Raw genomic sequence first — 59540 nt, 5'->3', positions numbered from 1 at the left:
TTGGAATTCTCAGACTTTCGAGCGTTTCAAACAACTGGAAACTGGGAAAACGAGTTTCGACTGGCAAATGTATTTGAACGGTCATCCAACTTGGAATTCCAAATCCGAAACCTGGCATCTTTTTAGAACTCTGGCTTTACAACCTGAAGATCACTACGTCATGATTTGAAGTTTAACGTGGAATTCCGAGTTGGATGACAGTTCAAAAATAGCTCGTTTTTTCCGAGTTCACAATTGTTGCGAACGCACGGGAGTCGAAAGTCGAAGATTTCCGAGTTCCCAGTTGTTTTGAACGCTGCGTTCGTCTCAGTGAAGTTATTTACGGCCGCAGTGGTTATCTTAACTAATGTTAGCGGGTTAACAGAACTCAAATGGACTGAGATTATGCGGAGCAAATATCACACAAGAAAGGTAAGGCCGCCTTGAAATAAATAACCATGTATAAACCGCCTATCTGCCATCTAAAACAAACGCATAATGAATGTATACGTAGGGTGACACTTTATGTAGCATGTGCCAGCAGGCTAACGTAAGCTAGCTAAATACAGTAACTAACGTTACCAAGGGATTCCAAACCCGTTTTGCCTCACTGTCCGGCGCCGGAGGCTTTGTCTGGCTTGCCAGTATCGAGTTTATTAGCAAGGTAATTGTCCACCGGTTTCATTTATTGATGGTAACGTTACTGTCATAACAATATTGACTAGGTTAACAGGGCGCTTTCGTTGCAATTCCATTTGAACCTCATCCTTCTAACCTAGCTAAAGTTAGACAACTAGTTTGCTAACTATACTAGCCGGTCAGCCAACTTGGAACTAGCTAGCTGATGTGATGCGGCATTATTAGCTAACTAACGTTAGCTAGATACAGCCAGGTTCAGCGAGCGTTCTAGGTGGTAACGTTAGTTGTATTATGATGATTTATTTGTGAGGGGAGTCGGTTTTGTATCTCGTTAACTTAGCGTAGTTAGCTAGCTATGTTTTGACCTCAACCGATATTGACAGTGATTGTTATCACTCAAACAGCAAGTTCCAGCATTGATCTACGAAGCCCCACAATTGGGAGGATGTTCCCCGGCCTGGCACAGAAACCATGGCAAGTCTTCTGCAGGGTCTACCGGCAGCACAGAACCCCACTGTCACAACGACCCCACATGATTACCCGAACATGCCACGGTGAGGCTCACATGTTCAAGTCTATGCTTTTTTTTAATGCATCACGCTCTTTGTCAGTCCATAGTGTGGGTGTAGTGGCCCAAATAGCTAAAACGGACTAACACACATTTCACTACAGGGTGGCAGAATGGAGGGATGCACAATCCGTGGTTCAGCCTCCCTGACTTCCGTGTAGCCAATCTAGCAACCAGCCATGTCCAGTACTATTCTACCTCCAGTAGCAGTAAGGATGGCCCTCCCACACAAGGACCTGACAGTCCGCCTGCTGTGGAGAAGGTGCTAGCTGGGGCTGCACAACCCTCAGACTCTCCAGGTAATGGCAATTGCTTGTCCTGTTTTGGCAATATGTACATGTGTATTCACCAGGAACCAAACGGGTGTAAACCTGTTTGCAAAACGTTTTTCTATTGTGCCTGCTAATAATGCACCCCAGTATTATGTTCAGGTGTCATAAGAACAGATATGTGTCTGTCCTTGAAGTCTTAAAAGGATTGAAAAGTTTCTCTATTAGTCTTTGTTGTACTCATTTTATAAAAAATTTTTTTAACATGCTTGACCCTTACCCCTTAAGGGTTGGGTAGGTGACTTTCTAAATGTAATTTGTTACTAGTTATCTGTCATTGTAATCAGTTACTTAACTTTTGGATTACCCAAACTCTGTAACAAAATCATTGACATTACATTTACATTTAAGTCATTTAGCAGACGCTCTTATCCAGAGCGACTTACAAATTGGTGAATTCATCCAGTGGAACAGCCACTTTACAATAGTGCATCTAAATCATTAAGGGGGGGTGAGAAGGATTACTTATCCTATCCTAGGTATTCCTTGAAGAGGTGGGGTTTCAGGTGTCTCCGGAAGGTGGTGATTGACTCCGCTGTCCTGGCGTCGTGAGGGAGTTTGTTCCACCATTGGGGGGCCAGAGCAGCGAACAGTTTTGACTGGGCTGAGCGGGAACTGTACTTCCTCAGTGGTAGGGAGGCGAGCAGGCCAGAGGTGGATGAACGCAGTGCCCTTGCTTGGGTGTAGGGCCTGATCAGAGCCTGGAGGTACTGCGGTGCCGTTCCCCTCACAGCTCCGTAGGCAAGCACCATGGTCTTGTAGCGGATGCGAGCTTCAACTGGAAGCCAGTGGAGAGAGCGGAGGAGCGGGGTGACGTGAGAGAACTTGGGAAGGTTGAACACCAGACGGGCTGCGGCGTTCTGGATGAGTTGTAGGGGTTTAATGGCACAGGCAGGGAGCCCAGCCAACAGCGAGTTGCAGTAATCCAGACGGGAGATGACAAGTGCCTGGATTAGGACCTGCGCCGCTTCCTGTGTGAGGCAGGGTCGTACTCTGCGGATGTTGTAGAGCATGAACCTACAGGAACGGGCCACCGCCATGATGTTGGTTGAGAACGACAGGGTGTTGTCCAGGATCACGCCAAGGTTCTTAGCGCTCTGGGAGGAGGACACAATGGAGTTGTCAACCGTGATGGCGAGATCATGGAACGGGCAGTCCTTCCCCGGGAGGAAGAGCAGCTCCGTCTTGCCGAGGTTCAGCTTGAGGTGGTGATCCGTCATCCACACTGATATGTCTGCCAGACATGCAGAGATGCGATTCGCCACCTGGTCATCAGAAGGGGAAAGGAGAAGATTAGTTGTGTGTCGTCTGCATAGCAATGATAGGAGAGACCATGTGAGGTTATGACAGAGCCAAGTGACTTGGTGTATAGCGAGAATAGGAGAGGGCCTAGAACAGAGCCCTGGGGGACACCAGTGGTGAGAGCGCGTGGCGAGGAGACAGATTCTCGCCACGCCACCTGGTAGGAGCGACCTGTCAGGTAGGACGCAACCCAAGCGTGGGCCGCGCCGGAGATGCCCAACTCGGAGAGGGTGGAGAGGAGGATCTGATGGTTCACAGTATCGAAGGCAGCCGATAGGTCTAGAAGGATGAGAGCAGAGGAGAGAGAGTTAGCTTTAGCAGTGCGGAGCGCCTCCGTGATACAGAGAAGAGCAGTCTCAGTTGAATGACTAGTCTTGAAACCTGACTGATTTGGATCAAGAAGGTCATTCTGAGAGAGATAGCGGGATAGCTGGCCAAGGACGGCTGGCCAAGGGATAGCTGGCCAAGGACGGCACGTTCAAGAGTTTTGGAGAGAAAAGAAAGAAGGGATACTGGTCTGTAGTTGTTGACATCGGAGGGATCGAGTGTAGGTTTTTTCAGAAGTGGTGCAACTCTTGCTCTCTTGAAGACGGAAGGGACGTAGCCAGCGGTCAGGGATGAGTTGATGAGCGAGGTGAGGTAAGGGAGAAGGTCTCCGGAGATGGTCTGGAGAAGAGAGGAGGGGATAGGGTCAAGCGGGCAGGTTGTTGGGCGGCCGGCCGTCACAAGAAGCGAGATTTCATCTGGAGAGAGAGGGGAGAAAGAGGTCAGAGCACAGGGTAGGGCAGTGTGAGCAGAACCAGCGGTGTCGTTTGACTTAGCAAACGAGGATCGGATGTCGTCGACCTTCTTTTCAAAATGGTTGACGAAGTCATCTGCAGAGAGGGAGGAGGGGGGAGGGGGAGGAGGATTCAGGAGGGAGGAGAAGGTGGCAAAGAGCTTCCTAGGGTTAGAGGCAGATGCTTGGAATTTAGAGTGGTAGAAAGTGGCTTTAGCAGCAGAGACAGAGGAGGAAAATGTAGAGAGGAGGGAGTGAAAGGATGCCAGGTCCGCAGGGAGGCGAGTTTTCCTCCATTTCCGCTCGGCTGCCCGGAGCTCGGTTCTGTGAGCTCGCAATGAGTCATCGAGCCACGGAGCGGGAGGGGAGGACCGAGCCGGCCTGGAGGATAGGGGACATAGAGAGTCAAAGGATGCAGAAAGGGAAGAGAGGAGGGTTGAGGAGGCAGAATCAGGAGATAGATTGGAGAAGGTATGAGCAGAGGGAAGAGATGATAGGATGGAAGAGGAGAGAGTAGCGGGGGAGAGAGAGCGAAGGTTGGGACGGCGCGATACCATCCGAGTAGGGGCAGTGTGGGAAGTGTTGGATGAGAGCGAGAGGGAAAAGGATACAAGGTAGTGGTCGGAGACTTGGAGGGGAGTTGCAATGAGGTTAGTGGAAGAACAGCATCTAGTAAAGATGAGGTCGAGCGTATTGCCTGCCTTGTGAGTAGGGGGGAAGGTGAGAGGGTGAGGTCAAAAGAGGAGAGGAGTGGAAAGAAGGAGGCAGAGAGGAATGAGTCAAAGGTAGACGTGGGGAGGTTAAAGTCGCCCAGGACTGTGAGAGGTGAGCCGTCCTCAGGAAAGGAGCTTATCAAGGCATCAAGCTCATTGATGAACTCTCCGAGGGAACCTGGAGGGCGATAAATGATAAGGATGTTAAGCTTGAAAGGGCTGGTAACTGTGACAGCATGGAATTCAAAGGAGGCGATAGACAGATGGTTAAGGGGAGAGAGAGAGAATGACCACTTGGGAGAGATGAGGATCCCGGTGCCACCACCCCGCTGACCAGAAGCTCTCGGGGTGTGCGAGAACACGTGGGCGGACGAAGAGAGAGCAGTAGGAGTAGCAGTGTTATCTGTGGTGATCCATGTTTCCGTCAGTGCCAAGAAGTCGAGGGACTGGAGGGAGGCATAGGCTGAGATGAACTCTGCCTTGTTGGCCGCAGATCGGAAGTTCCAGAGGCTACCGGAGACCTGGAACTCCACGTGGGTCGTGCGCGCTGGGACCACCAGATTAGGGTGGCCGCGGCCACGCGGTGTGGAGCGTTTGTATGGTCTGTGCAGAGAGGAGAGAACAGGGATAGATAGACACATAGTTGACAGGCTACAGAAGAGGCTACGCTAATGCAAAGGAGATTGGAATGACAAGTGGACTACTCGTCACGAATGTTCAGGAAGTTAAGCTTACGTAGCAAGAATCTTATTGACTAAAATGATACAGTACTGCTGGACTAGGCTAGCTGGTAGTGGCTGCGATGTTGACACTACACTAATCAAGTCGTTCCGTCGAGTGTAATAGTTTCTACAGTGCTGCTATTCGGGGGCTAGCTGGCTAGCTAGCAGGTTGATTGCGTTACGTTACCTTAAAAGAACGACAATAGCTGGCTAGCTAACCTAGAAAATCGCTCTAGGCTACACAATTGTCTTAGATACAAAGACGGCTATGTAGCTAGCTAGCTACGATCAAACAAATCAAACCGTTGTACTGTAATAGTTTCTACAGTGCTGCTATTCGGGGGCTAGCTGGCTAGCTACGTTAACAGAACGACAATAGCTGGCCAGCTAACCTAGAAAATCGCTCTAGACTACACAATTGTCTTAGATACAAAGACGGCTATGTAGCTGGCTAGCTACGATCAAACAAATCAAACCGTTGTACTGTAATGAAGTGAAATAAAAATGTGATACTACCTGTGGAGCGACGCGGAATGTTGACCGGGTAGTTGAAGTTCAATTCGGTAGAGGTAGGCTAGTTGTTGGCTAGCTAGCTAGCAGCATCTCCTACGTTAAGGACGACAAATAGCTGGCTAGCTAACCTCGGTAAATTAAGATAATCACTCTAAGTCTACACACTCTAAACTACACAATTATCTTGGATACGAAGACAGCGAAGACAACTATGTAGCTAGCTGACACTACGCTAATCGAGTCGTTCAGTTGAGTGTAATAGTTTCTACAGTGCTGGTGGACAGTGGATGTTAGCTAGCTGCTTAGCTAGCTGCTGGGCAGATACGTTAGGACGACGAAATACGATAATTATGCAATTATCTTTGATACAAAGACGGCTATGTAGCTAGCTAAGAAGAAATTGCTAAGATTAGACAAATCAAACCGTTGTACTATAATGAAATGTAATGAAAAGTTATACTACCTGCGGACCGAAGTGTAGATTACATTCCGTTACTTCTGGATTACTTTAACTTTAAGAGGCATTAGAAGAAGACAAAAATGTATGTTACCAATTTAATCTATTTAAGCAATAATGCACAAGGGGGTGTGGTATATGTCCAATGTACCACGGCTAAGGGATGTTCATAGATACAGCCCTTAGCTGTGATATATTGGCCATATAGCACAAACACCAGAGGTGCCTTATTGCTATTACCAATGTAATTAGAGCAGTAAAAATAAATGTTTTGTCATACACATGAAATAAATGTTTTGTCATACGGTCTGATGTACCACGGCTGTCAGCCAATCAGCATTCAGGGCTCGAACCACCCAGTTTTTAATGCAGGATAAATCCATGTTAAAGTTTACATAGCTGGCCATATGTGGATGTTAAATTTTACTTTATGGGTTGGTTATGTAGCCCATTGCTTTCTACCGTCGTCAAAAGTTTTCAATGACACAAATATTAATTTCCACGAAGTTTGCTGCCTCAGTGTCTTTAGCTATTTTTGTCAGATGTTACTATGGAATACTGAAGTATAATTACAAGCATTTCATAAGTGTCAGGCTTTTATTGACAATTACATGAAGTTGATGCAAGAGTCAATATTTGCAGTGTTGACCCTTCTTTTTCAAGACCTCTGCAATCTGCTCTGGCATGCTGTCAATTAACTTCTGGGCCACATCCTGACTGATGGCAGCCCATTCTTGCATAATCAATGCTTGGGAATTTGTCAGAATTTGTGGGTTTTTGTTTGTCCACCCGCCTTTTGAGGGTTGACCACAAGTTCTCATTGGGATTAAGGTCTGGGGAGTTTCCTGGCCATGGACCCAAAATATCGATGTTTTGTTCCCTGAGCCACTTAGTTATCATTTTTGCCTTATGGCAAGTTGCTCCATCATGCTGGAAAAGGCATTGTTCGTCACCAAACTGTTCCTGGATTGTTGGGAGAAGTTGCTCTCGGAGGATGTGTTTGTTCCATTCTTTATTCATGGCTGTGTTCTTAAGCAAAATTGTGAGTGAGCCCACTCCCTTGGCTGAGAAGCATCCCCTCACATGAAAGGTCTCGGGATGCTTTACTGTTGGCATGACACAGGACTGATGGTAGCGCTCACCTTGTCTCCTCCGGACAATCTTTTTTCCGTATGCCCCAAACAATCGGAAAGGGGATTCATCAGAGAAATTATTTTACCCCTAGCTTCAGCAGTCTAATCCCTGTACCGTTTGCAGAATATCAGTCTGTCCCTGATGTTTTTCCTGGAGAGAAGTGGCTCCTTTGCTGCCCATCTTGACACCAGGCCATCCTCCAAAAGTCTTCGCCTCACTGTGCGTGCAGATGCACTCACACCTGCCTGCTGCCATTCCTGAGCAAGCTCTGTACTGGTGGTGCCCCGATCCTGCAGCTGAATCAACTTTAGGAGACGGTCCTGGCACTTGCTGGACTTTCTTTGGCGCCCTGAAGCCTTCTTCACAACAATTGAACTGCTCTCTTTGAAGTTCTTGATGATCCGATAAATGGTTGATTTATGTGCAATCTTACTGGCAGCAATATCCTTGCCTGTGAAGCCCTTTTGTGCAAAGCAATGATGACGGCACATTTTCCTTGCAGGTAACCATGGTTGACAGAGGAAGAACAATGATTCCAAGCACCACCCTCCTTTTGAAGTTTCCAGTCTGTTATTCCAACTCAATCAGCATGAGGGAGTGATCTCCAGCCTTGTCCTCATCAACATTCACACTTGTGTTAACGAGAGAGTCCCTGACATGATGTCAGCTGGTCCTTTTGTGGCAGGGCTGAAATGGAGTGGAAATGTTTTTTGGGGATTCAGTTCATTTGCATGGTAAAGAGGGACTCTGCAATTCATCTGATCACTCTTCATAACATTCTGGAGTATATGCAAATTGCCATCATACAAACTGAGGCAGCAGACTTTGTGAAAATTAATGTTTGTAATTCTCAAATCTTTTGGCCACGACTGTACTACAATTTAAAATAGACTTTGGTTTTTAATGTGACGATGTATCAGAATTCCAGTCATTCCAATAAATATTATACCCATTGATCTTCAAGAATAGGACTTATGGAAATCTAGATTAGCCAAATAGTTTTACCTCAGCATAACCCCAAATCTAAGGACTTATTAGCCAGCCCTACTGTTGTTTATGGAGGATTGTTTTGGCTCATTGATTTGAGTTGAAAAATACATGCTGCCCTCATGGAATGGCATTCTTTGAGCAATACTGGGAAAAAAAATCCCCACTTGAGTTCAACAGGCTTGGCTCCACATTGTGCAGCTGTTGCAAGAGTGCATTTTTCACTGGCTGTCCACTGGTTTCAAAAAATATGATTGATAGGCAGCTTCTTGAATTCAACCATTATTGGGTTCAAATACACATTCAGATTTGTGAACAGCTGTCCACAACAGCCACAATCCGTAACGCGCAAATAGCTAAATGAGAGAGCAGCAGTGTGATTCACATCAGTGAGCTAACGTTAGGTGGATTTCAATAATAAGTGATGTCTGTATCATCCTAGACTAAACCACTTCTGTCATCCATACCTCCAAGTGTTTATTCAAGTTAGATCATCTTTGGATGCCGACAGCAGTCGCCATCATTGGAAGACACGGCTTGGACTGTAGCCGACAAAAGCCTATTCCTGCTCTTTTTTCCCGCAATCCATCAAGCACATTTGGTGTGTCACCATAGTGGTCTCTGACTTATCGTCAGACTCGCTCAGGTGGAACAAATTTAAACTTGCGCCTTTTTTAAATGCTAATTTGAATGTCATTGAGAACAGAAGTGTCAAAAGTAATTGTAATTGCTGAAATATACTTAAGTATCAAAAGTATAAATAATTTCAAATTGCTTATTAAGCAAACCAGATTGCACAATTGTTTTTATTTATGGATAGCAATGGGCGCACACTACAACGTGCAGACATAATTTACAAATTAGGAATTTGTAGTTAGCGAGTCCTCCAGATCAGAGGAAGAAGGGATGAACATGGATGTTCTCTTGATAAGTGCTTGAATTTGACAATTTTCCTGTCCTATTATGCATTCAACATTTTTGAGTCAGGGGAAAATGTATGGAGTAAAAAGTACAATCTTTTCTTTAGGAATGTAGTAAAGTATAAGTTGTCAAATACCCCAAAAAACGACTATTTTTACTTTACAACACTGGTGTTCAGTAAAATAATTCATTAACATTTTATTAATTGACAAAAAAATATTGTTTTTCTCAGGGTCAACAACACCCCAAGGTCTGACAAACTGAGACAATTCAAGTGAAAGTGCGGGGTGTGCGTAAGAAGAGGGACTATGGATCCAAGTACAACCAGAACAACTTTATCACTGCAGTCAGAGCTACGAATGAGTTCTGTCTCAAGCCAAGGTAAATCCTCAATAACAGGGACTTTTACAAATAGGCATTAATGGATACAGGTCAACCAAAACTCACAATGGTGAAAGTATTGCTATTTCTTGAGTAATCTGCTGGTGCATGGGCAATGTACACCTTTTAAAGGAAGTTGAAGCTATTCTTTTCTGAATTCGGTGTATTCCAGACTATACCAGTGAGGCTTAGAATTAGTCTTCCACTGAGCTAATGGGGAAACGCACTGTTGTGATTATCACATTAAGGGAAGTTAACATGCCCACTATTCCGTCATTTGTTCTGTGGACTGATTGATGTACTCTAGCCCACTGTCTGTCCGTCTCGCTTTCTGTCTCGCTCGCTATTTCTGACATTTCTGTTTTTTCTCTCTCTCGTGTGACCTCAGTGACTTGGAGCAGCTAAGGAAGATCCGTCGACGCAGCCCGCACGACGACACCGAGGCTTTCACTGTATTTCTGCGATCAGATGTGGAAGTCAAGTTAGTACATTTTATATTCCTTACTACCAGTAACATCATGTCATAAAATGCAAGTCTTTACAGCACCAAAATGAACCTCAATTGTTGGAATCCTGCACCTTACAGTTGATGGCACATTAGCAACCTTAAGCCAATGTGATGCTAATAGGTAGACCATCTTGAGAGCGGAAACTCAGGAAAGTGGAGGAGAGGGAGTATGAAGAGAGTAGGTATCCTCCACCCTGCTTGTGCATTCTTTGACGAACCGGAAGAACGTCTATACTAGCTCTGTTTAGTATGTGCATTTTTCTTTTTGTAACCCAGCCTAGGCTGTGTTGAAGTGGTTTTACATATTGACATGTAGCCCGGGGGTCCTATTTATTAGTTAACAAATGGAAGAGAACGGATTATCTTGGCTAGTCCAATAAGAAATGCCCATTTTAATTTTCTCCTCACTCCTTTTCACTGTCTTTCAGATATTTTCCAGAATCAGCAGTTGCTAAAGGAGTACACATTTCTGGGGAAACATGAAGGTGAGTTCAGGGCCTATGTGACCTGAAGCAATGTGATGTGGTTCCCTGTTGAAAGCCTTCAAGCTTAGCTAATATTTAAAGTGCAAATGTATCCATGTTATACATTTTGTGGTGGTCATTTATGGAGATCTACCAGGATATCTTGAGGATAGTTGCGTTTCTATCTTACTATCATATTATCATGCTATATATTTAGCCACAACAAAATTGATGGGGAGCCAGGATCTCCTGACCAGACTGAGTGTGATGGATCGAGAAATGGATACAGTACAGTGGTGACTTGTCCTGCTGGCTGCTACCAAAAGCCAGAGCTGTCAAAATATCCCTCACGTGGCCTTTGACCCAGTGCAGAGGTATTTAACCCACACAGCCCTGCATCACTGGTCTCGTGTGGCTCATTTGGTAGAGCATGGCACTTGCAATGCAAGGGTTGTGGGTTAGATGCCCTTTGTGGATCAGTACAAAAAATCTGAAAAATGTATGTACTCTCGATAAGAGCAGCTGCTGAATGACTAAAATGTAAAGACAAATAGCTGCATTTACATGACATTGTTTCATTCTCACCAACGATCATTGACACAGTGCCTCTGGTAATCTTTCTGTTTTTTATTTTTAATACATTTGCATACATTTCTAAAAACCTGTCCGCTTTGGCATAATGGTGTGTTGATTTGGGGGGGGGGGGGGGGGGGGGGGGTGTATTTGATCAATTTTAGAATAGGGCTGTAATGTAACAAGGTGGAAAAGTCAAGGGCTCTGAATATTTTCCGAAGGCACTGTATAGGAAGGGCTATGATGGGCATTACTTCACTTTTTATTTTTTGTAAAGGTTTCTGGAAGTATATATTCTTTAGGACTCTATTCTGGATTAAGACATGAATTGAAAATCCTCAGAAAAAGGCTTTATTTCTGAATTAATTTAGAATGGAATTGAACCTATTGTTTTCTCAAATCATAATTCAGATAAGGCAGACATTATCTCTAGTAGGCTTGATCTTTTCTCTCTCGTATGTCCTGTCGCCCCGATCAGGCAGCAAGAGGGCGACATTTTCACAAGGGCCGGGGAAGGTTGTGTTGGTGGCCATATGCATGTAAGTCTCCTTTCCCCTGGCCTGTGTTCCCCCTCACAGAAGTGTCTCATTACTTTAGTTATACCCTACTGTTAAGTTGGCCTTCACGAACCCCCCCCCCCCCCCCAAAAAAAACTGGTTATTATTGTTTTACTGTAGTTGAATTACAATTTCTTCAGCCAGGAATTCAAATGTGATTTAATGTACAAGTTGATCAGGGCCAGGGGTAGGTTCTCACACAAGACACTGTTGGTCTATTGGATTAGAGCTATTGAGTTAGCAGGCATGACATGGTCACATGAGGGACTCCATTTTATCTGTTCATTAACCCCCGTGTCATGCAGGAAGTATACATTTACATTACATTTAAGTCATTTGGCAGACGCTCTTATCCAGAGCGACTTACAAATTGGTGAATTCACCTTATGACATCCAGTGGAACAGCCACTTTACAATAGTGCATCTAAATCATTTAAGGGGGGGGAGGTGAGAAGGATTACTTTATCCTATCCTAGGTATTCCTTAAAGAGGTGGGGTTTCAGGTGTCTCCGGAAGGTGGTGATTGACTCCGCTGTCCTGGCGTCGTGAGGGAGTTTGTTCCACCATTGGGGGGCCAGAGCAGCGAACAGTTTTGACTGGGCTGAGCGGGAACTGTACTTCCTCAGTGGTAGGGAGGCGAGCAGGCCAGAGGTGGAAGAACGCAGTGCCCTTGTTTGGGTGTAGGGCCTGATCAGAGCCTGGAGGTACTGCGGTGCCGTTCCCCTCACAGCTCCGTAGGCAAGCACCATGGTCTTGTAGCGGATGCGAGCTTCAACTGGAAGCCAGTGGAGAGAGCGGAGGAGCGGGGTGACGTGAGATAACTTGGGAAGGTTGAACACCAGACGGGCTGCGGCATTCTGGATGAGTTGTAGGGGTTTAATGGCACAGGCAGGGAGCCCAGCCAACAGCGAGTTGCAGTAATCCAGACGGGAGATGTGTGCCTGGATTAGGACCTGCGCCGCTTCCTGTGTGAGGCAGGGTCGTACTCTGCGGATGTTGTAGAGCATGAACCTACAGGAACGGGCCACCGCCTTGATGTTAGTTGAGAATGACAGGGTGTTGTCCAGGATCACGCCAAGGTTCTTAGCGCTCTGGGAGGAGGACACAATGGAGTTGTCAACCGTGATGGCGAGATCATGGAACGGGCAGTCCTTCCCCGGGAGGAAGAGCAGCTCCGTCTTGCCGAGGTTCAGCTTGAGGTGGTGATCCGTCATCCACACTGATATGTCTGCCAGACATGCAGAGATGCGATTCGCCACCTGGTCATCAGAAGGGGGAAAGGAGAAGATTAATTGTGTGTCGTCTGCATAGCAATGATAGGAGAAACCTCACATGGTCTCTCCTATGACAGAGCCAAGTGACTTGGTGTATAGCGAGAATAGGAGAGGGCCTAGAACAGAGCCCTGGGGGACACCAGTGGTGAGAGCGCGTGGCGAGGAGACAGATTCTCGCCACGCCACCTGGTAGGAGCGACCTGTCAGGTAGGAGCGACCTGTCAGGTAGGACGCAATCCAAGCGAGGGCCGCGCCGGAGATGCCCAACTCGGAGAGGGTGGAGAGGAGGATCTGATGGTTCACAGTATCGAAGGCAGCCGATAGGTCTAGAAGGATGAGAGCAGAGGAGAGAGAGTTAGCTTTAGCAGTGTGGAGCGCCTCCGTGATACAGAGAAGAGCAGTCTCAGTTGAATGACTAGTCTTGAAACCTGACTGATTTGGATCAAGAAGGTCATTCTGAGAGAGATAGCGGGAGAGCTGGCCAAGGACGGCACGTTCAAGAGTTTTGGAGAGAAAAGAAAGAAGGGATACTGGTCTGTAGTTGACATCGGAGGGATCGAGTGTAGGTTTTTTCAGAAGGGGTGCAACTCTCGCTCTCTTGAAGACGGAAGGGACGTAGCCAGCGGTCAGGGATGAGTTGATGAGCGAGGTGAGGTAAGGGAGAAGGTCTCCGGAAATGGTCTGGAGAAGAGAGGAGGGGATAGGGTCAAGCGGGCAGGTTGTTGGGCGGCCGGCCGTCACAAGAAGCGAGATTTCATCTGGAGAGAGAGGGGAGAAAGAGGTCAGAGCACAGGGTAGGGCAGTGTGAGCAGAACCAGCGGTGTCGTTTGACTTAGCAAACGAGGATCGGATGTCGTCGACCTTCTTTTCAAAATGGTTGACGAAGTCATCTGCAGAGAGGGAGGAGGGGGAGGGGGAGGAGGATTCAGGAGGGAGGAGAAGGTGGCAAAGAGCTTCCTAGGGTTAGAGGCAGATGCTTGGAATTTAGAGTGGTAGAAAGTGGCTTTAGCAGCAGAGACAGAGGAGGAAAATGTAGAGAGGAGGTAGTGAAAGGATGCCAGGTCCGCAGGGAGGCGAGTTTTCCTCCATTTCCGCTCGGCTGCCCGGAGCCCTGTTCTGTGAGCTCGCGATGAGTCGTCGAGCCACGGAGCGGGAGGGGAGGACCGAGCCGGCCTGGAGGATAGGGGACATAGAGAGTCAAAGGATGCAGAAAGGGAAGAGAGGAGGGTTGAGGAGGCAGAATCAGGAGATAGGTTGGAGAAGGTTTGAGCAGAGGGAAGAGATGATAGGATGGAAGAGGAGAGAGTAGCGGGGGAGAGAGAGCGAAGGTTGGGACGGCGCGATACCATCCGAGTAGGGGCAGTGTGGGAAGTGTTGTATGAGAGCGAGAGGGAAAAGGATACAAGGTAGTGGTCGGAGACTTGGAGGGGAGTTGCAATGAGGTTAGTGGAAGAACAGCATCTAGTAAAGATGAGGTCGAGCGTATTGCCTGCCTTGTGAGTAGGGGGAAGGTGAGGGGGTGAGGTCAAAAGAGGAGAGGAGTGGAAAGAAGGAGTCAGAGAGGAATGAGTCAAAGTTAGACGTGGGGAGGTTAAAGTCGCCCAGGACTGTGAGAGGTGAGCCATCTTCAGGAAAGGAGCTTATCAAGGCATCAAGCTCATTGATGAACTCTCCGAGGGAACCTGGAGGGCGATAAATGATAAGGATGTTAAGCTTGAAAGGACTGGTAACTGTGACAGCATGGAATTCAAAGGAGGCGATAGACAGATGGGTAAGGGGAGAAAGAGAGAATGACCACTTGGGAGAGATGAGGATCCCGGTGCCACCACCCCGCTGACCAGAAGCTCTCGGGGTGTGCGAGAACACGTGGGCGGACGAAGAGAGAGCAGTAGGAGTAGCAGTGTTATCTGTGGTGATCCATGTTTCCGTCAGTGCCAAGAAGTCGAGGGACTGGAGGGAGGCATAGGCTGAGATGAACTCTGCCTTGTTGGCCGCAGATCGGCAGTTCCAGAGGTTACCGGAGACCTGGAACTCCACGTGGGTCGTGCGCGCTGGGACCACCAGATTAGGGTGGCCGCGGCCACGCGGTGTGGAGCGTTTGTATGGTCTGTGCAGAGGAGAGAACAGGGATAGATAGACACATAGATGTTAGAGTATAGTTAATTTACAAGAGACACAGTATGGGTCTTAACTCTGCCTGGATACATCCTCAGTCCAAGTCATTGATATCAGTAGATACATTGAGTTGAATATTATGCAAAGAAAAGGAAGTAAACCGAAACATTCTATATTTTAACACCGGCCATTGAATTGTATATCAGAGAGCGTGAACTTAACTCGCCCTATGTGAAACTACTTTTATTGTCCTCTCTGATTGATGCGAATAGCTTTTAAGGTTGAGTCTGTTGCTCTCTCTGCCCTCAGTAATGGACTGAATTTCTTCTTCAAGCTCCTGGCTTGGGTGTACACTGGATCAGCCAGCATGTTCTCAGAGGCCATTATCATATCATAAATATTGTGTAAACTCACATGATCCCATGCCTCAATCATTCCCATGCTTTGAGATTTGTGGGAAGTAGTGGATGAGTGCACACTTCAGGAGGAAATAGATTATTGACACGTGCCCTCTATCCAAGTCCACTGCCTACCAAGAAGTTCACTTATCACATACCCTGATATTGCAATTAGCAATGAGTTAGAATTCCCTGATTAATAGAGTTGATCCCATCCCTGATTGCAATGCTAAAGTGTTTAAATGTCGAGTGTCTTAAAAGCCAGAGCTGGAATGTACTGTAAGATAGTCATTGTAAATAATGTGTCATACACCGTATATTTTGAAGGCAGCCGGTTTGATTTTCAGCTCATCCCCATCTCCTGCAGGCTCTTCTTGCAATCAGCATCAGCCAGTCTGTCCGGAACCCTGTCGCTGTCCACCCGTAAGCACCACGCCACCATTAAATTATACCTGTGTGTGTCTGTCTTCTGGAGGGGGTGTGACTGCTGGTATAAAACAAGTTTTCTCCTCTGACTTTTAAGATACGGCTTCTCCAACATGCGCTGCATCACCTCGCTCATCAGTGGCGTGGGCATTTTCATGATGGGAGCGGGTCTCTCTTGGTACCACGGCATCATGGGACTGAGGCACCCACAGCCAATCGAGTCTCTGCTTTGGGTGAGTGGCCACATTGTTACTGCTGCTGAGGGGGATCAGTTTGGGCATGACCACGTGCGGAATAGCTCATCTTAATCACATACTGTAAATAAGTAGCTATTTGGGATGCAAGATTTGTACAATGACTGCACAGTCCGACTGCAATGTTGTCAGTATCAAACATTCGCATAATCTTTGATTGAATTAACTTTTACCTCTTGTGTTTTTGCTAAAGTGGTTGATAGAACTGTGCTTTAGGAACGATGTCCCTCTTGATTTGTTGGTTTGTGTTTTTGTCTCTTGCAGGCTTACTGCATCTTGGCAGGATCTCTGGTCTCAGAAGGAGGTATCTTATGGTCTGAAGTTACGATCTATCACCCTCTGGGACTGTATTCATCAAGTGTCTCAGAGTACGAGTTCTAATTTGGTATCAGTTTTGCCTTATAGGTCAATATGAATAACATGACCTGGAGAGGGGGGGACTGATCTTAGATTGGCACTCTTATTCTGAAACTCTTGATAGGCCATGCTATGTACTTGTAGTTAAAATGGTTATAATGCAGTACACGTGTTCAATAGGAAGGGACACTGACTGTTCTATGGAACCCATGAAGTCAATGTTTCTTTTTGCTTATTCTCCCTCACTCTCAGCAACACTGCTAGTGGCCATTAATGAAATTAAAGAGTGCTGGCCAGCAAGGAGTGTCCCTCTACGAATATGGTTTGTACCATGCATATTTATTTTGTCACCTTTTTTTATTTTATTTGACGTACCGGTATGCATCAAAAACTACTTACCCAGCGCCAAGGCATCCTAAGTTTTAACATACTCCCATCTTAATTCCAAATAATTTTATACGGTAGTTGTTAGCATGTATTCCAGTGCATGTTGCTACGTCAATGCTTTTGTAAGAAAGTTATCTGCATGCCATCCCTTACAATATGTATGTAAATCAGTAGTTATTGTGATCAGTGAAGCAGTATGTTTTGATGTGCAGTAATGCAGAGCCGAGACCCCAGCACTAACGTGGTGCTGCTGGAGGACTTTGCTGCTGTGCTGGGAGTGATCATGGCCTCCAGCTGCATGGGGCTCACAGGTACGCGGGTACGCACGAGAGGTCAGGTATTTTTATTTTATTTTATTGGAGAGGAAAGTAAAAGTGCAATGTGTGCCCTGTAAGAAAGCTAACGTTTAAGTTCCTTGCTCAGAACATGAGAACATATGAAAGCTGGTGGTTCCTTTTAAGTCTTCAATATACCCAGGTAAGACTTTTTAGGTTGTAGGAATTATAGGACTATTTCACTCTACCATTTGTATTTCATTAACCTTTGACTATTGGATGTTCTTAAAGGCACTTTAGTATTGCCAGTGTAACAGTATAGCTTCCGTCCCTCTCCTCGCTCCTCCCTGGGCTTGAACCAGGAACACAACGACAACAGCCACCCTCGAAGCAGCGTTACCCATGCAGAGCAAAGGAAACAACTACTCCAAGTCTCAGGGCGAGTGACGTTTGAAACGCTATTAGCGCGCGCTAACTAGCTAGCCAGTTCACTTCGGTTACACCAGCCTCGTCTCAGGAGTTGATAGGCTTGAAGTCATAAACTTGAAGCATTGCGAAGAGATGCTGGCAAACGCAGGAAAGTGCTGTTTGAATGAATGCTTATGAGCCTGCTGCTGCCTACCACTGCTCAGTCAGACTGCTCTATCAAATCATATACTTAGTTATAACATAATAACACACAGAAATACGAGCCTTTGGTCATTAAAGTGGTCGAATCCGGTAACTATCATTTCGAAAACAAAACAAACCGTTCCGTATTTTATCTAACGGATGGCATCCCTAAGTCTAAATATTGCTGTTACATTGTACAACTTTCAATGTTGTGTCATAATTATGTACAATTCTGGCAAGTTAATTACCTCCTTTGTTAGGAATAAATGGACTTCAGACTGTTCGCAATGAGCCAGGCGGCCCAAACTGCTGCATATACCCTGACTCTGTGAAGTGACAATTTCCCTAGTTATAAGAAATTCATGTGCTTTTTTTCGCAAATGCGCTTGTTAAATCATCACCCGTTTGTTGAAGTAGGCTGTGATTCAATGAGATATTAATAGGCACCGCATCGATTATATGCAACGCAGGACATGCTAGATAAACTAGTAATATCAACCATGTGTAGTTAACTAGTGATAATGTCAAGATAAGTGTAATGCTAGCTAGCAACTTACCTTGGCTTCTTGCTGCCCTCACGTAACAGGTAGTCAGCCTGCCACACAGGCTCCTCGTGGAGTGCAATGTAAGGCAGGTGTTTAGAGCGTTGGACTAGTAACCGAAAGGTTGCAAGATCGAATCCCCGAGATGACAAGGTACAAATCTGTCGTTCTGCCCTGAACAAGGCAGTTAACCCACCGTTCCGAGGCCGTCATTGAAAATAAGAATGTGTTCTTAACTGACTTGCCTAGGTAAATAAAGATTAAATAAAGGTGTAAAGGAAGAAAAAAACGACCAGTGTCCAATAATACAGATTTACCTATTTTGTTATGAAAACTTGAAATCGGACTAATCGGTCAAACACTAGTATGCACATGCGGGTACGCAGGCAGGCACACACACACCCACAGGTATCGCAGGTACAGGTGCACGCGCAGGTACGCAAGCGCACGCGCAGGTACACATGCACAAGCACTGGCGCACGAACTGACCCACAAGCACTGGCGCACGCACAGGCACGCACAGGTACGCACGCACAGGCACACGCACGCACAGGTGCACAAACTGGCGCACGCACAGGTACACACGCGCACAGGTACACATACAAAGGTACACATACAAACGGGCAGGTACTCACGCGCCTCATCTCACTCACTGGTACACACACCTAAACAGAGACGCTACTCATTTCCTCACATGTCGACGCTGTACTACCAGGTGCTCACACAACCGCGGGCCTCTCCAGTGGGACAACATTACACAACTTGAGTTCTCGAGTTACCCAAACAGTAACCCAGCTGTCTGAGTTCTCTGACCAGTCAAATACTTAATATTACCAATGTTGTAACAGTGTGAACCAGTCCTGTGTATTCTGAAATATATACACAGTACTAACATCCTATGTAGCCATACAAATGCAGATGACCTGACTGTCCATAGTCAATCTGCAACTCCTTATTTAGTCTGCATATATTGTGAATAAGGTACCATTTGAGACCTAGACTAACTCTCTCTTTCCATGGTGCCCTGTGCCAGGTAACCCGCTGTATGACAGCCTAGGCTCTCTGGCTGTGGGAACGCTCCTGGGTGTTGTGTCAGCCTTCCTCATCTACACAAACACGGAGGCCCTGCTGGGACACTCCATCAAGGCCGAACACGTCCAGAAACTCAGAGTTCCTGGAGAATGATCCCGCTGTCCGGTTAGTCAGTGGCTGCCATGTGTCCCAAGGTGGTTTTCATAATGGAAAGGGGGATACCGAGTCAGTTGTCCAACTGAAATGTCTTCCACATTTAACCCAACCACTCTGAGTCAGAGAGGTGCGGGGGGCTGCCTTAATCGACATCTGTCTTCCTGCACAAGGGCAGAATGACAGATTATCTTGTCAGCTCAGGGATTCAATCCAGCAACCTTCCTGTTACATTGCTGTTAGGTCAGTGGCGCTCCAGCCCCAGGCCTCTCTATCCCTGTACCAAGGTAGTGTTCATTAGGCACCAAACTGAAGAAAAACAGACAAACAGGGTGGGACTACCTTGACTTTGTCCAACAAACACTCCTTTTCATTTTCAGATGCAACGCAATTTAATTTTTTTTCTGTTGCATGCCTCCTAATGACCATGACCCTGGTCTGTTCTGCCACACAATCAGTGCTCAGCACTGAATCATAATACCCATACAACCTACAGTTGAAGTCACAAGTTTACATACACCTTAGCCAAATACATTTAAACTCAGTTTTCACAATTCATGATGTCCGTTAGGATCACCACTTTATTTTAAGAATGTGAAATGTCAGAATAATAGTAGTGATTTTATTTCTTTCATCACATTCCCAGTGGGTCAGAAGTTTACATACGCTTAATTAGTATTTGGTAGCATTGCCTTTAAATTGTTTAACTTGGGTCAAACGTTTTGTGTAGCCTTCCACAAGCTTCCCACAATAAGTTGGGTGAATTTTGGCTCATTCCTCCTGACAGAGCTGGTGTAACTGAGTCAGGTTTGTAGGCCTCCTTGCTCGCACATGCTTTTTCAGATCTGCCCACAAATTTTCTATAGGATTGAGGTCAGGGCTTTGTGATGGCCACTCCAATATCTTGACTTTGTTGTTACGCGTCGGCTTGAGTGGTGTAAAGCTTGCATCAATTAGACATGCGTTTTCTGATGTGTTCACCATCTGGCAGTCTGACGGACAAGTCTTGGTTTGGCGGATGCCAGGAAAAAACACTACCGACCCCATTGCATAGTGCCAACTGTAAAGTTTGGTGGAGGTAATGGTAATGGTTTGGGGCTGTTTTACATGGTTATGGTTAGGCCCCTTACTTCCAGTGAACGGAAATCTTAACACTACATTTAGGGTTGCACATTTTGGGGAATATTCAGAGGTGGAGACTTTCCGTTGGAATTAACGGGAATGTATGCAATTAATACCATTCAAATGTGGATTTTTTTTTTTTGCATTGGATACATTTATCATATGGAGACAAACCTTTTACCTTATAAGTAGACATAATTGCAAATGATTAAGTTCTTCTAATAGAAATAAAAAATGTAGTTATGAATTTAATTTTTATTTATTTTATATTTCACCTTTATTTAACCAGGTAGGCAAGTTGAGAACAAGTTCTCATTTACAATTGCGACCTGGCCAAGATAAATTTAAAGCATAAATTAAATGAGTTGACTTCACATGGGATTTCACTGAACAACAAAAGGGAATATTGAATAATCCCCAATGATCCATTGCATATCCCAAAAACATTTTCCACATACATCTGTAAAATGTCTGGAGGTAGAATGGAGAGGTAGAATGGAGAGGTAGAATGGAGAGGTAGAATGGAGAGGTAGAATGGAGAGGTAGAATGGAGAGGTAGAATGGAGAGGTAGAATGGAGAGGTAGAATGGAGAGGTAGAATGGAGAGGTAGAATGGAGAGGTAGAATGGAGAGGTAGAATGGAGAGGTAGAATGGAGAGGTAGAATGGAGAGGTAGAATGGAGAGGTAGAATGGAGAGGTAGAATGGAGAGGTAGAATGGAGAGGTAGAATGGAGAGGTAGAATGGAGAGGTCTGGAAACTAAAGATGTGGATGTCTTCCTCTCAGGCTTCCATGTCTTCTCCCTGGACCTCCTCATTGTCCACCTCCTTGAGGCCTCAGGTTTCTGATCATCTTCACTGTCACTTTCCAACCTTGTTGAGGATGGCTTGTTGTCAGGCTCAAAAAGCCTCAAATTTGCCAACAATCTTTCAATCCTTGTATTGGTTAGCCTGTTGCGTGCTTAGGCGGCTGATGTTTGTGGGATTTGGAGGATGGAGGCAACAGGGGAAAGAGCCTCAGATGCAAAAAGTCCCTTCCACCAAGAGGCTGATGAGATGTTGGCACGACTGCCATATTGCATCTCCATCCCAAAGCCCTTGCTTGGAAGTGTACTTCGCCAGACTGCCAAGAACCTTGCCCTCATCCAGACCAAGGTGGTGAGACACTGTAGTGATGAAATTAGGCCTTGTTGATCTCTGCACCAGACAGAATGCTCTTGCCAGCGTACTTGGGGTCCAAGATGTACGCTGCGGCAGGTATGGGCTTCAAAAAGCGTGAAGACTTCTGCCTGATGTATTTCAGAACTGCAGTTTCCTCTGCTTGGAGCAACAGTGAAATGGGCAGGGCAGTACGGATTTCTTCTCTTACATCTGTAAGCAAAGTCTGAACATCAGACAGGATGGCATTGTCTCCCTCTATCCGTGCGATGGCTACTGCTATAGGTTTCAGGCTGCTTTACCACTCTCTCCCAAAATGCATCATCCAGGAGGATCCTCTTGATGGGGCTGTCCATATCAGCAGACTGTGATATGGCCATTTCTTGGAGAGACTCCTTCCCCTCCGGGAGACTGTCAAACATGATGACAACACCACCCCCAATGGGTGTTGCTGGGCGGCTTCAATGTGGTGCTATTATTCTTCTCACTTTGCTTGATGAGGTAGATTGCGGCTATAGCTTGATGACACTTCACATACCTAACTATTTCCTTGGCTCTTGTAGAGTGGATCCATTGTTTTCAGTGCCATGATGTCCTTGAGGAGCAGATTCAATGCATGAGCAGCACAGCGAATGGATGTGATGTGAGGGTAGGACTCCTCCACTTTAGACCAAGCAGCCTTCATGTTCGCAGCATTGTCTGTCACCAGTGCAAATACCTTCTGTGGTCCAAGGTCATTGACTGCCTTCAGCTCATCTGCAATGTAGAGACCGGTTTGTCAGTCCCTTGTGTCCGTGCTCTTGTAGAATACTGGTTGAGGGGTGGAGATGATGTAGTTAATTATTCCTTGCCCACGGATAGTCGACCACCCGTCAGAGATGATTGCAATAGAGTCTGCTTTCTCTATGACTTGCTTGACCTTCAGTTGAACTCTGCATCCAGCAAATGAGTAAATCAATCATGTCTGGTTGGAGGGGTGCATGCTGGGCAAAGAACATGCATAAATCTCTTCCAATACACATTGCCTGTGAGCATCGGAGGTGAACCAGTTGCATACACAGCTCGAGCAAGACATTCATCAGCATTTCTCGGACTACATTCCTCCATTGAGACAAAAAGACTTCTGATTCCAGGAGGGCCATGAGCTGTTGCTATCGATAAGGTGTTTGATTCATCATTTTCACCTCGAATAGAAGTAGAGGGACTTTTGTCAGAGATTGCTTGTTGTGAGCGCTGAGGGAACTTTATGCACTTGGCCAGATGGTTCTGCATCTTTTTCGCACTCTTCACATGATTTGGCACAGTATTTTCAAATGTACACAGCTTTTCCTTCTACATTAGCTGCAGTGAAATGTCTCCACACATCAGATAGTGCCCGTGGCATTTTCCTGTAAAGAGTTTTTTTTTTTTGAATTTTATTTAAAAAAAAATCAAATACAGTTCCATAAACAGATATATAGTTAAGCAGTTTGTTTAAACAACTCCTTGTTTTAAAATGAAACCTGTTGGTAAGCTGGTGAATTAACTCAGTTAGCAGGCTCAAGCAAGCTAAAACGCACATGGTAGCAAAAACTAACTAGTAGGAATTGTTAACAAGTTAGAAATGATTTGAACACACTTTGCTGTAGGCTACTATTTACTCATTAACATCATGTATGTCACACAATTATTTTCACCCCATCCAGTATTGTAGTCAAAACTTACCAGAAAGCATGTAGTACTTGGCTCAGACAGTGTAGTAGTGTGGGCTCAATAGCATCTCATTAGTGTGTGTGTGCAGGTTCTTGAGAATCAGCTGTTCATGTGATGGAAGAATGCACTGTGCATGCAGAGGGTTGCAATTCCATTGAATTGGGGATAGTTTAAACCAAAACATTCCACAAGAATTGCCTTGTGTATCCCACAAAAAAGGTTCACTGTTATAAGCTAACTATTTTGTTGAATTTATGCAAAATTCTGGAAATTGTCCAGAAATTTACCGTAAAGTTTCCGACCCTTTGCAACCCTAGCTACATTATACCATGACATTCTGTGCTTTCAACTTTGGCAACAGTTTGGGGACGGCCCTTTCCTGTTTCAGCATGACAATTCCCCAGTGCACAAAGAGGTCCATACAGAAATAGTTTGTTGAGATCTGTGTGAAAGAACTTGACTGGACTGCACAGAGCCCTGACCTCAACCCCATCAAACACCTTTGGGATGAACTGAAACGCTGACTGCGAGCCAGGCCCAACATCGGTGCTCAACATCACTAATGCTCTTGTGACTGAATGGAAGCAAGTCCCTGCAGCAATGTTCCAATGTCTAGTGGAAAGACTTCCCAAAAGAGTGGAGGCTGTTTTTGCAGCAAAGGGGGACCAATTTCATATTAATGCCCTTGATTTTAGAATGAGATGTTAGACAAGTGGGTGTCCACATACTCTTGGTCATGTAGTGTATTTCCTAAATACACTGCTCAAAAAAATAAAGGGAACACTTAAACAACACAATGTAACTCCAGGTCAATCACACTTCTGTGAAATCAAACTGTCCACTTAGGAAGCAACACTGATGGACAAATTTCACATGCTGTTGTGTAAATGGAATAGACAACCGGTGGAAATTATATGCATTTAAGCAAGACGCCCCCAATAAAGGATTGGTTCTGCAGGTGGGGACCATAGACCACTTCTCAGTTCCTATGCTTCCTGGCTGATGTTTTGGTCACTTTTGAATGCTGGCGGTGCTTTCACTCTAGTGGTAGCATGAGACTGAGTCTGCAACCCACACAAGTGGCTCAGGTCGTGCAGCTCATCCAGGATGGCACATCAATGCGAGCTGTGGCAAAAAGGTTTGCTGTGTCTGTCAGCGTAGTGTCCAGAGCATGGAGGCGCTACCAGGAGACAGGCCAGGAGACGTGGAGGAGGCCGTAGGAGGGCAACAACCCAGCAGCAGGACCGCTACCTCCGCCTTTGTGCAAGGAGGAGCAGGAGAAGCACTGCCGAAGCCCTGCAAAATTACCTCCAGCAGGCCACAAATGTGCATGTGTCTGCTCAAACGGTCAGAAACAGACTCCATGAGGGTGGTATGAGGGCCCGACGTCCACAGGTGGGGGTTTTGCTTACAGCCCAACACCGTGCAGGACGTTTTTCAATTGCCAGAGAACACCAAGATTGGCAAATTCGCCACTGGCACCCTGTGCTCTTCACAGATGAAAGCAGGTTCACACTGAGCACATGTGACAGTCTGGAGATGCCGTGGAGAACGTTCTGCTGCCTGCAACATCCTCCAGCATGACCGGTTTGGCAGTTGGCAGTCATGGTGTGGGGTTGCATTTCTTTGGGGGGCCGCACAGCCCTCCATGTGCTCGCTAGAGGTAGCCTGACTGCCATTAGGTACCGAGATGAGATCCTCAGACCCCTTGTGAGACCATATGCTGGTGGGGTTGGCCCTGGGTTCCTGCTAATGCAAGACAATGCCTCATGTGGCTGGAGTGTGTCAGAAGTTCCTGCAAGAGGAAGATATTGATGCTATGGACTGGCCCGCCCGTTCCCCAGACCTGGATCCAATTGGGCACATCTGGGACATTATGTCTCCACCAACGCCACGTTGCACCACAGACTGTCCAGGAGTTGGTGGATGTCCAGGTCTGGGAGGAGATCCCTCAGGAGACCATCTGCCACCTAATCAGGAGCATGCCCAGGCGTTGTAGGGAGGTCATACAGGCACATGGAGGCCACACACACTACTGAGCCTCATTTTGACTTGTTTTAAGGACATTACATCAAAGTTGGATCAGCCTGTAGTGTGGTTTTCCAATTTAATTTTGAGTGTGACTCCAAATCCAGACCTCCATGGGTTGCTAAATTTGATTTCCATTGATAATATTTGTGTGATTTTGTTGTCAGCACATTCAACTATGTAAAGAAAAAAGTATTTAATAAGAATATTTCATTCATTCAGATCTAGGATGTTATTTTAGAGTTCCCTTTATTTTTTTGAGCAGTGAACATTTCTTTAGGCTTATTTTTACTTAACTTTGATGCCTAAAGAAATCTCTTGCGACCTGGTTTTTGCATGTTGTCGATCCCTGCAGTACGTGATCTGCTCTTGAAATGTATTAATGTTATTTAATACATGGTCAGTGACCATGCACAAAATAAATACTGCTGGGTTGGGTACATGGCTCATTTAAACCTGTGGTCTCTAATATAAAGGATAATTAAACCCGTTGTCTCTAATATATAAAGTACATTTAAACCCGTGGTCTCTAATATATAAAGGACATTTAAACATCTAACTCTTTGTTTTTTGCTGTGACAAGGGTGATCCAGGATGTGAAGGCCACAGACTTGGGGCTGAGTAAAGTGCGCTTCAAGGCTGAGGTGGACTGTGACGGGAGGGTGGTGACCCGCTCCTACCTGGAGAAGCAGGACATCAACAGATCCTCAACGTAAGGCTAATGTAATGCTAAGAAGTGTTTTAATCAAGAGTGTTTCTCACCATAGTTTATTTAGTACTTTTTGTCTTTCTGGTTTGGAGAGTTGGACATCCCTAGTAATCCATCTGCACTGATAGCCATTGTATGATCGTTTTAAAGCTTCAGTCTGGGATTTGTTTTTCACCCTAACAGTAACCCATTAGGTATACATCTGAGGGATGGTGCTGGGGAAATATTTTTATTTCAAACCGATTTTAATATAGTCATCAAATCAAACTTTATTTGTCATGTGCCGAATACAACAGGTGTAGAAATGCTTACTTACAAGCCCTTAACCTCTAGTGACACCCCATCCTGTGAACGGGACCGTTGTCATCATCTGACACTAATTAGCATAATGCAACGGACATAAATCTTCCTAGAAAATCTTCCTATTCATGAAAATCACAAGTGAAATATATTGGAACACAGCTTAGCCTTTTGTTAATCACCCTGTCATCTCAGATTTTCAAAATATGCTTTACAGCCAAAGCTAGACAAGCATTTGTGTAAGTTTATCGATAGCCTAGCATAGCATTATGCCTTGCTAGCAGCAGGCAATCAAATTAAATCGTTTACCTTTGAACTTCGGATGGTTTCACTCACGAGACTCCCAGGTAGATGGCCAATGCTAATTTTTTCCCAAAATACTATTTTTGTAGGTGAAATGGCACCATTTGTTCTTCACGTTTGGCTGAGAAATCGACCGGAAATTGCAATCGCAACAACGGCAAAAAATATTCCAAATTAGCTCCATAATATTGACAGAAACATTGTTGTTTATAATCAATCCTCAAGGTGTTTTTCAAATATCTATTCGATAATATATCAACCGGGACAATTGGTTTCTCAGTAGAAGCGATTGGAATAATGGCTACCTCCTATTTTACTCTAATTTCTCTGCGAGCATCAGGTGACCACTTGCGCAATGAAGCCGCCTACGGGTATTCTTCAACATAAATGCGTAAAACTACGTCACAATGCTGTAGACACCTTGGGGAATACGTAGAAAGCTTAATCTGGTTGATAGGGACGCATCAGAACGCAGGGCTTTCAAAAGATGAGTCACTTCCGGATTGGATTTTTCTCAGGCTTTCACCTGTAACATTAGTTATGTTAACTTCACTGTTTTCTATCCTAAGCTGTCAATTATATGCATATTCTAGCATCTTGTCCTGACAAAATATCCGGTTTTTAATTTGGGAACGCTATTTTTCCAAAAATGAAAATACTGCCCCCTAGTACCAACAGGTTAACCAACAGTGCAGTTCAGTTTATTTAGAGTTTAGTTTATTTGGTAAATATTTTCTTAAGTAAAAAAGTAACACAATAAAATAACAATGAGGCTGTATACAGGAGAGGTACTGAGTCAATGTGCAGGGGAACAGGTTAGTCAAGGTAATTTGTACATGTAGGTAGACCTAGGGGTAAAGTTACTGTGCATAGATAAACAGCGAGTGGCAGCAGTGTAAAAATAAGGTGGGTGTCAATGTATTAATTCTTCAACAGTTTTAAAGCTTGATAGTAGAAGCGGTTGAGCAGTTTGGTCCGCTTGCCGTGCGGTTGCAGAGAGAACAGTCTATGACTTGGGTGACTGGAGACCTTGACAATTTTTGGGGCTTTCCTCTGACACCGCCAGGTATATAGGTCCTGAATGGCAGGACGCTTGGCCCCAGTGATGTATATAGGTCCTGAATGGCAGGACGCTTGGCCCCAGTGATGTACTGGGACTTACGCACTACCGTCCTGTAGCGCTTTTAGGTCAGATGCCGAGCAGTTGCCATACCAGGCGGTGATGCAACCAGTCAGGATGCTCTCGATGGTGCAGCTGTAGAACCTTTTGAGGATCTGCTGACTCATCTTCTGAGGGGGAAAATATTTTGTCGTGCCCTCTTCATGACTGTCTTGGTGTGTTTGGACCATGATAGTTTGTTGGTGATGTGGACACCAAGGAACTTAACTCTCCTCCTGCTCCACTACAGGCCCGTCGATGTTAATGGGGGCCTGTTCGGCCCTCTTTTTCCTTTAGTACACGATCAGCTCCTTTTGTTTTGCTCACATTGGAGGGAGAGGTTGTTGTCCTGGCACCACAATGCCAGGTCTCTGACCTCCCTATAGGTTGTCTCATCGTTGTCGGTCATCAGCAAACTTAATGATGGTGTTGCAGTCGTGGGTCAACATGGAGTACAGTAGGGGACTAAGCACACACCCCTGAGGGGACCCAGTGTTGAGGATCAGCGTGGCAGACGTGTTGTTACCAACCCTTACCACCTGGGGGCGGCCCGTCAGGAAGTTCAGGATCCAGTTGCAGAGGGAGGTGTTTACTACCAGGGTCCTTAGCTTTGTGGGTTCTATGGTGTTTTAACTCTGAGCTATAGTCAACATCATTCTCATATAGGTGTGTTCCTTTTCCCCCGGTGGGAAAGAGCAGTGTGGAGTGGAATTGAGATTGCGTCACCTGTGGATCTGTTGGGGTGGTATGCGAATTGGTAATCCGTCTGGCCCGCAGCTTTGTGAATGTTGACCTGTTTTAGAGGTCTTGCTCACATCGGCGAACGTTATCACACAGTCATCCGGAACAGCTGTGGCTCTCATACATGCTTCAGTGTTGCTTGCCTCGAAGTGTGCATAAAAGGCATTGAGCTCATCTGGTAGGCTCGTGTCACTGGGCAGCTTGTGGTTGTGTTTCCCTTTATAGTCCGTAATATTTTTAAAGCCCTGCCACATCCAACGAGCGTCAGATGGTGTAAGAGGATTCAATCTTAATCCTGTGTTGACGCTTTGCCTGTTTGATGGTTCTTCTGTGGGCTTAGCAGGATTTCTTATGCGTCCAGATTAGTGTCCCGCTCCTTGAAAGCGGCAGCTCTAGTCTTTAGCTCGATGCGGATGTTGCCTGTATAATCAATGGCTTCTGGTTTGGGATATGGATGTACGGCCTCTGGGGACAACGTCGTTGACTCACTTATTAACGAACCCGACGACTGAGATGGTATATTCTTCAATGCCATTGGATGAATCCCGGAACAAATTCGAGTCTGTGCTTGCAAAACAGTCCTGTAGTGTAGCATCCGCGTCATCTGACCACTTCCGTATTGAGCTAGTCACTGGTACTTAGTCTTTGCTTGTGAGCAGGAATCGGGAGGATAGAATTATGGTCAGATTTGACAAATGGAGGGAGAACGTTATGTGTCACTTTTCTTTCTTTAGTTTTTTTAACCTTTTTATTTAACTGGACAAGTCTGTGGTCTTTGTAGTAAAGGTAGGCTTTTTTTTCTTTTTCCCCCCCATCCCTCTGGTTGCACATGTACATGCTGGTAGAAATTAGGTAAAACGGATTCAAGATGGCCTGCATTAGTCAACGGTCACTAGGAGTTCTGCTCCTGGATGAGCATTTTCTTGTTTGCTTATGGTGTTATATAGCTGGTTGAGTGCGGTCTTAGTGCCAGCATCGGTTTGTGGTGGAAAATAGACGGCTGCGAATAATATAGATGCAAACTATGTTGGTATATAGTGTGGTCTACATCTTATCATAAGGTACTCTACCTCAGGTGAGCAATACCTCGAGACTAGGGATGCACAATATATCGGAATCGGACTATATTAGCTAAAAATGCCAACATCTGCAGTGTCCCGATGTCTAGTTTAACGCTGATGTGCATACTTATATGATGTAATGACGCTATGAAAAACACAGCACTACACAGAACAAAAGCAGAAAAATAATAAGTGCACTTCCAACAACTGGGTCCTGTGTGGCTCAGTCGGTAGAGCATGGCGCTTGCAACGCCAAGCGTCGTGGGTTCGATTCCCGCTGGGACCACCCATATGTAAAAAAGTAGTGGCCCCAGCCGACTTGTAAGTCGCTTTGGACAAAAGCGTCTGCTAAATGGGATATATATATATATATATATATATATATATATATATATATATATATATATATATATATATATATATATATATATTTAAGCCGAGCAGTCATTTGAAAGAGTAAGAAATTTTCAGCGAGACAACTCAAAGGCGAAATCCATTATACCCAAGATAATGGAATTCATTGCCCTTGACAATCAACCGTTCCCCGTTGTGGATGGTGTTGGTTTCCGCCAACTGGTCAAGCCCCGGTACACACTATTTTTCAGATGTTGCCCTGCCGGAGTTGCACAGTATTGTTGAAATGCACATCTATGAGCTACTTGCTATGTGTGTCACTAGCTTCACGACTGACGTTTGGACCAGCGACGTCAGCCCCATGATCATGCTGAGTCTGTCGTCGTCACAGTGGGTCGACGAGGATTTCATACTGAGTAATTGCATGCTCAAGAATGTGCTGGTTCTCATACCGCTGCTGCCATTTCAATAGCGTTTGAGAACGTTTGGACCTTGGAAACATGAACACACTCCTAGTGCCATTTGAACAGCTGACTCGAGAAAAAAGCAAATCAACTGCGGCTGCAGCAGACGTGATACCCTCTCTCATGGCATTGAAACGCCTGCTCAACAAAACTGCCGACACAAACCGTGGGGTTAATTTACAAAAGTACTCAAGGCTGTGAACAAGTGATCCGGTTTACTGTGTCACCACCATGCTCGACGCCAGGTACAAGGACCGCTACATCGATGCAGACAAACTGGGTTTACGTGAAACGTTACATACACAGCTGGACAAGATGGAAACGGACACAGTGACAGTGCGCACCGAGGAAGAGGGGCCACAGACAGACAGCTGAAACTAAACTGCTTGACATGTATGATGAAATTCTGGTTGAGAATGAAATGACTGAACAAGAAAACAGCACAGCAAGTAAGTGAAAAATAGGTTTTAATTATGTTTTACTGGTTGTTTAGGTTCTAATTGTCAAAGTAAAAACTCAACGGATACTATGAAAGCGCAAACCAAGTTTATTCTTCCCAGAGAATCAACACCGCTGTATTTGAAACAAGCACTGATATTAAACTATTTCTCCAAGGCTGAGTCTCCTTCTCACATCTGAACAAACATTTTATCTTTACTGCTAGGCAGGAAACTAAGTGACAAGGCCACAAACCTTTCTTTCTCTCTTAACTTAACCTGACCTCAACCTCCATCACTAATCCACGACTCTCTCCCCTTTTCAATGGCTGCTACGTGATCGTTTTCCCTGCACTCAAAACATTCCAAGCTTAATTGCACACACTATAACTTTCTCATACAGATAACCATTTTAACTTCTAGTGGAGACCCACTAAACCTAAGCATTCAATATTTCAATAGGAAACCTGATCAGAATCCATCATGGTAATGGGGACATGAATACATGCATAAATGGGGACATAAATAAATGGTGTGTGTGACCTTTAACTAGGCAAGTCAGTTAAGAACCAATTCTTATTTACAATGACGGCCAAACCAGGACGACGCTGGGCCAATTGTGTGCCGCCCTTATGGGACTCCCAATCACATCCGACTGTGATACAGCCTGGATTCGAACCAGGGACTGTAGTGAAGCCTCTTGCACTAAGATGCAGTGCCTTAGACCGCTGTGTGTTTGTGTGTTAACGATTTAACTGTACTAGAATGCTTAAAAGGCTGCAAAAATGTTAAATATTGGTTATCGGTATTTTGTTTTTTTGGCAAGGAAGATATCGGTATAGGACAAAAAATGTCATATCCGTGCATCCCTACTCGAGACTTATTTACTTTTGGACATCGCACACCAGCTGTTATTGACAAATATACACACATCCCCAGACGTAGCGTCTCTGTCCTGCCGATGCATGGAAAATCCCGCTAGCTTTATATTATCCGTGTTGCCGCTCAGCCATGACTCGGTTTTTAATGTGCCATTGATAGTCTTGATCGTATATCATCCATTTTGTTTTCCAATTTATTGCACGTTGGCCAGTAGAACGAATGGTAGTGGAGGTTCTCACTTGCCTACGAATTCTCAGAAGGCAGCCTGACCTCCGTCCCCTTTTTCTCCGTCATTTTGTAATGCAAATGATCTAGTCAAAGTACTAGAGTTTAGAGGTAACTGCCAAAATAAAAGAATAGGGTGGAATTGGACCACAAGCCAGAATAGCTTCAATGCACCTTGGCATCGATTCTTCAAGTGTCCTGTGGATGGGGGGCATTGTCATCCTATGGGGGCATAACCAAGGTAGTCAAAATAATGGCCTGCACAGTATTTATATGCATGATGGTATTGCTTAATTAACTCAGGAGTTGCACCTGTGTGGAAACACCTGCTTTCAATATACTTCATTTACTCAAGTGTATCCATTATTTTGGCAGCTACGTGTGTGTTGTGTGTTGTGGCTTGTAGGACATCCAGCAGGTGAAGACCACTGATGAGCTGGAGATCTTCATGCTGAAGCACGGTGAGAACATCATCGACACCCTGGGGGCTGAGGTGGACCGCCTGGAGAAAGAACTCAAGGTAGAGTGGAGCTGCACTCCCGTTCTCTATGTACCCTTCTCCCCAAAGTGTGCACTCATTCAAACCCCTCATGAGTTTTTAAAAGTACTGGATTGGTGTAAGAAATAGGATGGGAACTCTCTTGAGCACATGCTTAAATCAATTCAATGCTTGAAGAACCAATCCATGAAGGGAGTGCACACTTCATGTTAGATCATTGGAATGCATGTCTGGACTTGCTCCACCACCACATGTTACATTTCAACACCATACACATAGCTTGTATTAATTCTTAGTTAGTGATCTGTTGAAGTGCATTCAACAGAAGAAAGGATTAACTCCTAGAAAGATTTAGAGCAAAGGACTACAGTCAAGGTTAAATCAAGCTAAAAGTAAACTCATGGATGTTCCTAGAGCACAACTACTAAGCAAGCACACAAGCCCTAGAGCCAGACCTCGTATCCAACAGGCCACTCACTACCTACACCCCACAAAGTCCAGAACTACTGGACATCATCAAAAAAACATTGGCGTATTCTATGCTCAGACACAGCTCTAGGTAATACATTCCAGCAGCTTTCTACCATAGAGCTGAAAACATTAAAGACAGTGTTGTCTGATCTGACATCAGCCAACAAGACCATACTCCTGCATATTCCCCCTGGCAACTACAAGTGACAATTTACTTAATGCTAGTACACCAGTGGAGGCTCCTCCAGAGGAAGAAGGAGAAGACCATCTTCAGTGAATTTCATAGAAATTGTAAGACATTAAAAAAGTTATCCTTTTTAGATAAAACTATACTAAATATATTCAAGTCACCAAATAATTGATTAAAACACACTGTTTTGCAATGGACTACAGTAGCCTCCACAGCACTCTGTAGGGTAGCACCATGGTGTAGCCGGAGGACAGCAGGCTTCCGTCCTCTTGATATGTTGGCTTTTGGTTCTTGGTTCTCAACCCCTTCCATAGACTTACACAGTAATTATGACAACTTCCAGAGGACATCCTCCATCCTATCTGAGCTCTTGCAGCAGGAACTGACATGTTGTCCATCCAATCAATGGATCAGAGAATTAATGAATCTCATACTGAAAGCTACAGCTTGCTAGCTAGTGCGCGCGCACCTTTTTTTCCCTCCCTGGTTTACTTCGTTTTTATTATTTTTTGCCTAGTCACATACAGCTGTGTTGTTCATTGAAGTCCACAAACAAAGGGAAATGGGGTGAGGAGGAGTGTGCATAGAGGCTAGAATGAATACGTGGCTGCTATAAAAGTGAACTGTTTATGCGTGATCAGGGGTGTACTCATTCTTGCTTAAACTGACGCAATCGAAACGGGGATAAAAAAGAATACCTGAATTTGTCCAATAACTCTCGTTTGCAACTGTTGGACGAAAGATTACACCCTAGATAAGCTAGACGCAGGCAAGTGTGTGCAAGGCGGTATTGAATGTGTCACTGTCATCTCAAATTTTCTCTCGACCTGTGTGCACCTACTTTGTAAACATACAGTTGAAGTCGGAAGTTTACATACATCTCAGCCAAATACATTTAAACTCATTTTTTCACAATTCCTGATATTTAATCCTAGTAAAAATTCCTTGTCAGTTAGGACCACCACTTTATTTTTAGAATGTGAAATGTCAGAATAATAGTAGAGTGATTTATTTCATCACATTCCCCATGGGTCAGCAGTTTACATGCACTCAATTAGTATTTGGTAGCATGGCCTTAAACAATCTATAACTTTCGGGTAGCCTTCCACGAGCTTCCCACAATAAGTTGGATGAATTTTGGCCCATTCCTCCTCACAGAGCTGGTGTAACTGAGTCCGGTTTGTAGGCCTCCTTGCTCTCACACGTTTTTTTCAGTTCTGCCCACAAATTGTCTATGGGACTGAGGTCAGGGCTTTCTGATGGCCATACCAATACCTTGACTTTGGAAGTATGCTTGGGGTCATTGTCCGTTTGGAAGACTCATTTGCGACCAAGCTTTAACTTCCTGACTTATGTCTTTGCTTCAATATATCCACATAATTTTCCTTTCTCATGATGCCATTTATTTTGTGAAGTGCACCAGCCCCTCCTGCAGCAAAGCACCCCCACAACATGATGTTGCCACCCCCGTGCTTCACGGTTGTGATGGTGTTCTTCGGCTTGCAAGCATCCCCCTTTTTCCTCCAAACATAACGATGGCCATTATGGCCAAACAGTTCTATTTTTGTTTCATCAGACCAGAGGACATTTCTCCAAAAAGTACAATCTTTGTCCCCATGTGCAGTTGAAAACCGAAGCAGTGGCTTCTTCCTTTCAGGTTATGTTTGTATAGGACTCGTTTTACTGTGGATATAGATACTTTTGTACCTGTTTCCTCCATCTTCACAAGGTCCTTTGCTGCTGTTCTGTGATTGATTTGCACTTTTCGCACCAAAGTCTGTTCATCACTAGGAGACGGAACGCGTTTCCTTCCTGAGCGGTATGACCGCTGCGTTGTCCCATGGTGTTTATACTTGCGTACTATTGTTTGTATAGATTAATCTGGTACCTTCAGGCGTTCGTAAATTCTCCCAGGGATGAACCAGACTTGTGGAGGTCTACCATTTTCTTTCTGATGTCTTGGCTGATTTCTTTTGATTTTCCGACTTCAACTGTACATTCATAGGCTAGATTGTTGCAACCTCATGATGGGTAAAGGGACATTTGTGTATCATGTAGTAACCTAAACCTATTGCTGTTACCTTGAACGAGGTGAATGGAATTTGAATGACAGTCATCGTCATCCAACATGCTGTACTAGAAATAAGGCCATGCTCACTAAGAGAAAATCGTGGCATATGTTGGTTAAACTATCCCCAATGGAATTGCAACCCTCTGCATGCACAGTGCACTCTTCCATCACATGTGCAGTGCACTCTTCCATCACATGTACAGCTGATTCTCAAGATCTTGCACACTAAGGAGATGCTATTGAGCCCACACTACTACACTGTCTGAGCCAAGGACTACATGCTTTCTGGTGAGTTTTGATTAGAATACTGGGTGGGGTGAATATATTTTATGACATGATTTTATGTTAACTAGTAAATTAGTAGTAGCCTACGAATTCTGTAACGTTAAAAATAAATGTAACACAGCGTTTACATTAAGAAGAAGTGTATCTTTCTAAATATATGTAGAACATGTATATTTAGTCAAAGTTTATGATGTTTATTGCTGTTATCTGGCGTTAGCTGCCGGAGCTATTTATAATTTCTCCGGACATTTCTGCTGCATTTTTTGAACATGGCTCAATGTAAACGGAGATTTATGGATATAAATTGCATATTATTGAAAAAAACATAAATGTACTGTGTAACATGTGCTATTACTGTCATCTGATGAAGATTTTCAAAAGGTTAGTGAACTATTTTTCTTTTAATCCTGCGTTTGTGATTGTGCTATTTTGCATAGCAATGTGGCTACATATTGTATGCTTTCCTAGTGGTGGTTTAACATAAATATGTGCTATGTTTTCGCTGTAAAACATTTTAAAATTCTGACATGCTGGGTAGATGAACAAGGTGTTTATCTTTCATTTAAGCTATTGGACTTGTTAATGTGTGGAGGTTAAATATTTTTAAGAATATTTTTGCTTTCCCTGCGCCACCGTTTGGGCTGAAGGGGGGGGGGGGGTGTTCCCAGTTGGGAACCTGCAGCCCCTTCAGGTGGCAGCTTCATTAAATAGGCGACTCTAGGATGCTGGCCTTCTAGGCAGAGTTGCAAAGAAAAAGGCATATCTCAGACTGGCTAATAAAAAGAAAAGATTAAGATGGGCAAGAGAACACTGACACTGGACAGAGGAACTCTGCTTAGAAGGCCAGCATCCCGGGTCGCCGCTTCACTGTTGACGTTGAGACTGATGTTTTGCGGGTTTTATTTAATGAAGATGCCAGTTGAGGACTTGTGAGGTGTCTGTCTCAAACTAGACACTAATGTATATGTCCTCTTGTTCAGTTGTGCCACGGGGCCTCCCACTCTTTCTATTCTGGTTAGAGCCAGTTTGCTCTGTTCTGTGAAGGGAGTAGTACACAGTGTTGTACGAGATCTTCAGTTTCTTGGCAATTTCTCATGTGGAATAGCCTCCATTTCTCAGAAGAAGAATAAACTGACGTGGTTCGGAAGAAAAGTCTTTATTTCTGAGCCTGTAATCGAACCCACAAATGCTGATGCTCCAGATACTCAACTAGTCTAAAAGAAGGCCAGTTGTATTGCTTCTTTAATCAGAACAACATTTGTCAGCTGTGCTAACATACTTGCAATAAGGTTGTCTAATGATCAATTTGCCTTTTTAAAATGATAAACTTTGATTAGTTAACACAACGTGCCATTGGCTCACAGAGTGACGGTTGCTGATAATGGGCCTCTGTTCGCCTATGTAGATGTTAAAAATGTATCTGTCGTTTCCAGCTACAATAGTCATGTTCAAAGTTAACAATGCATTTCTGATCAATTTGATACTTTAACCTCTTGAAACTCCCCATCCCGGATCCGGGATTGTGACTAAGCCTCAGGCTCATTAGCATAACGCAACGTTAACGATTTCTGAAAATCGCAAATAAAATTAAAATAATGCGTTTGCTCTCAAGCTTAGCCTTTTCTTAACAACACTGTCATCTCAGATTTTCAAAATATGCTTTTGAACCATAGAAATTGACTAATTTGTGTAAGAGTATGCAAAGCTAGCATAGCATTTTGTGTAGCATGTAGCACGCAACATTTTCACAAAAGCCAGATAACCAAATAAATAAAATCATTTACCTTTGAAGAGCTTCTGATGTTTTCAATGAGGAGACTCCCAGCCACATACCAAATGCGCAGTGTTTCCTGAAAGCGTCTGTGTGTAGGAGAAATCGTTCCGTTTTCTACATTGCGCCTGGCTACCGAAACGAACCCGAAAATGCAGTCACCTACAACGTGAAACTTTTTCCGGATTAACTACATAATATCGACCGAAACATGGCAAACGTTGTTTGGAATCAATCCTCAAGGTGTTTTTTCACATATCTCTTCATTGACATGCAGTTCGTGGAAGCTTGCTTCTCTCTCTGTGCCCCATGGAAAAATACTGGCAGGTGACTTTTGCGCACCAATTTCGGCGCAGGACACCGGGCGGACACGTGGTAAATGTGGTCTCTTATGGTCAATCTTCCAACGATCTGCCTACAAATACGTCACAATGCTGCAGACACCTTGGGGAAACGACAGAAAGGGCAGACTCATTCCTCTTGCGTTCACAGCCATATAAGGAGATCATGAAAGACAGAGCCTCAAAAATCCTTGTCATTTCCTGGATGCCAAGTCATCTTGGTTTTGCCTGAAGCTCACGTTAAAGGGCACGCACAGAGAAGATATTTGTATTTCTGGACACGTCAGAGTGTTTTCTTTCGAACAGTAGCAATTATATGCATAGTCGAGCATCTTTTTGTGACAAAATATCTTGTTTAAAACGGGAACGTTTTTCTTCCAAAAATGAAATAGCGCCACCATAAGTGTAAGAGGTTAATGGACAAAAAAATGTGCTTTCTTTCAAAAACGAGGACATTTCGAAGTGACACTACCGTTTTAAAAGTTTGGGGTATCTTAATTTTTTGGGGGGAGATGCGATGGATCTTTGGGATCATTCAATATTCCCTTTTGTTGTTCAGTGAAATCATCCCATGTGAGGAGTCAACTCATTTAATTAAAGTTCTATTTTAACTAGTTATTTTATTTCTATTGGAAGGATTTAATCATTTGCAGTTATGTCTACTTATGATAAGGTAAAAGGTTTATGTTTCGGTCTCCATATGTTATGGTAAATATATCCAATGGAAAAAAAACATTTACACATTAATACCCTTTTAAATTGTATGTATTTCGGTTTATTCCTGTTTAATTCTCTCTGAATATTCCCCAAAATGTGCAACCCCAGTTCGACCTGGGTCTAAGCTTTTGATGTATGTTGTTAGCCCTAGTTTTGCTTAGCCCCATTTTATTTTTCAATACACAACATTCAACAACAACATTCAACGTGTTATATAGTAGGGTTAGAGCGTTGGACTAGTAACCGGAAGGTTGCAAGTTCAAACCCCCGAGCTGACAAGGTTCAAATCTGTTGTTCTGCTCCTGAACAGGCAGTTAACCACTGTTCCTAGGCCCCCATTGAAAATAAGAATTTGTTCTTAACTGACTTGCCTAGTTAAATAAAGGTAAAATTAAAATAAATAAATACATTTGTTGTTTACTGGGTTCAGTTCTGTATTTCATCACTAGGTGGAGTCATTGACCACATCACACCTTCAGTACTAACCTATAAAATAATTTTCTCTGAATCCCCTTTTCAATTGTTTGGGGCATCTGGGAAAAAGTAATAACTAAGTGGCCCGGGGAACAAAACATCAATATTTTGGGTCCATGGCCAGGAAACTTCCCAGACCTTAATCCCATTGAAGATGTGGTCAATCCTCAAGAGGCGGGTGGACAAACAAAAACACACACATTTGGACAAGCATTTATTATGCAAGAATGGGCTGCCATCAGTCAGGATATGTAGCCCAGAAGTTAATTGACAGCATTCCAGGGTGGATTGCAGAGGTCTTGAAAAAGAAGGGTCAACACTGCAAATATTGACTCTTGCATCAACGTCCTGTAATTGTCAATAAAAGCATTTGACACTTATGAAATGTTTAATTATACTTCAGTATTCCATAGTAACATCTGACAAAAATATCTAAAGACACTGAAGCAGCAAACTTTGTGGAAATTAATATTTGTGTCGTTCTCAAAACTTTTGTCCATGACTACTTTGGTTGGCGTCATTAAAACTAGTTTTTCAACCACTCCACAAATTTCTTGTTAACAAACTGTCGTTTTTGCAAGTCTGTTAGGACATCTACTTTGCATGACAAGTAATTTTTCAAACAATTGTTTACAGACATCATTTCACTTATTATTCACTGTATCACAATTCCAGTGGGCCAGACGTTTGCATACACTAAATTGACTGTGACTTTTTTAAACAGCCTGGAAGATTCCAGAAAATTATGTCATGGCTTTAGAAGCTTCTGATAGGCTAATTCACATAATTTGAGTCAATTGGAGGTTTACCTGTGGATGTATTTCAAGGCCTACCTTCAAACTCAGTGCCTCTTTGCTTGACATCATGGGAAAATCAAAAGAAATCAGCCAAGAGTTTCTAAACGCCTGAAGGTACCACGTACATCTCTACAAACAATAGTACGCAAGTATAAACACCATGGGACAACACAGCTGTCATAACGCTCAGGAAGGAGACGTGTTCTGTCTCCTAGACATTAACGTACTTTGGTGCGGAAAGTGCAAATCAATCCCAGAAGAAGAGAAAAGGACTTTGTGAAGATGCTGGAGGAAACGGGTACTAAAGTATCTATATCCACAGTGGAATGAGTCCAATATCGACAACTGAAAGGCCGCTCAGCAAGGAAGAAACCACTGCTCCAAAACCGCCATAAAATCGCGAGACTACGGTTTGCAACTGTACATGGGGACAAAGATCATACTTTTTGGAGAAATGTCTTCTGGTCTGATGAAACAAAAATAGAACTGTTTGGCCATAATGACCATCGTTATGTTTGGAGGAAAAGGGGGAGCTTGCAAGCCGAAGAACACCATCCCAACCGTGAAGCATGGTAGTGGCGGCAGCATGTTGTGTGGGTGCTTTGCTGCAGGAGGAGCTGGTGCACTTCACAATACGGGAAGTTGTGGATCTATTGAAGCAACTTCTCAAGACATCAGTCAAGAAGTTAAAGCTTGGTCGCAAATGGGTTTTCCAAATGGACAATGACCCAAGCATACTTCCAAAGTTGTGGCAAAATGGCTTAAGGACAACAAAGTCAAGTTATTGGAGTGGCCATCACAAAGCCCAGACCTCATTTCCATAAACATTTTGTGGGCAGAAAAACTATAGAAGCATGTACTAGGAAGGAGGCCTACAAACCTGACTCAGTTACACCAGCTCTGTCAGGAGTAATGGGCCAAAATTCACCCAACTTATTGTGGGAAGCTTGTGGAAGGATACCTAAAACATTTGACCCAAGTTAAACAATTTAAAGACAATGCTACCGAATACTAATTCAGTGTATGTAAACTTCTGACCCACTGGGAATGTGATGAAAGAAATAAAAGCTGAAAAATCATTTTCTCTACTATTATTCTGACATTTCACATTCATAAAATAAAGTGGTGATGCTAACTGACCTAAGATGGGGAATTTTTTTTCATAGGATTAAATGACAGGAATTGTGAAACTGAGTTGGCCAAGGTGTATGTAAACTTCCGACTTCAACTGTGTGTGTGTCTGTTTATTGATTATGTAAGATTTCTCTTTGGTTATGGAATAACTGCTGAAGGACTTCAAATAAATACATTTATGAACATGTATCTTTGTTGTTGTTGGCATTTCCCTACGCTTCAATTTATCACCGGACTAATTTTAAATTATCTGAAAAGCATGTCATGCAGATTGGTGTTCATTGGCTATGTGCGCATCTTCATTCCCTTTGGATGAATGTGGGCAATTGGACTTTGCGGTTATCGGAATGAGGCTCTGGAAACGATAAGAAAAATCAGTGGCCTATATGGTGACGTTAATAAACAGTCATATTCAACCAGGCATTAACCAACCATTGAGAAACATCGCTCAGCATCGCGGCAGGACCAAGTAGGCTTCTCCGACGGAGAAACAATTGACAACTATGGCACAACAGAAAATGCTGAACAAGGACACACGATATTCAATGTTTTTTGTTATTGAACGTCGTGTAACATGTTTAACCAGGCTTTGAGAGTGGGCGCGCATCAATGTCATGCCATTCCCAAGTCCGTTGTGCTTCTGCCCATCTTGTCATTGTCGTGTCTCCTTTTCTCCCTTAGGTAATATAATGCATTTTTAATGTGGGATTAACAGCGCCTATAAAACAGCATGATTACATATGTATTGTATTGCAAACCTTTAGGAAATAAACAAAGGCGCACACTCTTGAGATAATCAACTGTTATCAACATATGCGTAGGCCTATAGCAACGCCACCAACAAACTGTTGATAGGACAGGTTATGCTATAGGCTAATGATATGGCCAATGCATTGTTAGAATTTTTATTCACCGTTTTCCTCTCCAAGATCGAACCTACAGATGGGGGAGCAATAGACCGTGATCGTGCATGCTATTAGGTTTCTTTCATCTCCACGACCCAATGTCCTTACATTATTCCACAATCTTAGATTGTGATTAAGAATCTATTAAGTAAATTGGATTATGCTACACATCCCACCGAATGTATCAGTCGCTCGCTGTCGAGTAGGGAAAAAATTATTAGCTGTCAGTGTGGCATCTATTAAAGTTGTGTTGAGAGTGAAAGTGATGCGCCTTGCTCGTTGCTTTTAGCTTCTCTTCAGTGCTGCCTTGTAGAGTCATGTTCAAGCAGCATTGTACAGGGCTATGACAGCGTAGAGATCCTCGCCGCGGAGATGCTTTTCTCCATATTTTATTGTCACTGGATGGCAGCCAGACCGAGAGTGATGACACCCATCCAAACAAATACAGACTCAACAGAAGTGGAGATTAAAAGGTACCACCTGTCTCACACAGTATAATTGTGTTATTCTAAACATGCAAGTGTGATACTGGATTTTTTACAATCTGCTATTGAGTTGCAAGGTGCTATTGATGTATAAAGAAAGTGTACTCAAAGCAGTGTGGTGCACACAAGTCTCAGACATCACTCTGTAAATGGGTCCCTCTTCTTTATCCTCAGGGTAAGAGATGGAGTTGCAATCAAAGTCCTTTCTGTGGCTTGAATAATTGAATGGAAACCTAACTAGGATAAATCTGTTGGTGACATATACATTATTAAGCTGCCTAACAGTAAGCTTGGTTACTCAGTGGTCCTGATGCCTAACATCCTATGTCTATGGAATCTAATGCTTCCATTGTTTCCATGCACACATTTACAATACTATTAAACTGGAATTTGCTTGAAATGCTTCCTCTATTTTATGACTGTAAGGAAAGCGCTTTTCTCTCATCCTAATAAACATGTATTATTATCCCTTTATTTTAGCTAAATGTATTTAAGTGGAGTGGCCCAATAAAGTGTACACACAATGCTTTACTTTCCCTCTCTGCTCCTTAATCCTGTTCCATGTAGGCCATAGGATTAGTGATGAAAGCTTAATTATTTAACAAACTACAGGTCATCAGGTCACCACTACCACCAGGTCACCATTTAAATGGAGGGGCACAGCTTGATACATTTTAGGACAGGCTGATGAAAATGTCATACCATGGAGGAAAATTCAAACTTAAAATGTGTAATTGATCAACTAAGTGTAAATGTGCCACAGATAAAACCCATTTAAAGACTTATATTTTCTTGAAAGCACAATTTTATTGACATCCCATGGAGGATAAACCATGGTGTGAAAAATCAAGTCTTATCTCTGACACAGTCCAATCCGTACAGTGTCCATATTAGGACAGCCTCAGTCTCGCGAGGACTTGTTTGTAGTTCTGGCTGTCCTAATATGGACACCATACATTGTGTGGGCTTGGTGAAGGGCCTGGGGAAAGGGGATATTTCGATCAGGCACTTAGTCATCATTGGCTGCAGCTGGAACAGGGCTGCAGGCCATTCTCGTTGCACCAGGTGCACTTCAGGGCTTTGAACGACTCTGTGAAGCAGTTGCGGAAAACTGACAACTTGCTACCATGGCACATGGGGCACGGGACGAAGGCAAAGCCCCCACAGGTCTGGCACGTGTGGGGGTGCTGTACCCTCTGGGGAAAAACACAAAAAAAAACATTTATAATACTGTAATAGCATCAAATGGCTGTTTTATGCAACTGAATAGAGGGTTCTTATAACTCTATTGTGTCTGTGAACTGAAAGTGAGCCTCTGGGAGATTTAACACTGACAGAAGATTTACTATGTCTTTGGGTGATAAGCCTAACAAGACCTCATTCCATAGCATGAGTTAATGTGTCTGTACTGGGGTACCATGGTGAGATGGCTCCAGTATGGAGTTGGGGGCCAGACCCTGGTCCTCTACACAATGAGAACAGTCTTGACAGCAGATACTGTCTGCTGTGAATTATTAGTGACCCATTCCATACATCTGTTTGTCATGAACATCCAGGAGGATGGACTTTGGTATAAAATGCTATGGCTCAAATCCGCTCGTTGGGCTCTCAACGAATCACCTATGGAAGGGTCGTTGACAAGCTCCATTACTGCAGTAATGAAATAATGAAGTTTGATTGTTTTTTGAAGAAATTTTAAAGTCTCCTTTTGATTACAATAATTCCATGACACAAGTTATGCCACTGGCTGAATTGAAAGCTAATTAGCATAGTTCCGTAGTGTATGTAAGGGTTTATGTGCATCGTTGTATGCCTAATTGGGTTTTTTACTTTGAAAGCTGGTCAACATGGCCTTGTATTCTGCTGTTATTTTCCCTGATAGGAAAGGTGTTACAAATTCCCTGCCGGGGACTGTTATCAGCACCTCACAACCCTGAGCTGCACATTCCACTCTCCATCCCCCACACTTGAAGCCTGCTCTTGTGATATCATATGTACAGTATATTCATTGCCTTTCATTTCCTTCAACAGAACTTTTCATCCCCATGTCCATCTTCCTCAGTGGGTTCAAATACAGTGTCTTGCGAAAGTATTCATCCCCCTTGGCGTTTTTCCTATTTTGTTGCATTACAACCTGTAATTCAAATAGATTGTCACGACTTCTGCTGAAGTCGTTGCCTCTCCTTGTTCGGGCGGTGCACGGCGTTCGACGTCACCGGTCTTCTAGCCATCATTGATCCATTTTTCATTTTCCATTGGTTTTGTCTTGTCTTCCCACACACCTGTTTTCAATCCCATTCATTACCTGTTGTGTATTTAACCCTCTGTTTCCCCTCATGTCTTTGTCAGAGATTGTTTTATTGTCAGTGTAGTTTGATGTTGTATAGGTGCGCGTCGGGTCCTCGTACCCATGTTTGTTTGTTTGTTTTGTTTATGTACATTTTAGTGTTATGGAGCATACTACGTGGACTTTATTAAAAGACTCCATTTTGCACTCCGTTTGACTCTCCTGCGCCTGACTTCCCTGCCACCTATACCGGACAGATTTTTATTTAATGTAATGGACATACACAAAAATAGTCCAAATTGGTAAAGTGAAATGAAAAAAATTACTTGTTTAAAAAAAAAAAAATGAAACATTTAAAACAAAAGTGGTGCATACATATGTATTCACCCCCTTTGCTATGAAGCCCCTAAATAAGATCTGATGCAACCAATTACCTTCAGAAGTCACATAATTAGTTAGATTGCACACAGGTGGACTTCATTTAAGTGGGACATGATCTCTCACATGATCTCAGTATATATACACCTGTTCTGAAAGGCCGCAGAATCTGCAACATCACCAAGAAAGTGGCACCTTGAAGACCAAGAAGCTCTCCAAACAGAGGGGAAAAGTTGTGGATAAGTACAGATCAGGGTTGGGTTATAAAAAAAATATCAGAAACTTTGAACATCTCATGGAGCACCATTAAATCCATTATTAAAAAAATGAAAGAATATGACGTCACAACAAACCTGTCAAGAGAGGGCTGCCCACCAAAACTCACGGACCAGGGGGCATTAATCAGAGAGGCAACAAAGAGATCAAAGATAACCCTGAGGATGCTGCAAAGCTCCACAGCGGAGATTGGAGTATCTGTCCATAGGTTCACTTTAAGCCGTACACTCCACAGAGCTGGGCTTCACAGATAAAAGCCATTGCTTAAAGAAAAAAATAAGCAAACATGTTTGGTGTTTGCCAAAAGGCATGTGGGTGACTCCCCAAACATATGGAAGAATGTACTCTGGTCAGATGAGACAAAAAGTTAGCTTTTTGACCATCAAGGAAATCGCTATGTCTGGGTCAAACCCAAAACCTCCCATCACCTGAGAACACCATCCCCATAGTGAAGTATGGTGGTGGCAGCATCATACTGTGGGGATGTTTTTCATCGGCAGGGACTGAGCAGCTGGTCAGAATTGAAGGAATGATGGATGGCACTAAATACAGGGAAATTCTTGGGGGAAACCTGTTTGTCTTCCAGAGATTTGAGACTGGGACGGGGGTTCACCTTCCAGCAGAACAATGTTTAAGGGGAAACATTTACATGTCCCGGAATGGCCAAGTCAAAGTCTAGATTCAATTGAGTGTCTGTGGTATGACTTAATGGTTGCTGTACACCAGCGGAACCCATCCAACTTGAAGGAGCTGGAGCAGTTTTGCCTTGAAGAATGGGCAAGTATCCCAGTGGCTAGATGTGCCAAGCTTATAGAGACATACCCCACTTGCAGCTGTAATTGCAGCAAAAGTTGGCTCTACACAAAGTATTGACTTTGGGGGGGGGGGGTGAATTTAATTAAATGTTACCTTTACTTACCTAGGCAAGTCAGTTAAGAACAAATTCTTATTTTCAATGATGGCCTAGGAACTGTGGGTTAACTGCCTGTTCAGGGGCAGAACGACAGAGGGGGTTTGAACTTACAACCTTCCAGTTACTAGTCCAACGCTCTTCACCACTAGGCTACCCTGCACGCTCAAGTTTTCTGTTTTTCTGTCTTATTTCTCATTTGTTTCACAAGAAAAAATATTTTGGATCTTCAAAGCGGTAGGAATGTTGAGTAAATCAAATGATACAACCCCCCCCCCCACACCAAAAAAAATCTATTTTAATTCCAGTTTGTAAGGCAACAAAATAGGAACAATGCCAAGGAGGGTGAATACTTTTGCAAGCCACTGTAAAGTTCCTGTGTGGGTAACTCTTGGCCCGCTTTATTCCCCTCTAACCAGGGGCAGTGTCAATGAGTCACAAACCAGTAAAATACAGAGCCGGGTTGCTCTCTTTCAAAAACCTTTTCACAGTTGTATGTCTGTCAGTGTCTTTGCTCTGTTTGAAACACAACCTCAATTGTTGATATGACCCTCACACCTGTATGTGAACAAATTTATTAGATGCAGAATCAATAACAACCCTTCCATTATTGATGCCATTCATCATTTGTCAGTTCACTGTTCACAGTTCACTGTCAGTGAGAAGGCTTATATTGTATATCAGAATGATCAATACTATTTTCCTATCCTGTGCTTCATTTATGTTTATTTTAATCATATTTAATTGCAAACATATTGGAGAATTTTTGTAATTTGAGGGGTCAGAGGCATCAGTTGAAACATGACATTGAATTTGTTGTTAACTGTGCAGTAACCAGTGTTATTACTGAATATATTGTATCTGTTTGGTGGTAGTTGATTAAAAATTACCTCAATTTTGGCCAGACGATCCTGAAGTTCTCCTGATTCATTCATGTCCAATATTTTCTCAGCACCCTGCAAAGTTATTATCATAGTGTAAGATGCATCATATCATTACTAGACCTTTGATAATTTCAAAGCTAATATATTCATAACACTTCGATAGGATCAAGGTGGGTCTGTGCTTGACTTGGACCGAAATAGGGGCCGGTACTAATTTTGCGTGTCGGTACTGTTTATGCTTTTGAGCTAATAATTCTATAAGAGGTGCAGGAACTCAATCAGTTGAAAATTTGACGTGCCGGTACTCAGCTGCAGTGAGCTCCTACCCAAGTCAAGCACTGAGATGGATTGTATGTTTTTTTATAGTAAAACATGCTATAATATTTCATAATAGGACGTTTGTCATTTCAAATGTCAACATTATTCATAAAGTGTCTCAGTGTAGGAGTGATGTAGTATCAGGTCCCTCTGTAAATGTCATCTTATTCATTATGATATAAAAGCCCATACAGATTCTAAATCAACACTCCTAGTCTGAGATGTTTTATAAACACAAGCCCAGGAATTGGAAAATTAGTTGTAATGACCAAGTGAAAGCACTGACCCCGAGGTAGTGTCCATCGATGAACACGACTGGTAGCGAGGGAGGTTCGCCCACCCGCTTGCATCGTTCTTCCAGGTCCTTCCCATACTCACAGTCCAGGGCTATATTCTTTTCCAGAAACTTGACCCTGTGGTTTGAAAAGATCTTCCGGACCAACTCACACCGTTCAAACGTGGTCCTTACTACTCGAAAGCTGGTGGTGTAGATCACTATCCGCCCAAATTCTAGTGTCAACTCGGGCTTGTAAGGAAAACACACAAAAAGGAGATTACGTACGGTATGTGATCAACCTTATACTCTCCCCTACCTACAGTATTTATTTGGTATTAATAAATACTGGACGGTATTTATTTTATTAGTTATAACATTTAATTTGGCGCTATACTCCAGCATTTTGGGATTTTACATCAAATGTTTTATGAGGTGACAGTATAGAATCTCACTTTTTATTTAAGAGTATTTTCATACATATCTGTTTTACCAGTTAGATCTAAATGCACTTTATGTATCTAGTCCCTCGATTTGAAGTTGTCATAAGTATTTGGACAAATTCACTTGTAGTGTATTACATTTAGTAAAAAGTTTAGTATTTGGTCCAATATTTCTAGCATGCAATGACTACATCAAGCACATTCATACTGACTCTACACTCACAAACACACAGTCGCATACGATCATCATATTTGCTACTGCTACTCTTTTTATCATAAATCCTGATGCCTCGTCACCTTACCCCTATACATATAAAAAAACATGTTTTAAGTGAAATATTAGCTATTGTCTGAAGCTGAAAAAGACAGGAAATCCAAAAGCGAATTTGACCTACAGTATGTTAGAATGCCCAGTCATGTTCATTTGATCTCAGACATAATTTACTGCAGTTTAAGACCATCCATAGAACCCACTACAGTGCTTTCGGAAAGTATTCAGACCCCTTCCCTTTTTCCACATTGTGTTACGTTAAACCTTATTCTAAATCAGTGGTTCTTAACCTTGTTGGAGGTACTGAACCCCACCAGTTTCATATGCGCATTCACCGAACCCTTCTTAATTGGAAAAATAAAATATGATTTTTTTCAAATTCAAAACATAGGTATATGTTTTACTGGTGCACAAAATGAACTGTGCATCAACATCACTGTGTTCAAAGAACAAAATCATCAAAACATGATTTTCACACAAAAACAAAAACATAATAATGAATATTTACTGCAAATCAGTGTGACTTCTGCTGTTGCCTTTCAGAGACCAGATCAAAAATGCGCGGCTTCACCTTGGCAAGTGCCACTCTCATGTCATTTTCGCAACAAAGTCTGTTCCTTTTCATCGTTTTTATGTCCAGCATCCTCGAAAAGGATTGCTTGCAAAGATATGTTGTAACAAACGGTATGACAATCCGTTCTTAGCAATAACAGGGTACGTTACCATTTGTTGACACCAAAACGTTGAAAGCATTGTTGTTCTGAAGAGTTCCTGTTGAACCTGGCTCTGCTGAATTTCAATGATTTCATCGAGGTATTCATCATTGACATCTGTTGTCTCAAAACTAAATGTGAACGGCTGTCTCACCCATGCTGGATATGACTCTCTTGTAGGGAAGTATCCGTCGAGAGACTTTGCAAGCTCATCTAAGTGCGTGGCAATTGCTTGCTTCAGTTCCACGGGTACAGAAATGTCTCTGATTCCAGATACATCTTCAATCTTACTTACACAGTCGTCCAGCAGGGGGAAGTTTGCGAAGTTATCGTTCTCTGTTCATCGTTTCCATAACGGTAGCTTATTTTGAAAAGCCTTCAGGTTTTCCTCCGCTTCAATGATGTTGACTAACACAGGGTGACTAGTCAGGATCGAGGGAACGATGAACAGAGCAATGTACAGAGAGGTCCTTGATGAAAACCTGCGCCAGACTGGGGCGAATGTTCACCTTCCAACAGGGCAACAAACCTGAGCACACAGCCAAGACAATACAGGAGTGGCTTCGGTACAAGTCTTTGAATGTCCTTGAGTGGCCCAGCCACTCTATGTCTGGTACAGAGATCAAAATTAAAAAGTGAAACGTTGTTTCTGAGGTCGGACGGGCAGACAGCGAGGCGTATATTAACCCCGCTGTACCAAACAAAATTGCTAGGCAAGAAGCAAGGGGAAATAATGTGCTAGTTGAGAAAAATACAAGAGATGATTTTGAAAACAACATGAATATAAACATGATGATATTCTTATGAAGGCGCGCTGTTCATTCAGATGGAATTGTTAGCAGGCATAGTGTGCCTGTGACGGCCAGTACAGTACTGCTTGGAACACTGCTCATCCAATCAGCATCCAGGATCCAAACCACCCATTTTATAATTATAAATCATTTGTACACTGCAAATTGACTGCAAGGAGCCGAAACAGATAGTATTTCACAAAAACATAATAATTTCGAACATTGATTACATTGGGAAACGATCACACACGTTTTTATAGTCTTTTATGTCCAATGAAGATTAAAATATTATTGTAATTTTTTTGCTCTGAAAACTTGGGGGACAAATAAAACCACCCATGGTTCAAATTCACCAGTTGGAGAACCTTGATACAAAGTGAAGTTAGTTCAGATATCTTTAAGAAATGGCTTTCTTCTTGCCACTCTTCCATAAAGGCCAGATTTGTGCAAAAACGACTGATTGTTGTCCCATGGACAGAGTCTCCCACCTCAGCTGTAGATCTTGGCTGCATCTCTGATCAGTCTTCTCCTTGTATGAGCTGAAAGTTTAGAGGGACGGCCAGGTCTTGGTAGATTTGCAGTGGTCTGATACTCCTTCCAATTCAATATTATGGCTTGCACAGTGCTCCTTGGGATGTTTAAAGCTTGGGAAATCTTTTTGTATCCAAATCCGGCTTTAAACTTCTTCACAACAGTATCTCGGACCTGCCTGGTGTGTTCCTTGTTCTTCATGATGCTCTCTGTGCTTTTAACGGACCTCTGAGACTATCACAGTGCAGGTGCATTTATACGGAGACTTGATTACAGGTGGATTGTATTTATCATCATTAGTCATTTAGGTCAACATTAGATCATTCAGAGATCCTCACTGAACTTCTGGAGAGAGTTTGCTGCACTGAAAGTAAGGGGCTGAATAATTTTGTACGCCCAATTTTTCAGTTTTTGATTTGTTAAAAAAGTTTGAAATATCCAATAAATGTCGTTCCACTTCATGATTGTGTCCCACTTGTTGTTGATTCTTCACAAAAAAAATACAGTTTTATATCTTTATGTTTGAAGCCTGAAATGAGGCAAAAGGTCGCAAAGTTCAAGGGGGCCGAATACTTTCGCAAGGAACTGTAGGTACTAGCTAGCCACCTAGCAAGCTAACGATTGTCAGCTAAATTAGCTAGATAGCTAGCTAGGTTAAGTAATGTTTGAACACTGATCGTTAGCTAGCTGCTGGAGCGAAGAAGCTATCCTGTTAGCTGAAGTTACCAATATCGTTAATAGTTTATGCTGTCCGCGAACATGTTTAGGTCCTTGCCAGTTATTTAGCAATCCGAGAGACATTCAGGTCTTGCCTAGCTATGACTCCTATTTAGTTGTCTAACGCTAGCTGTAAACAGCCGAGTTTACTTACTATTACAATAGGCTTTGATGAGCAGAATAACTAGCTAATTAACGTTAGTATTTTAAACCATCCAGTCCTATGATTAAGTGTGTATAATTTACAAAGTGTAATTTTTTTCTGCCAGTCATACCTCATCAAACATTTAAAATATATATATATAGAAATAGATCAAGAATATCCACCTGTAATCTGCCAAAACAGTACAACCCCAATCAAAGTACATAATATTTTGTTGTTGTACATTTAGCCTTTTCTCAATATTGTAATAGCATGATGTTCTACTGGAAACCTGTCTTTATCTATGTGCTGACACTGTCACGTTCTGACCTTTATTTCCTTTGTTTTGTCTTTATTTAGTATGGTCAGGGCGTGAGTTGGGTGGGCAGTCTATGTTTGTTTGTTCTATATTTTGGGTATTTCTATGTTTCGGCCTAGTATGGTTCTCAATCAGAGGCAGGTGTCATTAGTTGTCTCTGATTGAGAATCATACTTAGGTAGCCTGGGTTTCACTGTGTGTTTGTGGGTGATTGTTCCTGTCTCTGTGTCTGCACCAGATAGGACGGTTTGGGGTTTTCACATTTCTTGTTTTTTGTAAGTTTGTTCATGTTAAGTGATTTATTAAAACATGAGTCAAAATAACCACGCTGCGCTTTGGTCCGCCTCTCCGTCAATGGAAGAAATCCCTTACAGACACAAATGACTAAGTACTTACACAAATGACTGATGATCAGCTGAGAGATATCGATGAAAAGATTGTAGGAGCTGTTTTGTTTTACTTTAGTGCAGCCTTTTACATTATCGATCATAATCTGCTGCTGTGTTGTGGCTTCACATCCCCTGCTATATTGTGGATCAAGAGTTACACCTTATGGAACAGTGGGGACTGTGAAGAGACACACACACTGGCACAGACGCACACATTCCCACACACATGATAACATACAGACACGTACGCATGGATTTTGTGTTGTAAATATGTGGTAGTAGATTAGAGGGCTGATTGCACACACTTAATGTGTTGTGAAATATGTTTTGCAATGTATTGTAATGTTTCTGAAATTGTATATAACTGCCTTAATTTTGCTGAACCCAAGGAAGAGTAGCTTCTGCCTTGGTGGATGTGTTGTTGCCTACCCTCACCACCTGGGGGCAGCCCATCAGGAAGTGCAGGGGAGAGGTAGGCTACACCTGCAGTCAGACTGTTACTAGGAGGGTGTGTATGGCAACTGCTCAGCCTCCGACCGCAAGGCACTACAGAGGGTAGTGCGTACGGCCCAGTACATCACTGGGGCTAAGCTGCCTGCCATCCAGGACCTCTACACCAGGCGGTGTCAGAGGAAGGCCCTAAAAATTGTCAAAGACCCCAGTCACACCAGTCATAGACTGTTCTCTCTACTACCGCATGGCAAGCGGTACCGGAGTGCCAAGTCTAGGACAAAAAGGCTTCTCAACAGTTTTTACCCCCAAGCCATAAGACTCCTGAACAGGTAATCAAATGGCTACCTGGACTATTTGCATTGTGTGCTCCCCCCAACCCCTCTTTTTATGTTTCTGCTAAAGTGCATCGTGACTTTAACCATACCTACATGTACATACTACCTCAATTGGCCTGACTAACCGGTGTCTGTATGTAGCCTCGCTACTTTTATAGCCATGCTACTTTTATAGCCTCACTACTTTTATAGCCTCACTCCTTTTATAGCCTCACTACTTTTATAGCCTCGCTACTTTTATAGCCTCACTACTTTTATAGCCTCGCTACTGTTATTTTTCACTGTCTTTTTACTGTTTTATTTCTTTACTTACCTATTGTTCACCTAATAACTTTTCACTGTAAGGTCAACACCATTATATGGATTTATTCGACTTTTTAAAATGTACATTTTCCAAAGGTCTGCATCATTGGATTGTAGGCTATACGTGGAAGGCAGGAGATGCTAAATGTGTTTATGTTCATTAACGGTCAATTACCGTGAGACCAACAGTTATTTGCTTGACAATCACAGGGTGACGAAATTTCGTGACCGCCACGGCCCTAGTATTGACGTAGAAAAAAAGGTGGGAAAAACTCACTTTACATGCATTGGCCTTTGAAAACCTAATATAGCCACGAATATAGTCCCATCATACCCCTCTAGTATCAGCAATTTTAGGGTTTCCTGTACATTTGTCTAATGTTGATGGGAATATTACTCTGTTTTAATTTAACTCCTTAATCACTGTGATAAATAAAACAGTTTTTCTTGAGTGCACTTTTAATAGAGCTGAGATTTCCTTTTTTTAACTAGGCAAGTCAGTTAAGAACAAATTCTTATTTTCAATGACAGCCTAGGAACAGCGGGTTAACTGCCTGTTCAGGGGCAGAATGACAGATTTGTACCTTGTCAGCTCAGGGGTTTGAACTTGCAACATTCCGGTTACTCGTCCAACTCTCTAACCACTAGGCTACCCTGCCGCCTTTGAAGTGCAAAGTGTAGCAATACAGGTCAAATCGGTCATGACACAGACATGATTGAGTAGCAGGTAGATCAGAATGTCGTGAACCAAGAGATTGGGACTTCAAATCCCAGGCGAGAGAGGACATGCCAAAAAACAATTACTGTATAAATGAACATGCACAATGTAATCACGCATGTCAATGTCTGTCAAATATGTCAATTGAAAACATTGTATGTGTGTAACTAATTCCACAGCCTTTTTTAATTAAGATGCCCAAATAATAATTTCTAGTTGAATGAAAATATAAGACAAGTTGAGCAAACACAACATTTTAAGTTGACAACATTTTAGCAAATTTCTTCTCAAGTTGGAGCTAAGTTTGGGCCAATTAAGAGTTAAGTTCAAGTAACACTTAGACTGAAAAGGTTAGTAAATAATAATAATTAGTTTAAACAACTAGAATGTTTTTTACAGTGTACAGTACACCAAGTCCTGCAGTGTTGTGTATCGACTACACCTCTGAGTAAGCATGGAGGTAATCCCTCTCTATGCCTGGCTGTCAGCACTATCTATTCTCCATCTACTCCTTTCACAGGCCTCATTCCATTACCACCAAATGGTGCTCTAGGTGACCATACAGATGTAGGATCTTAATTTGATCAATGTTGCCAAACTGTGAAAGCTGTTCTGACTTTGTGGCTGTGTTATCTAGTGGATTGCTAAAATACTACACTAAAATACTACAAATTTCACTTTATATGAGAAAACAAGCACTGAATAGTGTAGAGAATGATTGTACCATCAACATATTGTTTTTACAGCTGTTTGAAGCTGGTGGACCAAAACCCAAAGTAATTTTTGTTTTGGTCCACCAGCTTCAAACACTTGTAAAAACTATGAGAACTATGATAACACTGAAAGGGTACAATACATATTCATCATACTTGAAGTGACCTAGATCACTTACCCCACATGCATTAGGGAGGTTTTGAAATAAGACCTGACCTGCACTGACTTTGTGCTTGACCCCCCTTACAGTCCCATTTTTGCTGAGGATGTTGACACGCTTGTGGCTAATCGGTGCTCTGTCCTTTGAGGCCCCAGCATACATGAGCAAATCATCCCGCTTGCTCTCGCTATCATCCAACTCGGAGCCTAGAAACCCATGTAGAAAAGCATGTCCGTAAGCATCTCCACTTGTGGAAGGCGTACTGGCCCGGTCCGCATCCGAACTACTGGTACAATCTGAATCCAACGAGTCAGTCGGCCCCCTATCTTTAAAAATCTCCTTCAGCACCCGACCACTGTTCCCCGAAGCCACGCGGAATCTCACCCGCTTCTGGGGCTTCTCTTCGCCCGGCGGTGTCAACATTGTCCACTCCTTTGGAAAACCCAGTGGTAGATTACATAGTCCAGAAAGGTGTTTTGCAGTCCCCTTCTTATTTTCATTCAAAGCTTAACATAACCGCCTAGACTAGACAAAGTATTTTTTCCTCATGGATAACCAGAGAGTAATCGTCAGAGTTTGAAGAGTTCTAAAAAAGACTGTCAGTCCTAAACTGCCTCACTCTTGGAGATACAGGACCTGTAAATAATGCATGTATTTCTACCATGGTAACAGAGAAATCGACCTAAAGTAAACCGATAGCCCCTGTTGAATAATTCATCACACTTTTGCACAGTTTTCTTAGAAGCTTTGACAAAACAGCTTTGAGCAAACATGCCTTTTTTTATGGGGTACATCAAACAACAACATTCGTTTCCCCTTTTTCTTTGTAAAATGAATCAGTAGAGCAAAATAGTGCAGCTTATCTGAGGGTCACAATCGGATATTCGTCAACACTATGACTGTTGCAGTACTGTTTCGGGTCTCGAACCTGTCTCCAGCCTGCCAAAATTGGACAAAATAACTTTTCCCTGAACAAGGTCAACTTTACATTGGACTTGTGTGACTGATTTTCAATAGGGATCTGATTTGAACCGGTGATCATTCATTACATAATGTGTCTGTTTTGGAAAAACTTCCAATCTATTGTCTTACAGACGTCCCAAGTCTCCAACACGCACCCTGGATAAGCAAAATGGTGGCCATTGAATCGTGTGAAGTCCGGGGCATTGTGCTTTCTGTAAGTACCGCCTCAGAAATCAGTTTTTACTGCATGAACACACCTGTTGAGCATGAATGAATGACATAAGGGGACGCCCGTTCATCCTTTGTCCTCATTGGCCTACATTTCCCTCCCTTTGCACTCTGGGGGAAGCAAGGCTGCTATTACACACAACCTAGAACAGGGACAGGGACAGGTGTTCGCCGAACAACAGTAGTGGACCAGACCATATAATGTGTCACGGCCACACAGTACCACATCGTGTCTGCAGAAACACCTCCGCCAGTTATTGTGTCCCAGGTGATAAAGTGTCTCCCTGGAAATGTGACACTTCAGCTATAGCCTGAACAACACCACTCTGTTTGAGTGGCACAGGTTAGCCTCTGAAGAAAATTGGGCCCTTGCCCCCTCCAGCCTGTGCCCAGCTGTCCACCTCATGTCTTGATGAGGGGAGATAAGACCGACAAAAGGGAAAAGTTTGATGGCTCAAGTTAGGATCTACTGAAGCGTCAAAGGCCGAGTACTATTAGATCGGATGTGTTGCCAACAACTTACAGCAAAGCCTCTGAGATGATCCATGCACCCACTGTGCACAGACGTGAGTTCAATAACAAGACAATGTTTGATTGAGCTGTTAACTAACGGGAATTCAATGTGAAATCAACAAAACTTTGTGGGTGGGGGAAAAAACGTGTATGACATTTTGCTAACCTAATAGGTCTTCCTTGTTGATACAATGTCATCACATGGACAATTGCAGAATTTGTTATTGAAATTACATGGGCCGTTATGGTATATTATTAGCCTATACACAACGTGTCCCTCCCTCTACATTCAACGGGAGTATCTTTCCCTCTAAATGTCATATTGGTTCACGAATGTACAGCCACAACAGTTGCAACTATGATTAGTCTCACTGCCTCTATGTCTTAGTTAGATCTACTGTTTGATGATTATAATTATAATGTCATTTTATTGTAACTGTAACATTTCCTTTGAATACGTTTCAGACAATATTTTGGGTTATTCAATTAACCAACTATACTCAATATTTAGGGCTTGTGTGAGATAAACCATGTACCATGTATCAAAATGAGAGAGACTAATCAATAATATCTATTATATTCAACTATATATTTTACATTATATTCTATTGCAATCAATTCCACTCTATTTTAGGTGTTAGGAGTCAAAGTCTGCATTCACTCAAAAGTCCTCTTTAGACGGCAATCAACCTGATCCATCCCCCAAGTATAATGTAACTATGTCCAGCAAAGGGCAGACTGGAATTACATTTGCAATGGAATGTCAGGCTGACCTATCACCTCCCAAAGGGCCAGAGAGACAAGGACTGATGGTTGTATCTATGAGCCTGGCTCAGCTCACTCCATGGGGCTGAACAAGGGATCAATCTCCGTCAATGAGAAAATCGTTCAAACCCACTGAACAGGAGCTAGAGGAGAACACCCTTTCCCTTTCCCATATCGGTGAGAGACGACCATACTAAGAATCGGGAAAAGACTAAAATGCCAAATATTTTCCCCATGCATGATGCATCTAGCCTGGTTCTGTTGGTGCTATCATGTCAACTCATTGTCATTCCAAACATTGGTTTGGCAAGGAGTGTCACGATGGCACAAACAGACTCGTTCCCAGGCTAGCATGCATCATGTTGTAGTATACTTTTTTTTACTCCTTAAAATGAATGTCTTAGGTGTTTGTATCAAGGTCCTCTTCATATTCACATATTTATTAAGATCATTTGTCCTTCACTCCCTTATATTAGTTCAGATCAGTGCTTGTCATTTACTGGGTTCTTCTTATCTGATTATGGAGAAAGCTGTACATTCAGCTTGTCAACACCTCTTACAAAAACAAATAGTCAAACTCTGTTCCACTTTGAGACATGAGAGATTGACATGCATATCATTAATGTTAGTCCCTGTGTACTTTTAAGGGCCAGCGATGCTGCCCTGTTCTGAGTCACTTGCAATTTTCCCAAATACCTGACCACACGACTGAACAGTAGTCCAGGTGGGACAAAACTAGGGCCTGCTTTGTTTATAGTGCTGTTAGGAACGCAGAGTAACGCTTTATGGACAAATTTCTCCACATCTTAGCTACTGTTGAATTAATATGTTCAAAGAGCTGAAGGACGAGCTGACATCCACACCCGTGAATGTCAAACACAATCGCTGTTTGGGGATGGCTCAGTCAGTGCAGCTCAGACCAGTTCACGGAGGGCTGGAACCAACGCCCCCGTTTTTCTCAGAACGCATTTATTCGCTCTCTCTCTTCCTCTCACCACTATGAGTGTAGCTCAGCCCTCTACGGGTGCATAGCTGAGCACACACACGAGGACGGTTTGAGTGGGAAGAATAAGAGGTCAGCAAAGCAGACACTCTTTTGAGCCGCTATGCTACACCTCATAAGAACCACAGACTCCTAGGAGTAATGTGGCTCAGCATTATCGGGAGTGGCATTTAAACTGCACCCTCTCCCCCTGGCTAAGCCAGATGCTGGAGAAGGGTTATGCCATCCAGTTCCACCGAACTCCTCCCCAATTTTGGGAGTGGTGGAGACGGTGATGAAGTAACCGCTCTTATGTAAGAGATTATGGAACTTTTGGCAAAGGAGGCGGTCACAGTATTTCCCCAGGAGCAATGGAATTTTAGCACTACTTCCCCATGCCAAAATACACGGGGGGGAATGAGGCCAATATTGAATTCACGCACTCTCAACGAGAGCGTAGCCAAACGGCCCTTTCGAATGCTTACGACAGCGTCTGCTGGACTGTGTCCACAACAAAGATGTTTGCATAAGCATCGACCTTAATGACGCATACTTCCAAGTGCCGGTGTATACTCGTCACAGGAAATTCCTGCGTTTACCCTTTCAAGCAAATGCATGGAGGCGGCAATAAAGCCGTTGCGTCGTCGGGTAATATCGTTTTTGGCCTACCAGACAACCTACAGGTTCACACGGCAAAGGCGCATTTCGGCATGACACTTGAGTCTCATGTCGTCTGCCCACTTTGAGAGTCCGTTGGGACTCCTGACATTGTCACCTATACTTCCTCTCCGGCCTCTAGGTCATCAGGCTGCAGACTATCCCGCACACCTGTCACCATCGTCAAGCGCACCAGCACCTCATGACACTCACCTGGACTCCATCACCTCCTTGATTATCTTCCCGGTATCTGTCACTCCCCTTGGTTCTTTCCTTTCCTTGGTTCTTTCGTCATTGACTCAGTTTTCATGTCGGTGCATGTTGTTTGTGTTACGTGCTTATTTATTAAAACACTCACTCCCTGTACTTACTTCCCGACTCTCACAGCGCACTCGTTACACACATGCAGTGAATGGAATGTGTTTTTCACATGATAAGCACAGCTCCACCATTAAGGTGCTCGCGGTGGCTATTTCAGCTTGTCATGAGAGGTTTGGCAGAGACACTGTCCTAGCGAAACGTTTTCCAATTGGGAACACGGTGGCCTAGGCCGGTGTCTAGGGACACGCTTCCTCAGTGGGACTTGACTTTGGTATTTCCAAGCGCGCTGCGAGCCGCCGTTCGAGCAATTTAATTAAATCCCCCTCAAGATATCACAACTCTCTATAGCTCAGTCTGTATTCAGGGTAACTGATGGAAGGACTTGAACTAAGAGGAAAAATGCAGGACCAATGGGCATGGTTCCCATTAGGTCTGCTCTTTTCTATGAGAGAGACATGTGAATCATGTTTTTTCTTTTTTCTTTATTGTATTTATTTGATTGAATATCAAATATACTTGCAGTGAAGCCGCTCAACAACTACACCATACCAGTCATACAACAGATTCCCATTCAGAGCGACACATAGACGCATCCAGGGCCAATGCCCTGCTCAAGGGCACGTTGAGAGATCTCCCATCAGGCCAAAAAACGTGAACCCGA

At 43.4% G+C, this 59540-nt stretch overlaps 1 protein-coding gene and 1 pseudogene across 1 annotated transcript; one reads left to right on the top strand and one right to left on the bottom strand.

Annotated features, from left to right (window-relative positions):
* The first annotated feature begins 324 nt into the window (after positions 1 to 324).
* LOC135556831 (proton-coupled zinc antiporter SLC30A9, mitochondrial-like) lies at positions 325 to 37242 on the top strand (annotated as a pseudogene).
* Positions 37243 to 43140: 5898 nt separating this feature from the next.
* Positions 43141 to 54873, bottom strand: LOC135556059 (glutaredoxin domain-containing cysteine-rich protein 1-like). Its single transcript, XM_064988944.1, has 4 exons — positions 54469 to 54873; positions 47464 to 47703; positions 46866 to 46931; positions 43141 to 43320 (listed from the first exon to the last, which is right to left on the bottom strand). Exons 1-4 carry the CDS (start codon positions 54871 to 54873, stop codon positions 43141 to 43143), a joined length of 891 nt encoding a protein of 296 aa, XP_064845016.1.
* Between the last annotated feature and the right edge of the window lie 4667 nt (positions 54874 to 59540).

The sequence above is a fragment of the Oncorhynchus masou genome, chromosome 15 (assembly GCF_036934945.1).
Source record: "Oncorhynchus masou masou isolate Uvic2021 chromosome 15, UVic_Omas_1.1, whole genome shotgun sequence".
In the NCBI taxonomy this organism is placed as follows: Eukaryota; Metazoa; Chordata; class Actinopteri; order Salmoniformes; family Salmonidae; genus Oncorhynchus; species Oncorhynchus masou.
Note: the sequence above shows the minus strand (reverse complement) of the source record. Positions and strands in the feature narration are given on the sequence as shown.

What these genes read in the sequence shown, in the direction of transcription:
- LOC135556059 (XM_064988944.1), bottom strand. Translation starts at nt 54,873, where the DNA reads ATGTTGACACCGCCGGGCGAAGAGAAGCCCCAGAAGCGGGTGAGATTC. An exon ending in ACCTCCCTAATGCATGTGGG is followed by an intron (nt 47,704 to 54,468) that starts GTAAGTGATCTA and finishes TTTCCTTACAAG; the next exon opens with CCCGAGTTGACACTAGAATT. An exon ending in TCGATGGACACTACCTCGGG is followed by an intron (nt 46,932 to 47,463) that starts GTCAGTGCTTTC and finishes ATAACTTTGCAG; the next exon opens with GGTGCTGAGAAAATATTGGA.